Source organism: Tursiops truncatus, chromosome 8 (assembly GCF_011762595.2).
Source record: "Tursiops truncatus isolate mTurTru1 chromosome 8, mTurTru1.mat.Y, whole genome shotgun sequence".
Lineage (NCBI taxonomy): Eukaryota > Metazoa > Chordata > Mammalia > Artiodactyla > Delphinidae > Tursiops > Tursiops truncatus.
In genome coordinates, this window is record NC_047041.1 from 36,584,196 (window position 1) to 36,656,284 (window position 72,089).

The window sequence follows — 72,089 nt, forward strand, 5'->3', positions numbered from 1 at the left end:
AGGTCACATTTGCTTTATTTAAAGCAGCTGTGTTGAATCAGCCAAAACTCAAAGCATTCAATGAAAGCCTTAAGCATGTGACTACAGCTTCACATAAATATCTCTGACTTGAAGCTTTAATATAAAGTGCCGCACATACACACACATTCAATCAGGAAACAGTTCAGAAGCACTGCTCAAGTAGATAACAGTTGTCTGTGCTGTGAATTAACACTGTAAGTTCTTCTGAATAAGGTCCACTCTAGCGAAGCCATAGTGTTTTATCACAGATCTTCTTTTCTTAAGGTAAATTATTACAAGCTAAAAAATAATCCTGGCTACTATTTTTAAAATAAGGAACCTAACTTTGGGCCCTTCCATTATTCTTTCACTGTAACTCTGCCAAATCTAACTACTAATCTAAAAAATAACGAAGGGAATGAACAGAACAAAACTGCTGGCCTATAAGAATTTTCTAGTAGTTTAATACATTGCAGTTGCTTGAATTATTAACATCTTGCTCTGAGAACATATATTTAAATTGAAAAGCATTGTCATGAAGCAGGAAGTTGGGAAAATAACATAACATTGAAGATCTACATGACACTGACTTTTTTGACAAAGCAGTTAGGATTAACATCCTCTGATATCACACAGGACCATCAGCATTTGCAACACGATTGTGACACAGCCTAAAAGCAAAATCTAACAGAGAGGAAGGCAGACCTGGAGTATAGGGCTAACAGGGAAGTAATTTAGAAGCCAAGAAGAACAGCATCCAGGAAGAGTGATAAATTTGATATATGTCTAAAAGACAGAGATAAGAGGGGACTTTGTGGTCTTTGCACTTTGTTATTGATCTGCTCGCTGGGCTATTTAATGTGTCTGGTAATAATACATTATTTCCCCAGCTTCAGACTTAAAATGTGATAGTAAAAATTAATAAAGACTATTTTTCTCCTTTCTTGTGCATTTTACTACACTGCATTTGTCATGGGAATAGTAAGAAGTTACACACATTAAATTACCCTCTTATGAGCTATGATGATTAGTAATTTGAGCATCAGCAAAAGGGTGTCCATAATCCTAACAATTTAGCAGAGAGTCTTAATACACTCTCTTGAATTCTAAGCATCCTTGACTGCATGGATTTGTGGAGTGAACATAGGCTTTGAAGTCAGACAGACCAAGCTTAGGCAAGTTATTTAACCTCCCTGAGCTCATAATAAAATGGAAATAATAAGGTGTAACTCATAGGGTCATTGAAAACATTGCAGAGAAAGTTCTTAACAAGCACCTGACACTCACAAAATGAAAGCCATCATTGTTGTTTAAAGAAGCAGACCATAAAGAACTAACATGTATAACTCAGTGTTCTAAATCCTGGTTGTTCATCAGAATCACTTTTGAAATTATTCTAGAGACACCAAACCCCATCCCAAGAGATATTTACTCAGTAGGTAAGGTGTAGCCATCTCTATTTTTTAAAGAACTCCATGGGTGATCCCTATGTTCAGCCAGGACTGATAAATATCAGTCCTTTTATAAAAATATTTTCCAAAGTCAAAGAAGAACTCAAAACTTTAAAAGTGAAGAAGTCTTTAATAAAGAACAACACTTCTGTCTTCCTACTGTCATCCACTATTGTATATACCACATAGAAAAGGGTGTGTATATACAGATAAATGCTGACTATGGTTCTACAACTGATATATACTTTCATCAGGCAAAGGAGATTTTTTTCTAAATGGAAGATAAATATTTGAACCAACCAAATATTTGAGCCAAATAAAGAAGTTTATATCTATTTGATACTAAGCACAACTAGCTCTGTTTGGACTGCAGTCCAAGATACAAAAACAGGAGCCTGAACTCAGAACATCTGGCCTGTGCTTCTGCCTTGGATTCAAGAATCCTACAATATGATACCTGTAAATTTCTCTTGCATCCCTAGGCAATGTTGCCTCTTTCCACCAGCCCCGCCCTCTCATTATGTTTCAGAACAGCATCTGGAGCCTGACCAAGTTCATAACAGTGATCACAGTAAATACAAGCCAAAATTGAAAAGAATCCAACTGTGAATCAATATTAAGCTAAATACCACCACGCCTCTCAGACTGCAATGATGGAACACATTAGAACTGAGTGCAGGATGGTGGATCATGCACAGAACTCAGAGCAGCTGAGATCAACCCTAGGATTTAAATCTGAATCAAGAGGTATGCAAACAGACTAGGATAACATTTAGGTTTTTCTTCTCTGTATTCTTTTTCCACAAGAAATGAAGGAAACATTTCAATTCATTAAACATTATTCTCTTTGGAAGCTGTTAGGAGCAAAGTTTGATTAAACCACTACCATAAACATGTCAAAACAAACCTGTCAGAACCTTATGAATGCTTTCCATTCAGTCATTAATAATAAGAAAAATGGGGCTTCCCTGGTGGCGCAGTGGTTGAGAGTCCGCCTGCCGATGCAGGGGACACGGATTCGTGCCCCGGTCTGGGAAGATCCCACACTGCCGCGGAGCGACTAGGCCCGTGAGCCATGGCCGCTGAGCCTGCGCGTCCGGAGCCTGTGCTCCGCAATGGGAGAGGCCACAACAGGGAGAGGCCCGCGTACCAAATAAATAAATAAATAAAAATAATAAGAAAAATGGCAGCAATCACTTTTATATAATGCTTACTATGTACCAGACACTGTTCTGTTATTCACATATTGATTCATTTAATCTTAACAACTACCCTATGAAATAGGTAATTTTTTATAACCCTGTGTGGCATGCCACCCAGATTTTCCTTCAGGGAGGAAGGACATATTCCCTCCCCGCTGCTGGGATTGCTGCTGGAAGATGACCCTTTGCTGTCAGCCATCTTTGGAGATTGCCTTGACTGAAGAATACTTTCTTATCCAAGGTCATGCCACCTTCTACAGGCAGCTCTGATCCAATGATTAATTACAATGTGGGTGTAAAGTCCTGATCCTCTTGCCCCAGGTTGGGAAAAATTCAAAGATATCCCAGTTCCACAACTCTCCACGGGCTTGGCTGAAAACTTGCTTGGAATTATATCACAGCTCAAATTTTCCTTCTGCCCAAACCTCCTTCCCATCCTTCCTATTCATATTCCCAAAGCACTCCATAAATATTGATAAATGTCCTGCACACTAATCTCTGTCTCAGAGTCTGCTTCCCAGGAGATGTAACCTACAAGCAACTTACACAATTTGATCATCTTGACAACCTTTCAGAAACAGGTGTCCACTTGACATATGCTAGTGATGCTGCTGTACTTGTCACTCAGTATTTCTCATTGTCTCCTTCCCTCTCTACTTCTCACTCTGAGCATCTCACTTCATCTTCTACTGCCTCTGTTTCTATCAGTCTCACATTCAGAAACCTTAAGATGTGGCTGGTTACTTAGTTACTATCTAAAAAGGTTTTTTTCTATAAGAGAGAATGTCTCTTAAAGAGCCTGGTAGTCCTATGTCTAGCCTGTAAATAGTTGCTCATGTTTAGAGGTCAGATTTCTGAGTCCATTAAAACTAGCCAGATTAACAGGAACGCAAACAAGAGGACTGCGAATTTATGCCTAGGTAAATATTTCTACTTGTTTAGCTTGCTGAAGGACTTTAGATGTAAGTTGAATTTAGATTTTCTTTGATTCACTAATTTGCTAATTTTGAGATTGTAATAAGTCATTTTCATTGCTTTCCACTAACCTTCCAAATTCCAAAGAGTTGTAAAAATGTAACTAATTCTGCATAATCTCTTCCATTGACTCCCATTGTTTACTCTGCTCAATACCCCACCTTCTGGTGAATCTTTTTTGGTAAACTTCTTCTGACTCATACACCAATCATGTGGTACTGGTTGGGTCATCATGTTATTGTATTACTCTATCACTGCAGATGATGACTCAGAGGTGAGAATTTGATCTGTGGCAGGTCAATAAAACTTCTCTAGCATTTTCCTGGCTGGAACTGAAAACAAATATTATTCCAGCTCTAAAATACAGCCATCAGCCCCCAAATTCTCCTATTCATGGAGGATGCTGGTGTATAATATGAGGAGAGAGCCTATAAAAATGAGCACAGGTAACAAATATAATGACTACCTAATTCCAGTCCTAACCCAACTATGGCTCTTTCTCAAAAAAATTTTTTTTAACTTGCTTTCGATAACCCTCCATTATCTCCCATTAAGGATTAATCATAAGCTCCTTAGCATGAAATACAAAGACCTTCACAATATTACTTAACCTGTCTATCTAACTGCATCCTTACCTCCTGCTTATGATGCATCCTGTCCTCCATGATACTCAGTTCTAGTAATATCATCAAGTGCCTGAATGGTGAGTCAGGATTCAGCACAAACTGTGCCTTCTCTGAAAAACACTCCTGTCAGAATTAGTCACTGATCCCTCATGTTCTGATAAATCTAACATCATTCATTTGTGAGTCTGTGTCCACTGTTATCTATGGATCATAGAAATTAAGATGTGAAGACAAAGTTGAATCTGAATGGAAAAAAAATCACAAGGAAAAGACATCTTATACATATTCTTTCACAGGCTCTACATATTCACTTAAAAAGATACACAGATAGAGGTTATTATATTTGCAAAGGTATCAAAAATAGAAAAATACTTGGATAAATTAACACTAAAAATTACATTTTGGGCAATGCCAAAGTGGTATTTCACATCTACCATGAAATCTCCTGTCTTTATCAGGGCAATCCCCTGGGACAACTGCTTATTGATACCATGCTTCCTCCCAATTCGTGTTCTTCATTCTGTTCCTTTTCTTTTGTTTGCTTTAGGTTTAATTTGTACTTCTTTCCCTAGTTTCCTAAAATGAAGTACATGTTACTGATTTTTAAACTCTCTTTCTTTCTAATATTTGCATTTAAAGCTATAAATTCCCCTATAAACACTGATTTCTTCCCATTCCACAAATTTTAAAAAGTTGCATTTCCATATTTCATTCAAAATATTTTTAAAGTGTCTTTTCAGACTTCTGATTTGACTCAGATGTTCTTTAAAGGTGTGTTGTTTGACCTCCAAGTATTTGTGGATTTTCCAACTACATTTTTTATTGATTTCTAATATAACTTCATTATAGACTAAGAACATGCTTTGTATGATTTCCATTCTTTTAAATTTGTTAAGGTGTATTTCATGGCCCAGATTATAGTCTATATTAGTGAATGTTTCATACAACCTTCAGAAGTAGGTGTATTCTGCTCTTGTTGGGTGTAGTATTCTATAAATATCAATTAGAGCAAGTTGATTAATAGTGAAAATGCTGTTCAGGTCATCTATATATTTACTGATTTTCTGCCCCCTTGATCTATCAATCATTGACAAAGGAGTATTAAAGTCTCCAAATATAATTGTGGATTTTTCTATTTCTCCTTTTGGTTCTATCATTATTTTTCTTTTTTTTTCCCCATGTATTTTGATGCTGTGCTGTTAGGTGCAAACACATTTATGATTATTATGTCTTCTTGGAAAATTGAGCCCTTTATTATTATTATAGCCCTTTTCCCCCCAATAATCTTCATGTTCTGAATTAATATAACTACTCCAGCTTTCTTTGGATTTGTCTTAATATGACATACCTTTCTCTATTTTTTTTAATTTTTACCTATCTGAGTCTTCATATTTAAAGTTTGTTTCTTCTAAACTACATACATTCAGGTCTTAATTTGTTTCTGTGCTCATAATTTCTGCCTTATAGACCATTCACAGTTAAAGCAAATATTTAAATATTTGGATCGATATCTGTCATTTTGACAACTGTTTTTATTTGTTACATTTGTTCTTTATTTTTTTTCTCCTTTCTTATTCTACATGATTTGGTTTAATTGAACATTTTGTTAGATTCCATTGTGTATGTGTGTATCAATTATACTTTTTTTTGACAGTACCTTAATAGTTGCCCTGGAGTTTTCAATATGCATTTTTGACTCATCACCTTCAACTAACACTAACTACATCACTTCACCTGTTGGTCAGATGTTCCCTCCCATTTCTTGTGACATCACATATATCATATATTCATTTCTTTATCCATATGCTAGAATCAACGAATACTACATTATTACTAGATTGCTTTAAGCAAACAGTTATCTTTTAGATCAATTAAGAATAAGAAAAATATTTTTTACCTTTGTTTATTTCTTCTCTGTCATTCTTTTTTATATAGATCTGAGTTTCTGACCTATAACATTTTTCTTCTCCTTGAGGAACTTATTTTAATGTCTATTTTAGGCCATATCTGTTGATGATGAATTACCTCAGTTTTTGTTTGTTTGCTTGCTTTTTTTTGTCTATGAAAGTCTTTATTTCACCTTCATTTTTGAAGGATAATTCCACTGGATACAGAATTCTAGTTTGGTGGGCTTATTCTTTCAAAGCCTTAAATATTTCACTCCAAACTTTCCTTCCTTGTATGGTTTATGACAAAAAGTCCACTGTAATTCCTATTCTTTCTCCATATGTAAGGATTTCCATCACCATCACCACTTCAGCTTCTATCAAGATCTTCTTCTTTGACCTTGGTTTTCTGCAATGTGAATATGATATGCCTAGATATGACTTTCTTTGATATTTATCCTGTTTGGTGTTCCTTGAGTTTCCAGGATATTTTGCTTAGTGTCTGTCATTCTTTTTGGAAGGTGCTCAGCCATTATTATTTCAAATATTTCTTGTGCTCCATCCTCTCTTCCTTCTCTGTCAGATATTCCAATTATGATTATATTACATTTTTTAATACTGTCCCACAGTTCTTGATATTCTGTTCTATTTTTCATTCTTTTTCTTTTTGAGTTATGGTTTGAGATATTTCTCTTGACCTATCTTCAAGGTCATTGATTCTTCCTTTAACCATTTTTCAGTCTACTGATGAGCCCATTAAAGGCATTTTTTATCTCTGTTATCATGATTTTTATTTGTAGCATTTCCTTTAGATTTTTCTTAGAGTTTCCATCACTCTGTTTACATTATATATTCTTGCTTGCTGTTCACTTTTTCTATTAGAACCTCTGATATATTAAGCATAGTTATTTTAAATTACCTATCTTCCAAAATCTGGGTCATATCTTTGTTCTGTTCTGATGATTGCCTTTGTCTCTTCAGACTGTATTTTATATTGATTTTTTTTTGCATGCCTTGTAATTTGTTGTTGTTATTGTTGAAAGCTATACATATTACACTGAGTAATAGAAACTGAGGTAAACAAGGCTTTTAAGTGAGGGTTTATGTTAATCTTCCCAGGAGCTGGGATGTGTTTAATTTTGGCTATAAGTATATGTGCCAGAGGCTTCAGATTCCTCTAGTGTCTTTGTTTTTGTCTCCTTTCTTGACTTTAGACTTCCTTAAGTCCCTCTCCTTAAGAAGAGTCTGTGTATTTCAGCTTTTTCAGCTGTTACCCATGGTTGTCATGCTGGAACATTGTTGGTGTGGTGATAACCTTAGAATTTTATGATTAAATATCAGTCATTTTGTGAGTCACACAGATTTGGGGCTGTGACCTTCACAATGTGTCTCCAGTGGTGTAGCTTTATCCTTCTGCCCACTGCTTTCCTCTTTAGCTTCTCAAGGCTATTTCTTTGAATCTGTAACTCTTATTGACTGTTTTTCTCTTTCCTTCGTTAGGTGAGAAAGGAAGATTAAATGTCTAGCAAAGTCATTTTACCTGGAGTATGGGTCTTATCATGGAAAAGGTCCCAGGTGTATTTCAGAGTTTATTCTTCCTTACCCCCTGCCAAAACTAAAGGTTCTCATTCTTCATCTTCAACTGTGAACATGGTGTAGTTCCTGGAGGTAAAGCCCAGGAAAATGTGGGAGCTATTTGCTATGAACAAAGACAATTAATAAAAGTTTGCAAGGAAAAAATCACCATACCAGCCTCTAAAGAGATTCCTAGTTCCAAAGAAAGAACCCAAGAGGATTTTGAAATAAATTTTCCATTAAAAAGTCCCTGGAAATGTGACAGATTATAGGAAGTTAGATGTAGTAAGCTACTTCAGTTTCTATAATTTTGTTTTCCTTATATAGCAAATGGCATTCTAAATCAGACAACTTAATGCAACATTATTCTGCTACCAACATTTGTGCTTATATTTTAATATAAAATTAAATTACACTTTATATATTTTTAAAATGTTATTAATTTTACTTTCAAATTTTTATACAATATTTTTAATGTTAAAGAAATTTTGGCTTTCACATGTTTATTTATTTATTATTATTATTATTTTTGGATTAATGGTGCTTATATTGTTTTTATTATATTATCTTTTCCCCCACTCCCACCCTCCGCCACTTTCCCCCTTGGTGTCACACATTTGTTCTCTACATCTGTGTCTCAATATCTGCCCTGCAAACCGGTTCACCTGTACCATTTTTCTAGGTTCCACATATATGTGTTAATATACGATATTTGTTTTTCTCTTTCTGACTTACTTCACTTTGTATGACAGTTTCTAGAATACATCCACGTCTCTACAAATGACCCAATTTTGTTGCTTTTTATGGCTGAGTAATATTCCACTGTATATATGTACCACATCTTCTTTATCCATTCAGCTGTCCATGGGCATTTAGGTGGCTTCCATGACCTGGTTATTGTAAATAGTGCTGCAATGAACATTGGGGTGCACGTGTCTTTTTGAATTATGGTTATCTGTGTGTATATGCCCAGGAGTGAGATTGCTCGATCATATGATAATTCTATTTTTAGTTTTTTAAGGAACCTCCATAATGTTCTCCATAGTGGCTATATCAATATACATTACCACCAACAGTGCAAGCGGGTTGCCATTTCTCCACACCCTCTCCAGCATTTGTTGTTTGTAGATTTTCTGATGATGCCCATTCTAACAGGTGTGAGGTGATACCTCATTGGACATTTGATTTGCATTTCTCTAATGTTTAGTGATGTTGAGCAGCTTTTCATGTGCCTCTTGGCCATATGTATGTCTTCTTTGGAGAGATGTCTGTTTAGGTCTTCTGCCCATTTTTGGATTGGATTGTTTGTTTTTTTTAAAATTGAGCTGCATGGGCTGTTTATATATTTTGGAGATTAATCTTTTGTCCATTGATGCATTTGCAAATATTTTCTCCCATTCTGAGGGTTGTCTTTTGGTCTTGTTTATGGTTTCCTTTGCTGTGCAAAAGATTTTAAGTTTCATTAGGTCCCATTTGTTTATTTTTGGTTTCATTTCCATTTCTCTAGGAGGTGGATCAAAAAGATCTTGCTGTGATTTATGCCAAAGAGTGTTCTTCCTATGTTTTCCTCTAAGAGTTTATAGTGTCTGTTCTTACATTTGGGTCTCTAATTTATTTTTGTGTACGGTGTTAGGGAGTATTCTAATTTCATTCTTTTACATGTAGCTGTCCAGTATTCCCAGCACCACTTATTGAAGAGACTGTCTTTTCTCCATTGTATATGCTAGCCTCCTTTGTCATAGATTAGTTGACCATAGTGCATGGGTTTATCTCTAGGCTTTCTATCTTGTTCCATTGATCTATATTTCTGTTTTTGTGCCAGTACCATATTGTCTTGATTACTGTAGCTTTGTAGTATAGTCTGAAGTCAGGAAGTCTGATTCCTCCAGCTCCGATTGTTTCCCTCAAGACTGCTTTCTCAATTCGGGGTCTTTTGTGTCTCCATACAAATTTTAAGATTTTTTGTTCTAGTTCCGTACAAAATGCCATTGGTAATTTGGTAGGGATTGCATTGAATCTGTAGATTGCTTTGGGTAGTAGAGTCATTTTCACAATATTGATTTTTCCAATCCAAGAACATGGTATATCTCTCCATCTGTTGGTATCATCTTTAATTTCTTTCATCAGTGTGTTAAAGTTTTCTGCATACAGGTCTTTGGTCTCCTTAGGTAGGTTTTTTCCTAGGCATTTTATTTTTTTTGTTGCAATGGTAAATAGGAGTGTTTCCTTAATTTCTCTTTCAGATTTTTCATCATTAGTGTATAGGAATGCAAGACATTTCTGTGCATTAATTTTGTATCCTGCAGCTTTACCAAATTCATTGATTAACCCTAGTAGTTTTCTGGTGGCATCTTCAGGATTCTCTGTGTATGGTATCATGTCATCTTCAAACAGTGACAGTTTTACTTCTTCTTTTCCAGTTTGTATTCCTTTTATTTCTTTTTCTTCTCTGATTGCCATGGCTAGGACTTCCAAAACTATGTTGAATAATAGTGGTGAAACTGGACATCCTTGTCTTGCTCCTGATGTTAGAGGAAATGCTTTCAGTTTTTCACCATTGAGAATGATGTTTGCTGTGGGTTTTTCGTATATGGCCTTTATTATGTTGAGGTAGGTTCCCTCTATGCCCACTTTCTGGAGAGTTTTTATCATAAATTGGTGTTGAATTTTGTCAAAAGCTTTTTCTGCATCTATTGAGATGATCATATGGTTTTTCTTCTTCAATTTGTTAATATGGTGTATCATATTGATTGATTTGCATATATTGAAGAATGCTTGCATCACTGGGATAAATCCCACTTGATCATGGTGTATGATCCCTTTAATGTGTTGTTGGATTCTTTTTGCTAGTATTTTGTTGAGGATTTTTGCATCTATATTCATCAGTGATATCGGTCTGTAATTTTCTTTTTTTGTAGTATTTTGTCTGCTTTTGGTATCAGGATGATGGTGGCCTCATAGAATGAGTTTGGGAGTGTTCCTTCCTCTGCAGTTTTTTGGAAGAGTTTGAGAAGGACGGGTGTTATCTCTTCTCTAAATGTTTGATAGAATTCACCTGTGAAGCCATCTGGTCCTAGACTGTTGTTTGTTGGAAGATTTCTAATCACTGTTTCAATTTCATAACTTGTTATTGGTCTGTTCAGACTTTCTACTTCTTTCTGGTCCAGTTTTGGAAAGTTGTGCTTTTCTAAGAATTTGTCCATTTCTTCCAGGTTATCCATTTTATTTACATATAGTTGCTTGTAATAATCTCTCGTGATCCTTTGTATATCTGCAGTGTTAGCTGTTACCTTCCCTTTTTCATTTCTAATTTGGTTGATGAGCCTTCTCCCTTTTGTTCTTGATGAGACTGGCTAATGGTTTATCAATCTTGTTTATCTTCTCAAAGAACCAGTTTTTAGTTTTATTGATGTTTGCTATTGTTTTCTTTGTTTCTATTTCATTTATTTCTGTTTGATCTTTTAGATTTCTTCCCTTCTGCTAACTTTGGGGTATTTTTGTTCTTCTTTCTCTAGTTCCTTTAGGTGTAAGGCTGGATTGTTTATTTGAGATTTTTCTTGTTTCTTGAGGTAGGCTTGTATACCTATAAACTTCCTTCTTAGAACTGCTTTTGCTGCATCCCATAGGTTTTGAATCATCGTGTTTTCATTGTCATTTGTTTCTAGGTATTTTTTTATTTCCTCTTTGATTTCTTCAGTGATCTCTTGGTTATTTAGTAATGTAGTGTTTAGCTTCCATGTGTTTTTTTTTTTTTTCCCTTGTAATTCATTTCTAATCTCATAGTGTTGTGGTCAGAAAAGACGCTTGATATGATTCTAATTTTCTTAAATTTACTGAGGCTTGATTTGTGACCCAGAATGTGATCTATCCTGGGGAACGTTCCATACACACTTGAGAAGAAAGCGTAATCTTCTGTTTTTGGATGGAATGTCCTATAAATATCAATTAAATCTCTCTGGTCTATTGTGTCATTTAATGCTTTTGTTTCCTTATTAATTTTCTGTTTCGATGATCTGTCCATTGGTGTAAGGTGTTAACGTCCCCCACTATTATTGTGTTGCTGTCGATTTCCTCTTTTATAGCTCTTAGCAGTTGCCTTATGTATTGAGGTGCTACTATGTTGGGTGCATATATACTTATAATTTTTATATCTTCTTCTTGGATTGATCCCTAGATCATTTTGTAGTGTTCTTCCTTGTGTCTTGTAACATTCTTTATTTTAAAGTCTATTTTACCTGATATGAGTGTTGATACTCCAGCTTTCTTTTGACTTCCATTTGCATGGAATATCTTTTTCCATCCCCTCACTTTCCGTCTGTATGTGTCCCTACGTCTGAAGTGGGTCTCTTGTAGACAGCATATATATGGGTCTTGTTTTTGTATCCATTCAGCAAGCCTGTGTCTTTTGGTGGGAGCATTTAATCCATTCACATTTAAGGTAATTATCGATATGTGTCTTTCTATTACCATTTTCTTAATTGTTTTGTTTGCTTTTGTAGGTCCTTTTCTTCTCTTGTGTTTGCCACTTAGAGAAGTTCCTTTATCATTTGTTGTAGAGCTGGTTTGGTGGTGCTGAATTCTCTTAGCTTTTGCTTCTCTGTAAAGCTTTTGTTTTCTCCGTGGAATCTGAATGAGATCCTCCTTGGTAGAGTAATCTTGGTTGTAGGTTCTTCCCTTTCATCACTTTATGTATATCATGCCCCTCCCTTCTGGCTTGTAGAGTTTCTGCTGAGAAATCAGCTGTTAACCTTATGGGAGTTCCCTTGTATGTTATTTGTCCTGTTTCCTATGCCACTTTCAATAATTTATCTTTGTCTTTAATTTTTGCCAATTTGACTACTATGTGTCTCAGCATGTTTCTCCTTGGGTTTATCCTGTATGGGACTCTCTGCATTTTCTGGACTTGGGTGGCTATTTCCTTTCCCATGTTAGGGAATTTTTCTACTATAATCACTTCAAATATTTTCTCGGGTCCTTTCTCTCGGACCCCTATAATGTGAATGTTGTTGCTTTTAATGTCCCAGAGGTCTCTTAGGCTGTTTTCATTTCTTTTCATTTGTTTTTCTTTTTTCTCTTCCATGGCAGTGAATTCCACCATTCTGTCTTCCAGTCACTTACCCGTTCTTCTGCTTCAGTTATTCTGCTATTGTTTCATTCTAGTATAGTTTTCATTTCAGTTGTTGTATTGTTCATCTCTGTTTGTTTGTTCTTAATTCTTCTAGGTGTTTGTTCTTTAATTCTTGTAGGTCTTTGTTAAACTTTTCTTGCATCTTCTCGATCTTTGCCTCCATTCTTTTTCCAAGGTCCTGGATCATCTTCACTATCATTATTCTGAATTCTTTTTCTGGAAGGTTGCCGATCTCCACTTCATTTAGTTGTTTTTCTGGGGTTTTAACTTGTTCCTTCATCTGGTATATAGCCCTGTGCCTTTTCATCTTGTCTATCTTTTTGTTAATGTGGTTTTTGTTCCACAGGCTGCAGGACTGTAATTCTTCTAGCTTTTGCTGTCTGTCCTCTGGTGGATGAGGCTATCTAAGAGGCTTATGCAAGTTTCCTAATGGTAGAGTCTGGTGGTGGGTAGAGCTGGCTGTTGCTCTGGTGGGCATAGTTCAGTAAAACTTTAATCAGCTTGTCTGCTAATGGGTGGGGCTGGGTTCCCTCCCTGTTGGTTTCTTGGCCTGAGGCGACCCAACACTGGAGCCTACCCAGGCTCTTGGGTAGGACTAATGGCGGACTCTGGGAGTGCTCACACCAAGGAATACTTCCCAGAACTTCTGCTGCCAGTTTCCTTGTCCTCACGGTGAGACAGATCCACACCCCACCTCTGCAGGAGACCCTCCAACACTAGCAGGTAGGTCTGGTTCAGTCTCCTATAGGGTCACTGCTCCTTCCCCTGTGTCCCAATGCACACACTACTTTGTGTGTCTCCTCCAAGAGTGGAGTCTCTGTTTCCCCCAGTCCTGTCAAAGCCCTTGTAATCAAATCCCGATAGCCTTCAAAGTCTGTTTCTCTAGGAATTGCTCCTCCCAATACTAGCACCACAGGTTGGGAAGCCTGACATGGGGCTCAGAACCTTCACTCCAGTGGGTGGACTTCTGTGGTATAAGTGTTCTCCAGTTTGTGAGTCACCCACCCAACAGTTATGGGATTTGATTTTATTGTGATTGTGACCCTCCTACCATCTCATTGTGGCTTCTCCTTTGTCTTTGGATGTGGGGTATCTTTTTTGGTGAGTTCCAGTGTCTTCCTGTCAATGATTGTTCAGCAGTTAGTTGTGATGGCTTTCACATTTTTAGATACCATGGAGTACATCTCAGTAATTTATATATGTGTCATCGCCATCTGGTGGTACTGGCTTTACACTGCAGGCAAAAGGTTCTATAGGGCAGCAGTCCCCAAACTTTTTGGCACCAGGGACTGGTTTCATGGAAGACAATTTTTCCACGGACCTGGGTGGGGACATTGGGGATGGTTCAGGTGGTGATGCCAGTGATGGGGAGTGGCAGATCAAGCTTTGCTCACTTGCCCTCCATTCACCTACTGTGTGGCCCAGTTCCTAACAGGCCACGGACTGGTACCTGTCCATGGCCTGGGGGTTGAGGACCCCTGCTATAGGGTCTTATATTTAACATCAATTTCCTGTGTGCCTTCTGCATTTTCTCCTATGGACACTGTGCTAAGAACTATTGCTGCAAAAACAAATGTTTCTTTTGCTAATTTATACTCTAAAAATGATATATATGTAATTATTACACTATGATAAAAGTTACAATAAAAGTTTGCAATATAACCTGTTTATTCTGTTAATTAGTAGACTCAATTGATCTTTTTTAGCACCTACTATGTATCAGACACTGTTCTAGACACTGGAAATGCATCATTAAATAAGAGAAACTAATGCCCTGCCTTCATGAAATTTATGTTCTAGTATAGAAGTTAGAAAATGAACAAAACATATAGTGTGTCCTATGGCAATAAGTGCAATAAAGACAAAAGAAGCAGAAAAAGGGGATAGAGTGCTAGAAATAAAAGTGGAAAAATTAAATAAACTAATCAAGAAGGATATGCTGATATTTTGCTGACATCTGAGCAAGGACCTGACAAACATGAGAAAGTGAACCCTACAGCTATCTGGAAGAAGACACAGGGAAGAGCAAGTGCAAAGGCCCTAGAGAAGGAACTTTGCCCATTTGGCTGTAATGGAGTGAGCAAGGGAGAAAGAGAAAGACATTCATAGAGGTGACAAGGAAGACAATGTATAAAGGAATGAAGGCTATTTAAGGACTGGGCTTTAAGTGAGATGTAAAGCCATTGGGAGGTTTTGATATGATCTAGCTTATGTTTTTAAAATGATGACTTAAACTACTGTAATGAGAATAAAATATAAGATGTAAAAAGCCATCAGCAGAAAGACCTGTAGGATTGTGATACTCAAAATGTCAGTTCACAACTAGATGAGAAGTTTGTGACAAATATCAATAAACACACTGCTTCCTGTATTGAGAAAGTCTTACCAAGGAAAAAAGCTTGCTGAACTAAATTGTATGAATAGTGATACAGTTCATTTATATAGTGACATAAGCTCTTTTTTCTCCTTGTAGAGCAATAGGCCATTCATGGCTCATACTTTGAGAAGCACTATTTTAGGATATTATTGCAATAAGCCAAGTAAGAGATAATGATGTTTTAGACCACGATAGTGATATGGATAAAAATAAAAGACCGATTTGATATTGTTGTATCTATATAGATAGATATAGATATAAATAACTATATTCTTACATGCCCACAGGGTTTGCTGGTGCATTAACTTTGGGGTATACAACAACAACAGAAAAAGTCCATGAGAACAGCAACTTCTGATCCTGAGAAACTAGAGCTGCATTTATTGAAATGGGGAATACAAGGACAACTTTGGGGAAGAAATCAGTATTTTTCAGTTTGGGGCATATTAAGTGTGAATGTCCAAACAGAGATATCAAGTAGGTAGTTAGAAATATGGTTTTGGAATTCAGGAGCAAGGTCTGAGCTAAATACATGCCTATTTACATACATCAGCATATATATGGTACTTAAAGCCATAAGATTGAATGGAATCCCCAAATGAATGAGTGATCTCTACTCTAGCATATAGAATACAGAAATGATCCAAGGACTGAGCTCAGGGACACTTTGAAATTTAGAAGTCTAAACAGGGGTTGGCAAACTATAGATTTGACCCAGAGGGCCAAATCTAGACTGCAGTTTACTTTTTTACAGTCCACAAGGTAAGAATGTTTTTTACATATTATAAGGGTTAAAAAAAGAGGAGAAGTAGAAAATGCAGCATAGATCACACTTGGCTCACAAATCCTAATTTACTTACCATGTGACCTTTTATAGAAGTTATGTTTGCTGACCCACTGGTCCAGAAGATGCAAGGAGGTGTCGTCAGTGAGGTAGAATGAAAACCAGGGGAGAGTGGAAGTTGAGTAAAGACAAAGTTTTATAGTAGAAGGAATAATACCTCTGTCAAATGCTGATGATAGATCAAGAAGGATGGAAACCTAGAATTGACTATTGGATGTAACATTGTAGAAGGCATTAGAGACCTTGAAAAGAGTAGTGTTCAAGAAATTGTGTAAATCAAAGCCTGACTGGGATAAGAGGGGTTGGAAACAGCAGATAGAGACTACTCTTCCAAAGAGTTTTTCTGTAAAAAAGAGCTGAGAAATGAGGCAGTGATTGGAGGGGTAAGTGGGCTTAATATATATATATATATATATATATATATATATATATATATATATATATATATACATTTAAATATTTATTTTTAAGGTTGGAGAAATGGCGACTTGTTTTTATGCTTGTGAGGAAGACAAAATCAATGGAAGTTTGACACTGCAGTGTTGAGAGGGGATAATTAACATAGAGATTCTCTCTTTTCTTTTTTAAGTTTTATTGGAGTATAGGTGATTTCCAATGTTGTGTTAGTTTCTGCTGTACAGCAAAGTGAATCAGTTATACATATGTCCACTCTATTTTAGATTCTTTTCCCATATAGGTCATTAGAGAGTACTGAGTAGAGTTGCCTGTGCTATACAGTAGGTCCTTATTAGTTATCTATTTTATATGTAGTAGTGTGTATATATTAATCCCAATCTCCCAGTTTATCCCTCCTTCTCATTCCCGCCCTGCCCCCCCGTAACCATGTTTGTTTTCTCTTGAGTATGTGAGAGAAAATGTGATCTAGTGATAAGTAGAGGATTTAGATAAGCGCTTGAGCAGTCCCACCACAGTAACAGGGAGAAAGGGAGAGTACAAACTATCTGCAAGAGTACTGCCAAGTGGGAAAATATTGTGGCAGAAACTTGCAAAAATGACATTCTTATGGATTCTCTTTTCTTAGCAAGTGGAAAAACAGGCATCAACTGAGAATGAGGATGAGAGAAGGATGTGGGAAATTTCAAGAAAGAGCAGATGAAGATGATTTCCAAAAGTGGGAGAGTGAATGACTAAGAAATATAGTATTTTTGCCATCCAGCACTAAGGGTCAACTTAAAGTAACTTGTTATGAGTTGAAAGACAGTCACCATGGTTTACTGCAAGGAGGAACTGAGTAGGCCGAGAGCTTGATTTAAATAGGGTTGGAGTTTTGTCAAGTGCATACAATAAATTGAGAGGAGGAAAATTAGTTGAATGTGATGAAAAAGAATGATTGCAACAATGGCCATGGAATGTAAGCTGAGTAAGAAAGAAACATGATGGAATATATAAAAATTCATTGAGTTGTACACATATTATTTATGCATTTTTCTCCATGTGTGTTATACTTTGATACATAAGTTTATGGAAATCTTTAAAAAAAATGAGAGGACTCCCACAGGGTAAAATATAGCTACAAAAAGAAAACATGGAATATAGGCATGCTGTTTTGGACATTATTAAAAACAGACCAAGTGAGGGATATAGGGGCAATGAGAAGGAGGTATATGTTCTAAGGGAAAAATCGGAAAACAGAAGACTAGTTTCAGAGAGAGATTTAATAGAGAATGTCTCAGTTCATTCTATGAACTGTATATATAATACAGTCAGCAAAGGTATTCATATTACCATTCATGAGGAGGAACGGGTCAGTTCGATTTGCAGTGCACACAGCAGTGCACTGACAGGCTACAGGCCTTCCTCTCGGTGCCACGTCAAACAATGTGGAGGAACCACCTATGAGTTTAAAGCTGGCTATGTGACTATAGGTTAGGGGTCAAGAGCAAAAACTAAAGAAGCTGATTTATTTTCCCAAATTAAAAAAAAAAAAGTATTACTGAATGTTGTTATTAAATGAAAGAGAGACTCTTCTCAGCCTGTGTTTAATTTTTTTTCTAATTTTGCCCCTTCAAAGAGAGGAAAAGAAGTGAACTTGAGCTTCAGTTTGCAGAATTAAATATAAATATCCAAATAGAGAGAGAAGGTGGAGAATGGCAATGCCATGATAGAAGAAGAGCTGCCTCCCCTGGTTTCTCTCTACTTCAGCTTTTAAAAGATACAGTTTCCTATGCCTAGAGGTGAAAATGGAGAGACTATTGTGTCACTAGCAAGCCAGATAGCAGTTCCTTCAGCACTAGTCACCTTCACAGTCTGTTCCAGAAACAAGGGCTGCTGCTGCTAGCCACAGGGAGTTTTATAATGTGGACCCTCATTTCCTTGCCTGCAAGGCAATGATGAGCTTCTCCTGCCAGGATAGACTTCTTCCTCCTGCTGTTCTCAGCTTTGGGCACCATAACATTGCTTCATACTCTGCTTCCACATGGATTTGGAGCTTTTCTTCTTCATGTTTCCTATGGCTTGCTGGGTCTTCACATACACCCTTGGACTCTTAGGACATACACAGCACCACAGAGAGGCGTGTGATGAAGTCACCTAAAGTCCAGCACCTGCTGTGTGCAAAACCTCATGCTACCTAGAAATGTGAAGAATATCATGAGGTCATAAATCTTTCCCAGGATTAAGCAAATAAAACTTGAAGAAGACACAAATACTCATCTTGAAAACCAGGAAAACTACAATCCAGATTTTGTAAAGTCAAAGATGTTTCCTGGACTCTTGCAGGAAGGAAGTTGGGAATCATATTAAAGAGGCAATGGTCCCACTTCCACTCGCTTAAGTCATTCTGCACAGTAGGTTCATTGAATTGTACCTTTCTTATCTAAGAATTTCTCTGTGACAGAGGCTAAAAAGGGATCCATGGGACATAATGCCCTTTTAATTTCTTGACATTATTCCCAAGGGTCAGAATGCTCCTTTGCAATACACCCCTGATTAAGTACCAACCTATATAATATCTAACTCCCAAATAGTTCTAGAAGGGAATATCTATTCTAACTCCCAAATAGTTTCCTAAGTTTTACCTCTCTCCATTTCTGCAACCATTTCCCTAGTCCATTCCCCCGGCTTTTCACATTAAATAGGTTCAGAGTTTTAAAATATCTGTTGAATGTGTGTGGTTTGTCAGAGTCCATGCTAGCACTTCCTCAAGCATTATTTGATTTTATCTTTAAAACAAACATATTAAAAAAAACAACACATAGTATTATGCTGTTTTTTGTTTGTTTGTTTGTTTGTTTGTTTTACAGATGAAAACTCTGAGCCCTTCAGAATGGTCAAATGATTTTCCCAAGGACCCACAAGTACCAGGACCTGTGTCTTTCCAGAAAGACACTCTTCTCACCTATGAGTTTATCCAAATACTTTTTGAACAACTTTAAATATTCTTCATGTATCATCCCTGTGATAGTAAGTTTCTAATGTTTTTTCCCCTTTTTATAAAGGTTTTATTATTACCTTTGATTATAGCTTACCACATTTAAGATTCTATTGTTTTAGCAAAATTCTCATTTAAACCCATGCCTGTTCTTTCTAATGTTATTAAAGTAACAAATACCAGTATCACAGGTCTTTAATTGCTAGGAGACACTAATCTTCTTGCCTGCTATGGTCATACCTGGATGAATGAGAATCTGCAAAGAATAATTCTCTGTTAAAATAACAGCAAAGAGAACTGAGACTAATATTCAGTAAGAGGAAGACCATTTTACTAATGATATTAAAAACCAGAGGCTAGTCAATTCAGGGAGGATTGTAATTTAAATTTGAGGTTTAATCATTATTCACACTGTGGCCTGATCATTTCTGAGGTTTTTTTTGAGAATTTTCTTTTTTAGGACCAAATGGTTTATTAGAATTATTTATTACTTCCACATTATAAGTAAGAAAACTAATTTAAAGGCATCAAAGTAAAAAGCAAAATAACGTGTTTTTTAAAAGAATATGTCATTTATTTGACTGCAACAATAAGACATAGGTACACTATTCCTTAGTGATAACCATAAGGTTCCAATCATCATTAAATATTTTCCCAAAATATTCTAAATGTAGCCAAAACTAAAAAATGAACTATTCAATTCAGTCTAAGCTAGAGTCATATGTAGCAAATGAAAGATAATCTATAATCAAATCTTTATTATAATTTAGTAATATCACTTTCTAAGAGAAAAACTAATTATGAACTGTAGTAAAATTTTTTGTGAAAGACATTCACTTAGCTATCTAGACACAAATTGAACTCAAAGTTATAGAAATAAATACTTTAATGATTTAGATTAATCCCTCCTTTTAAAGGGATGAAAAAATGAGAACCTGAATCATTCAAGTGACTTGCTCAAGGACAACAGCTGGCCAGTAGATAAGTGCAGATTAGAACAAGTTACCTAATGCAAAGTCTAATGGTGGCTCACTTCCAGACTATTTTTTATTCATTTACTGAACAAATATTCATTGAACAAACAATATCTGCCAGACTCTGGCCTGCCAGAAATGCTGTAATAATAAATAATCAGGCACAGAACTGCCTTCAAGTAATTTTTAATTTAGTGAGAAGATAGACATTAAACAATTAATAATATAAATAATTTTTAACTAAAATTGTGATGAGTTATTCAAAGGACACATACAATGTGCAATGAGAGGAAATACTGCAGCAATCTGCGAAGGCTTCCATGAGGAAGTGACATTAGGAGAATAATTAGGAATACCCGGGAGAAAAAGAGGGAGGGAAGGTGAGGGAGAGAGGTCAGGAAGTGAGGAAAACCAGATTCACAGTAATGAGACAGAACAGTTTTCTGAAGAACCTGGGCTAGCAGGGGCTTGGTAAAAGCAGAAAGAAGCTAGTGTGGCTGAAACCCTGCGAGCAAGAGCAAATGTTGTAAGAAATAAGGCTAATTCTAAATTCTAATTCTTTTTTATCGCAGTAAGAACATTTAACAGGAGATCCACCCTTAACAAATTTCTAAGTGTACCATACAGTATTGCTAACTATAGACACCATGTTCTCCAGCAGATCTCTAGAATTTATTCATCTTACATAATTGAAGCTATACCTTTTGATTAGCAACTCCCTATCTCCCCCTCACCCTAGCCCCCGGCACCCACCATTCTACTTTCTGCTTCTCTGAGTTTGACTATTTTAGATACACCATATAAATGGAATCATAAAATATTTGTCCTTTTGTGATTTGCTTATTTCCCTTAGCATGATGTCCTCAAGATGCATCCATGCATCCCACAATATTGCAGGATTTCCTTCTTTTTTAAAGGATAAATAATAGTCTATTGTATGTATAGACCATATTTTCTTTATCCATTCATCTGTTGATAGACATTTAGGTTGTCTTGGCTATTATGAATGATGCTGCAATAAACATAGGAGTATAAATATCTATTTGAAATCCTGATTTCAATTTTTTTGGATATATGCTCAGAGTGGGATTCCTGGATCATATGGTAGCTTTATTTTTAACTGCTTGAGGAATCTCCACACAGTTTTTCATAATAGCTTCACCATTCTACATTTCCACTGATAGTTTACAAGTGTTCATATTTCTTCACATCCTTACCAATACTTGTTATCTTTTATAAAATGATGGCTATCATAACAGGTGTGGACTAGTATCTTATTTTGGTATTGATTTGCATTTCCCTGATTATTAGTCATGCTGAGTATCTTTTCATATACTGTTGGCCATTTGTATGTCTTCTTTGGATAAATATCTATTTAAGTCCTTTTTCCCATTTTTCAATTACAAAATTTTCTTTTCTATTGAGTTATAGGAGCTTCTTATATATTTTGGATATTAACCCATTATAATATATAGTTTGCAAATATTTCCTCCCATTTTGTAGACTGTCATTTCACTCTGTTGTTTCTTTTGCTGTACAAAATCATTTTTAGTTTGATGTAGTCCCATTTGTCTATTTTTGCTTTTGTTGCCTCTGCTTTTAGTGTCATAGCCAAAAACTCATTGACAAGACCAATGTCATGAAGCTTTTCCCTATGTTTTCTTCTAAGAGTTTTAGTCTTTAATCCATTTTTGAGTTGATTTTGGTGTATGCTGTAAGAAAAGGGTCCAATTTCATTCTTTTGCATGTGGATATCCAGTTTACCCAACAGTATCTGTTGAAGAGACTATTATTCCCCTATTGTGTATTCTTGGTACCCTTGTCAAAGATAAGTTGACTATATATGTGTGAGTATTTTTCTGGAGTTTCTATTCTGTTCTGTTGGTCTATATGTCTGCCCTCATGCCATGATCTTTTAATTACTATAGCTTTAAATATATTTTGAAATCAGGAAGTGTGATGCTCTAGCTTGTTTTTCTTTCTTATGATTATTTTGACTATTGGTGGCTCTTTGTGATTCCATATGAATTTTACAATTACTTTTAGGAGAAAGATTTACCTGTTCTCTCTTTTTTTTTTTTTTCAATAAGAAATGATTTAATGTAAAATATACAAATTTCTCAGTATGAGAACTTCCACAAAACAGGGAGAATGACAACAAAAAAATGTTTCTTAAAAAAGAACACTCCCCTTACCTTGTCCTTGCTACCCAACACTCAAGAACAAATCTGTACAAAACCACAAACACAGAAAAGGACCTTAGAGGATGTTACAACGGAAAGTCTTCAGAGCTAATCTAAACTGCTCTCCTCACCAAGACCCTCCCCCGACAGAGCTGAGGGTTCCCAGGTCCAGCTAGGGAAAATGAGTTTTACCTGTTCTCTTAAACAGGCAAGAGACCATGGCGGTTCCAAAATTTATAAGGAAAGACCAGTTATCAGAATCCAAAATACCATGAAGAGTGCAAGAGTTAAAGGAAGAAGTAACACCTTTGACTAGAGGAATTGTTGTAGGAATGGAGAGAGGTGAAAATCCAGGGAACTATTTGGGATTAGGAATTGCTATTGCTTAATTTTTAATTAGTATGTAGGAAATATATATCACACCTGGAAGAATAGTGATACCATTTATTGGAAGTATAGAAAATTTGGGAAGTAATATTTTGTTTTGTATATACTGAATTTGAGCTACTTATGAGACATTTATAGATATGCAATTCAAAAGAGGGGTCTGAACTGGAAATGCACATTTAGCATATAGATGGCATTCCAAACATAGATGTAGAAGACATTTCCCAAGGAAGTAAATGTAGTTAATAAGATTGAGCCCTGAGAAAGTCCAGAATTTGACGTTAAATTAGAAGAAACAGAGTCTAGGAATGATCAGTTAAAGAGATAGGTGGGAAACTAGAAGAGTGTGGTATCATGAAAGTCAGGGGAAAAGCATGTTTACAGTATTTCAACAGGGAAAGCATGGACGAATACATTAACAGTGCTCAGCTATTCGAGCGAGATGAGCTCATTAGGGTCTTTATGAAACAGTATTTCAGTGGTGTGGTGGGAGCCATGAGATTGCAATGGTTTCAAAAGTTAATGAGAGAAAATTATAGTAACTCTAGGGAAGTTTGGTTGGGGCACAAGGGGAAAAATAGGGCAGTAACTATAGGAGGATGTAGAGGGCACAAAAAGCTGTTTAAGATAAGAAGTTCTAGAACATCTTTACTCTTCCTCATTTCCTTAGATTATTCAAACTCAAGTCAACATCATTTTTAGTTCTGTCCTGCCAGCATTTCAGTTCTAATCTCTGTTTCTCCTTGCTCTTGTGACTAAATGTCACAACTTATTCCCCAGTTCTAAAAATTGTTTACCATTTTGTTTCCAGGTGTGATACCAGTTTCTTATATCTTTAGGTGCTATTTTTAGTACTGGAACCTCCATTTCAATGAAGACCAATCTATATAAAAGTTATTTAACAAGATGATTTTGGAATTTATGCTTATGCATCCCTGTACTCTCAAACCGCTTCCTTATCTGTTATCTCTGTTCAAATCCCTTCAGCAAAGGTGGACCCAATAATCTTCTTCATTGAACCTCTATAATTATACACTCTTTGGAAATCACTGCCTAACTCCACAAGCTTGAGGCTTTCATTCAAATGTTCTTAAGGGGGAATTATAGTAGTAATCTACAAAGTGGGGAGACACAGTGGGTGATGCAGTGAATTCTGGTATACAATTTTTAGACTTTCTATTTTATTTCTATTCATCTTAAAATACAAGAAAATTGAAACAACTAATATTTAATATTAGACAGTGTCACTTTTGTTGGATCCACATGTAAGATGTCACTTCACACACACACACAAACGTGCAGTGATAATTTAGGGAAAAAGAGGACAGTTTTAAGTCTGAAGTGTTAACAATCATGTCACCAGAACGTTGTTCACTTTCAGATTATGTAAAAATTTCCATTTTCTTCTTTTAATTTCAGAGAGACAGAATGGACAAAAGAGAAATAAAACCAATCTGTCTGATTTAAAACAACTTCTTTAATTAATACATTTATTTTAAAAGTTTTTAAAAATATAGAAATTTACACAAGTCATAAGTGTACAGCTCTGTGAATTTTTACTAAGGAAACTTTGATTGGGAAGTAGAACATTAGTAGTCCCAGAGAAAGCTTCCTCTTCACCTCTCCTAATCACTATCTACCCTTTCCAAAAAGGTAATACCTAACCTGACTTATTACCATACATATTAGTTTGCTGGTTTTTGAAATGTTTATTAATGGAATAAGATATATGTACATTTTCAGTACCTGACTTCCTTTGCTAAGGCCTCTATTTGTGAGATTCATGCACATTTTAGGTAGTTCATTGCTTAGTAGTATTAATTTGTAAAATGTAGCACTATTCATTTGTTCAGTCTACTGTTGATAGAAATTGGATTGTTCCCAGCTTTAATAACAATTCTATGAGCATTTTTGCACACGTCTTTTGGTACACATGTGCATGGATTACCACTGAGTATAAAGTCTAATGAGTCCAATTGGTATACTGAGTCATTTATTATTCATATGTTCAGCAGAAATTGCAAAAAAAAATTACCCAATAATTGAAGCAATTGACTCACCATCAGCAGTGAGTGTTCTAGTACCTCTACATTCTTGTCAATAATTGGTATTAACAGTATTTTTAATTTCAGCCATGTTGGAAACTGTATAAATGTATTTCATTGTGGTTTTAATTTTTATCTCCCAGGTGACTAAAAAGATGGAGCAACTTTTTAGATATTTATTGAAATGTAAACTAACCCTCACAAAAAGGACAAATGAATTCAAAGTAGCCCATACAAGTAAACCAAAGATTAAAAATAATATTCATAAAGAGTTGTAAAAAACTAAGAAAATGGCAATGACAAATATAAGCTCTTCATCAGCTACACTTCAAAGGAGAAACAATGATGATTTCATCATATATGACTAGAAGTTTGCAAAAGTAATCAAATAATCAAGAAGACCATCTAAAAAGTTGACTTACTCTTTCTATGTTAATTATGAACCCCCTTTAGTGTATAGTAAGCCATTAGATATTAAATTCTTGTAAATCATGTACAGTACATACATAAATATATGTATATGGAATGTAGATACCCACTTCTGTCTTTCCTGTTAGAGGTAACATTCAAAAACTGTTTAGAGATCTTTGTACTATGGTTCTGTTGGACACCATAGGAAATAGATGGGGTTATCTCTGCTGTCAAATTTTTTGATGTTGATCAGAATGCTGTCTTATTCCACCTTTGAATATTTCTTGTTTTCAGGATCCTCAGTGTGATGCTCACCCCTTGACAGCTGTCCCTCTTGTTAGATGGTCCTACCAACAATCCTCTGTCAAGGCTACCAATCACCTGTAGCCATCTCTTTCCAGAGACCACACTGTATGACTGGACTTCATCCCCAAACCTGCCAATGAGTTTGCCCTCAACATTTATCTGTCTCAAATGGACATTGCAAATCTTCTAGGTTGTTGTTCTTCTAGTCTAGCATATGGAAATTCCTCAAGCCCCTGTTCCAACACCCTATAACTTAGCCTACACTTAAAATATAGTGAAAATAGTTTATTGACTGGGAGATGATAAAAAACATCTCCATTATATATATTTAATTCCAGAAAAAGAAGTGCTAAAATGGGGGGACTGAATTAGCCTTTTATTGATTCTCCTTTTCACTTGATTGATTACATTTTACCTGATCAAATGTTATAGCTCAGAACATTAACTTTTAAATAGATCAGACTAAAATGCATATTTTAAAACTCAAAATATACTTGTCAAATTCCTATGTGGTTGATAAATTTTCTATTTTTTCAGTTGTTGCTATTGTTTAATTTTAAATACATTATGTGGTGAAGCTTCTATAATTACAATATTTTTTTCTTATTTTGTAAAACCCTAGCATATTTTTATCACTTAGTTATCCCCCTTTTTCTTTTAGTGACAATGTTTGAGTCCATCTTAACATCCATTAAATAAACCCCATTTAGTCTAGCTTTTTAATTTAACTTCAGTTGAAGTACTTGTAAAATATACCTCAAGATTTTTACTTTTCATAAATAATTGAATTTTAAATTATCATTGAATCAGCAGTGGGGATATCTTCTGTATTTTCACTGAAAAGCACAGTAATAAAATATAGTCAAAATGCACTTATTTAGATCTGTGCATAATATAGTAATTTCCCAGTTTAATGTGATCCTCCATGTAGATACATTTCATTTGTGACTTTGATTCATAATCATGGCAAAATCAGACTTTCCTCCAAAGCCATTGTTTCCCTGAAGTACTTCTGCCTGTGTTAGGAAAGAACTATGATGAATTCTAAATAACTCACTCTTGAACATTCAGAAGATAAATACTCAAATCTTTCTGAAAGATGTCTTTTAAAAGTTTTGCTGAATTTTCTTTGTAAATAAAAGATGAATAAGAGATTTTTTCCCTTATAAATATCAGAAATAGATTGCAATTTAGTAAATACATTTATAACATCCTTTATCACACACCAAAAAGCTGATACGTGCAGAGTTTTACTCCCTCCCCAGTCCATTATCCACAAAAGAGAGAATTGCTGAATTATGCTCCCTTTTTTTAGCCATAAACTCTTAGTTTTCAATTTGGGCACAATTAGGAATGTTATAAAAGATTTTTATAATCTTCCCCACCCCCCTGGCTCAGAGCCAATTATCATGTTCTTTGTTCTTTGTATATGTATTATTCAAGTATTAGTCGTTTCCCTTGTTATTTGTTTCTTGCTCATATTGTGTTATAATAAATTGTGGCTGCACTCACAGTTATTTACATTCATTTTCCATAATGCAGCGGCACATAGTCAAACTGAGCTATTTAATTGGGTGGCAGTATGAGGGAGTATTATTCTTGAAAGAGGGTGGGTCCTGGGTCTGATATCAAAGTGTTCATGGTCAGGTCTGAATGAAGCAAAAAGTTCCTTTGGGGCAACAATTGGAGACACAGACAGAAAGTTGCTAAATCAGATTTTAGATAACCTCAAATGCCAAAGACATATAAATACCAAAGGATTTGGAGTTACTGAAGGTGTCCCATAGCTACAGCCTGGGTGAACTTGTGCCACATTGGGAGACAGAGTTCAATTATGGATCTCTTTTAATTGTCCAGCCTTGAAATATAAGTACCTAAACGTGGGTACCAGCAGTCAGAATAGAAAGGAAGGGATAGATGTGAGAAATATGTTAAAGGATGTGGCCATTGATTTTGCTAGAAACAGTGGTTAAACTTGGCTCCCAGCTGTGGGAGTGTACGGTCTGAAAAATGATGACATTATTAACTAAAAGGCAAGTCTGAAGGGAGAGAGATTTAGGGTGAGGGGATTATAAACTTGCTTTAAAAGTGTTGTGTTTGCAGTCACAATAAGACGTACAAATAGGGATACCAAACAGGCACTATGGGAGCTGTAGAGGACAGAAATAAAAATAACAGCTGAGAAAATATCTTATTCCATCCTGATTTTAAGTACACAAAGAAAAACCCTGTAAAGTAGGAAGGTGTATTTGTGCACAGTTAACTCTCTTCTTCAAGACTTTCAGAGTGAATACCTGGAATAAGATCACTCTGTTGTCTAATCCACTTACTCCTTGATTCAACAAGCATTTATCAATCACATGATATACACCAGGAAGGGGAATGGTGAAGAAGAAACATATTTAAGATATAGTTCAGAGGTAGAACCAACAGAAATTTGTTATAGATTAGATTGCAGGAAAGGCTTTCGAAAAAATTTTAGACTTCTCAATCTACGGATTAAAAATAATTTTAGTAAGTGACAGGAAAAATACATAGAGAAATAGGCATTTGAAATTTGAATCCTCAGGGACGAACTATCCAGAGCTGTTCCTTCAACACTGTGATATCCTGAGTGGAGCTGTTATCCCTGGCAGTCTTATGCTTATTCTGGAGACAAGAGAATTTCATCAAATCCAAATAAAATGACTCCACTCCAGGTCACTCACTCATTTATCTATTCAACAAAGATTTATTTCATGACTGTTTGTGCCAGGCACTGTGCTTGGTACTAGATGTAGAGTGGTAGGTGACATCTCTCCAGTGTTGTTTACAATATGGTGTCTTCACCTGTAACAGATCAAACTCTCTCTCAAGAGTACTTCCAGATCCAGATAGTCTCTGGATATGCCATTTATTCCTTTTATCTGTTTTCATCCCCATTACCCTTTCCATTATTTAGATATTTACAGATATGCCAACATCCTGTCAGTTATTAATCATTTAAGTCCTTCTGAGACTGAGAATTCAAAATACCCACTTAAAACACTTGAGGTGGATGAGTTTTCTCCGCCTAATGTGTTTCTGAGAAATAGAAAAACACTGTAAATTTTATACTGTTAGTTTTTATTAAGATTTTCTTTTCAATAACACTTCATACATAGGTAAATGATTTTTTTTTTCATTAAACAGATATAATCTCTAATCTTTAAAGTATCAAGAAGGTAAAGACTTTGCAAAACATGCAGTTTCATTGGAGAGAAATTTGTTGCCAACCAAAATTGCTAAGAATGTACATTCAGACTTTAAAATAAAACCATCTTGTAAGGGGGCTTTTTTTCTTCCTGAAAACTCACTTATGTGTCAGTACTAATTGAAAGTAGTGTCCACTGACATTTTGGGCAATGACTTTTCTATCTGTTTTTAGATTTGACCTAAAAATAACCTAAGAAACAGTAAAGTAGCCTTTGCATGCCTGCAGGCAAAAGATCATCCTGTTCAGGGAAGAAGACCAGTGAATAAATGGCTTTATCTTTTAATTGATTAAATTCCCAACAGTTTTTATGTGATATACCCTTTATAAAGGTTAGAACTTCCATCTGCCTATTCTTTCATCTGAGACTCAGGAAAGTCTCAGCTGCAGATGTGGCACTCCCAGGGCAAAATGAGGGTAAGCTAAAGCTGCTTCCTTTCTAGTCAAAGACGAAGACAGCATTTTCTCTAAAAAAGCATATTTTTCCCAGCCAGTCTTTTACAAGCAGCTCACTGATTCCATAAATAAAGATCATCATCCTCTATAGGCTGGGCTTTCCCGGAGGTGACTTTGTAAGACCATCCCATTCTCTGATTTGTGTACCTCCTGAGACCGATCAAGGTCCCTTCTCTCTTCCTTCAATTTAAGTTTTCACAAAATTTAAAGATGAAAAAATAATGCTTAGACATGACATCTGAATCATGTTGCTGAACTCTTTCTTTACTACTTCATTCTTAAACTTTAGAAATTAAGTTGATCCCCAACTCTGAAGTTACAGAAAGTCTAACTTGTAAATTCCAATAGGAGAGAAATGCTACTTGGTTGTGAATTGTGAAATGAGTAAGCCAGACGATGTGGCTTACAGATCTAGCTTAGACTTTCCCTTGCTGAAGAGAAGGATGAGATAGGGTGGATACTGAGTAGAGAGAATCATTATTTCAAATACAGGGAGGAAACATAAGAATGGCTTATATTGAAAAATCAGAATGGCATATATCAGTTATAAGATATTTGAAATTAGAGATTGGATATTTATATCCTGCAGTGGCCAACACAATATAATAGGGACTACAGTAGTAGTGGTATAATAAATGTTAGTTAAAGAGCAAAAGAGAAGGAGAGAGGAAGGAATTATCAATTCCTTTGCTGTCTACTGGAAGTAAAAGACACCACCAGATAAAGAACCATAGATAACTGTGCAACAACCACTATAAAGAACAGCTATCCTTGACAAGACCCAAGATTACCAGAAGCTAGTATTCTAACAATATAGACACACTGATATTCCTGCTGTATTGTGTGCAATTTCAGTCTAAAATAAGAAATGTGCAGTTGTTTAGAACAGTAGTTGCAATTGTTTTCTCTGTTTTCAGAAATGTCTAATAGGAAAAATGACCCCACAGAGTCTGGGAGGGTCACACTTAATATCTTAGCAGTCAGGTAAAACTTAGAATAGGAGCAATGTGTTTCTGAATAAGACCCACAAAGAGGTAAATGATATTTTCATCCAAAAGTCTTGACAGTCTCACTAAAGCAATGTTGCTGCTCTGAGAAAAAAAGAAAATTTTAAGAAATTATATCAGATTCAATTTATTTGGAGTCAATTAAATAAATAAAACATTTCTGAACATAAATGGACCAGATGAAGTTAAATAACATGAATATGTAGAGATTCATTAAGAAAAAAATATGACTTTTCCAAAGATATGTAAGCTGAAAATACAGGCTCAAAGAAAGTAGTTTTTGAGGAATTTCTACATTTGGAAGAGTACAAAGGATTCAATGGTACTTGTTAGCAAGCAATTTATGAAAATGGCTTACAGTGAAGAAACAGGCCATTGAATTTAGAAGGATTAACAAATTGTAACAATAACCAAAAATGTGCTGTGAATGTAGAATACAGCTTTTTTATTTATAGTAAGTGGAGAAGTGAGAGACATAGAAATGGTTATAAAAAGAATGAAAATAGACCTTAAAGGTTGAGTAATTCTAAGGAAAGAAGAATGTGTATACACACATTGTTAGTGCCAACATTTACTAAGGATTTACACAACATGCCAAGCTTTATGCTATACTTTTAGCAGATAATTTCTCGCTTAGTTTTAGCAACAACTGTATATAAAGATACTCTAAGTAAACCTTACACATGATAAATAAGGTTTACAGAGGACAGGTTTCCCAAAGCCATGTAGCTAGTAAGCCACGTTTTCTAATTTAGGTTTATCTAGTTTCAAGGTTGATATTCTTTATCACTAAGCTTTGTTTCACCCTCTCTGCAATGATAATGAGTTGTCAAATGTGAAGTAGTGGAGAACATCATCACCATCAGGAAATTTGTATAATTGTGAGACTACAAGTGTATAAGGGTCATCAACACAAATGCTAAAGGCTAATGTCAGGGGAAGGATAAGCAAGATACTGAGAAAAGGGGAAGACGGAAGAGGCAAGAGATGACCCCCCCCCAAAAAAAATAGATGTCCTAGGCAGAGGAATCATATTCCAAAAGATACTATTTAAGCAGTACAGCACAACAATGGCCCAGAAGTAGACATAAAGCAAAGATCAGTATGGGTTCCAGAAGGCATGGGACAAGTGAGCTTCACTGGAGAAATAACAAGAAAAAAAGGAAAGAGAATTTATCGATTGCATAGACTCTGTTCACCATGAAAGAGGGCATCCAGAGATCCAAGTAAGAATCAATGGCATGGATGCAGGTGTGCTGAGGAGAGCAGTAAGACTGAGTGGGATGGTGGTAAAATTGTGACCTCAGGACTGAGAGAGACCCGTGGAACCTCGCTCCACTGCTTACCACTTCTGTGATCTTGTGTCAATTACTCTGTCTCTCCTTGCCTCTGTTTCCTTATAGGTGAAATGATAATAAACAATAACACAGTCCTACAAAGTTATTGTTTAAACTTTGACTCTGACTTCAGAGCTCTTATTACTTTGTAACCATCACATTCTAAGAAAGATGGAACAATATAAGAACTTATACCTTCAGCCTTTTGATCTTCTGTGTCCTATTATCCAGATTATAGTCCTCTTGTATTTTGTTTCAGCATGATGGTGGTAATAAAGTTTATTATACTATTGTCTCTATTTTAGTATAAATATGAAATTTTCTAAAATAGCAAGCTTAAAAATACATAATTCTCTAGAGTTCCATAAATCAGCAACACCCTCTGGAGAAAGCTGCTTGGCATAGATTTCTCCCCTCTAAGAGAAATGAAACCTAGTTTTTTCTCTTATCGTCTTCTACAAAGGGTGGTTTTATAAATGCCCTTGTTAACGTGTTTGCTCTCAGTAGATCCCACGAAAAATGCTGGGGGTGCCAAAAACCTGAAACCAACTGTCCATTGCTGAGATGCTAAGTAGGCAGGATTGCTAATTCATTGTGCTGCCTTTGTCTTTATAGAGGTCACCATCACAGGACAACCTGGAAAGAAGTGATACCTACCAGTGGGTAGTGATTATTCAGCGTCATAATGTGAAGGATCGCATACACCATGTGAACACGAGCCAAAGGTGCTGACTATAGTGCGGTGTAAAAATAAAACAGGTCAGAGCCAAAAATATCTCCGCAACCTAAAGAACAAGACTGTGCTTCACTTTGTTCTCTTAGTTCTTTCAAGAGGAAAAAGTTCTTTTATTCATTCATTCACTGAGTCAGTCCAGTAATACTTATGGAGTACCTTGACACTGTTCTGAGTGCTAGAAATACTGTACTGAATTACACCAACATGATGACTTATATTGCAGGGAAAAGAGGTTTATTTTTCAGACATGAAGACAGATATTAGGCAATGTGTTGCTGTGATCTGAGGGAGCCCAATTCATAATAATGCTTTTCCCAGCCCTTGTTCTGAAATAGTAGAGAAATAGATAAGGAGTGAGGCAGATAGAGGTCAAAATGTCAGCCCTATTCCTGATCCCTCCGATACATGGGAACAGAAGACTTCCTAACACTGCACCCCAGAATTAGGCATGTAATGTACCTACCCAGGCACAGGTACACCAGGACAATCATAGGCTTGCCTGCTGTCCTTCCTAGGTGACCTGCCCCTGAAAATCTTGTGACATAGAGCAACAGAACAGAATCTTGGAGTTTACTATGTAATGCAAAATTGATTGCCAGAGTGATTGTATCAATTACATTGTTGCCAGCAGAGTAGGAGAGCTCCCACTACAATTCATCCTGAGTCAGTGTAGTATACTGATTACAAACATGGTGCAATTCAACCCTGCTCCCTGTACTCTTGGTTTTTGCAATGTGACGTCACAGCACAACTTATCAAGAGTCTATGTCTCTATTCCTTGAATCCTGGCTGGACTTGAGATTTATTTTAGCCAAAGGAATGTGGCAGAGGGGATGGTGTGCCTTTTCTGAAAGGCTGTGCATGTTTCTGCTTTGTCTTTTAGATACCTTGACACTACATGAGAATGAGTATGAGAATGAGCCCAAGCGAGCTTGCTCAGGATGTGAGATGATGCAGAGAAGAGCTGAATTTTCCCCAACGCCGCCATCCTGGTCTATCCAGTCCCAGCCTACTCACAGACTGATGGCTAACACATGACAAACCCAGGAGCGATCAGCTTAGTTTGGGCCAGATAAGCAAAACAGCTAAGCCAATCTCACAAGACCAGCATTAATTTGCTAACACTTTAAGCTGTTTCATTATACAACAATATTTAATTGATCCCTTGCTATTGTCATACTTATTTTCTTTGATTAATTATAATGTGGTAACTCTGGGATGACACATGTACATGCTTGCCTAGAGACATAAAAGGGAATGTCCATGCCATAATTGTTTTAAAATAGAAAAAAAGAAAAAGAAAATAAAGTCAAAAACAAAATAAGGGATTTTAAATATTGTAATATTTTAAAAGTTGTAGACATATTTGGAACATTATTCATCATTAGAAATGAATACATGAGATACAGCTATCACTGTATCCAGCTATCACTGAAAAATTCAAGTAAATATTGCTGAGTAAGGGAACAAGTCACAAAAAATTAAAAAGTAGAACTCCTTTTATAGAAGAATGATAGCAGATAAAACTTAAAAGACACTATTTAAAGATCTTACATGTGTGGTAAAACTATTTTTAAAAAGGCAAAGGGATGATTAACAAATTTGAGAACACTCGTTACTTCTGATGTGTGAGAATGGAGAAGATACTGGGGGGAATGAACCAAGGTCTTCAAAGATCCTGAAAATGTTCTGTAGTGTAATGAGGTTTATTTTATGGTTTTCATTAATTCTATATCTAGGAGATAGATTCTTTGTGTGTATATTTTGTAATAGTGTTTTAAATAAGGTGCATGGAAGACAAAATGGAAATGAGGGAAGAAGTTAGGACGCTACTCTAATAGTCCACATGAGATATGGGAACTTGACATTGTATATTACTGGTAGAAATGGAAAATGTCTATAATTTAAAGATGTGCAGCTCTACCACTGATTATGTGTCTTCGGAGAAGCTACATAACCTCTCTACTTCTCATTTTGTCTGTTAAGAAATGTAGGTAATTTTACGGCTTCCTTGGTGGCGCAGTGGTTGAGAGTCCACCTGCCGATGCAGGGCACACGAGTTCGTGCCCCGGTCCGGGAAGATCCCACATGCCGCAGAGCGGCTAGGCCCGTGAGCCATGGCCGCTGTGCCTGAGCGTCCGGAGCCTGTGCTCCACAACAGTGAGAGGCCCGCGTACTGCAAAAAAAAAAAAAAAAAAAATTGTAGGGAATTTTAGTAATGAGTTAATAGATGTAGAGCTCTTAGAATAATGCTTCATACACTCTAGGCATGCAATAAATGTTAGATATTCCTATTAAATAATGAATCATTTGGCATAAGTTCAAACATCCACATTTTAAGAATTTTGAGAAGGTGGAACATGGACAAATCCTGATGACCATTGTCTCTACAGACCAGGACATTTGAGACAGAGTTGAGGGACTGAGCTTATTCATTCTAAATCTCCCCAAGTTTGGGAATAAATGACAATTTCATGTGATCCTAAGGAGTAGAACAATGAACCAGAATCTGATTCCCAAGGCAGAATTTTCAAACAGGAGGAGAAACAAATAGTTAATGTCGGAGTGATCTACTTTATGAAATAATGAGCTTCCTGTTACTGGATGGATCCAAGTTACAACTGAATAAACATTCAATCATGGTGCCATAGAATAAAGGAGGGATGTATGTCCAAACCCAGTAGGGTCCAGTGCAATGTTCCAGAGGCACAAGATGAGACTCAACTTTAGAGAGATTCATAAACAGAGCTTAGGCAGGGGCCAGGACCTCCATTGGTGGTATACAGTGTAGGACTAGTCAGTTAGGGACTGGAATATTAAAAAATGCAATGGATCAAAACTAAGAACTGGGAACCAAAACAGAAGCCTTAAACAAATAATAAGCATATCATTTGAAATAGGGAAAGAAAATACCAAGGAATGTTTTTCTAAGGGTGTAGTGGTACTCACAGCTATGAAGACACAGACTTTATTTTTTTTTAATGTACTATTTTTATGGACATATAATTCACCACTTTTATGTGTACAGTTCAGTGGTGTTTAGTATATTCCCAAGGTTGGGCAACCATGCACTGTCTAATTCCAGAGCACCTTCATCACCCCAAAAGGAAGCCCTGTACTTACTGGCAGTCACTCCCATCCCCTCTGTTCCCTGCCCCCATCCCCGGGCACCCACTAATCTACCTTCTGTCTCTGTAGATTTGCCTATTCTGGATATTTCATTTAAATTGAACAATATAACACATGTGGCCTCTGTGTCTGTCTCCTTTCACTTAGCATCATGTTTTCACATTTCATCCATGTTGTAGTGGGTGTCAGCATTTCATTCCTTTTTATGACTGAATACTATTCCTCTGAGTGGATGTGTTTAAAGAATTGGGTTTTTTTTAACATCTTTATTACAGTATAATTTCTTTACAAAGGTGTGTTAGCTTCTGCTTTATAACAAAGTGAATCATCTATACATATACATATATCCCCAAATTTCCTCCCTCTTGCATCTCCCTCCCATCCTCCCTATCCCACCCCTCTAGGTGGTCACAAAGCACCGAGCTGATCTCCCTGTGCTATGCAGCTGCTTCCCACTAGCTATCTATTTTACATTTGGTAGTGTATATATGTCCATGCCACTCTCTTTGCCCCAGCTTACCCTTCCAACTCCCTGTGTCCTCAAGTCCATTCTCTACATCTGCATCTTTATTCCTGTCTTGCCCCCTGGTTCTTCAGAACCATTTTTTTTTCAGATTCCATATATATGTGTTAGCTTACGGTATTTATTTTTTCTCTTTCTGACATACTTCACTCTGTATGACAGACTCTAGGTCTATCCGCCTCACTACAAATCAATTTTGTTTCTTTTTATAGCTGAGTAATACTCCATTGTATATATGTGCCACATCTTCTTTATCCATTCAGCTGTCAATGGACACTTATGTTGCTTCCATGTCCTGCTACTGTAAATAGAGCTGCAATAAACATTGTGGTACATGATTCTTCTTGAATTATGGTTTTCTCAGGGTATATGCCCAGTAGTGGGATTGCTGTGTCATATGGTAGTTCTATTTTTAGTTTTTTAAGGAAGCTCCATACTGCTCTCCATAGTGGCTGTATCAATTTACATTCCCACCAACAGTGCAAGAGGTTTCTCTTTTCTCCACACCCTCTCCAGCATTTATTGTTCCTAGATTTTTTGATGATGGCCATTCTGACTGTTGTGAGATGATATCTCATTGTAGTTTTGATTTGCATTCATCTAATGATTAGTAATGTTGAGCAGACTTTCATGTGTTTGTTGGCAATCTGTATATCTTCTTTGGAGAAATGTCTATTTAGGTCTTCTGCCCATTTTTGGATTGGGTTGTTTTGGTTTATTTTTTTTTTGATATTGAGCTGCATGAGCTTCTTGTAAATTTTGGAGATTAATCCTTTGTCAGTTGCTTTATTTGCATATATTTTCTCCCATTCTGAGGGTTGTCTTTTCATCTTGTTTACATTTTCCTTTGCTGTGCAAAAGCAGTGAAGTTTCATTAGGTCCCATTTGTTTATTTTTGTTTTTATTTCCATTTCTCCAGGAGGTGGATCTAAAAGGATCTTGCTGTGATATATGTCACAGAGTATTCTGCCTATATTTTCCTCTAAGAGTTTTATAGTGTCTGGCCTTACCTTTAGGTCTTTAATCTGTTTTGAGTTTATTTTTGTGTATGGTGTTAGGAAGTGTTCTAATATCATTCTTTTACATGTAGCTGTCCAGTTTTCCCAGCACCACTTATTGAAGAGGATGTCTTTTCTCCATTGTATATTCTTGCCTCCTTTATCAAAAATAAGGTGACTACATGTGTGTGGGTTTATCTCTGGGCTTTCTATCCAGTTTCATTGATCTGTATTTCTGTTTTTGTGCCAGTACGATATTGTCTTGACTACTATAGCTTTGTAGTATAGTCTGAAGTCAGGAGCCTGATTCCTCCAGCTCTGTTTTTCTTTCTCAAGATTGCTTTGGCTGTTCAGGGTCTTTTGTGTTTCCATACAAATTGTGAAATTTTTTGTTCTAGTTCTGGGAAAAGTGCCATTGGTAGTTTGATAGGGATTGCATTGAATCTGTAGATTGCTTTGGGTAATAGTCATTTTCACAGTGTTGATTCTTCTAATTCAAGAACATGGTATATCTCTCCATCTGTTGGTATCGTCTTTAATTTCTTTCATCAGTGTCTTATAGTTTTCTGCATACAGGTCTTTTGTCTCCTTAGGTAGGTTTATTCCTAGGTGTTTTATTCTTTTTGTTGCAATGGTAAATGGGAGTGTTTCCTTAATTTCTCTTTCAGAATTTTCATCATTAGTGTATAAAAATGCAAGAGATTTCTGTTCATTAATTTTGTATCCTGCTACTTTACCAAATTCATTGATTAGCTCTAGTAGTTTTCTGGTAGCATCTTTGGGATTCTCTATGTATAGTATCATGTCATCTGCAAACAGTGACAGCTTTACTTCTCTTCTGATTTGGATTCCTTTTATTTCTTTTTCTTCTCTGATTGCTATGGCTAAAGCTTCCAAAACTATGTTGAATAATAGTGGTGGGAATGGACAAACTTGTCTTCTTCCTGATCTAAGAGGGAATGGTTTCAGTATTTCACCATTGAGAGAGATGCTGGCTGTGGGTTTGTCATATATGGCCTTTATTATGTTGAGGTAGGTTGCCTCTATACCTCCTTTCTGGAGGGTTTTTATCATAAATGGGTGTTGAATTTTGACAAAAGCTTTTTCTGCATCTATTGAGATGATCATATGGTTTTTCTCCTTCAGTTTGTTAATATGGTGTATCACATTGATTAATTTGCATATACTGAAGAATCCTTGCATCCGTGGGATAAATCTCACTTGATCGTGGTGTATGATCCTTTTAATGTACTGTTGGATTCTGTTTACTAGTATTTTGTTGAGGATTTTTGCATCTATGTTCATCAGTGATATTGGCCTGTAGTTTTCTTTCTTTGTGACATCTTTGTCTGGTTTTTGTGTCAGGGTGATGGTGGCCTCGTAGAATGAGTTTGGGAGTGCCCTTCTGTCTGCTATATTTTAGAAGAATTTGAGGATAGGTTTTAGTTCTTCTCTAAATGTTTGATAGAATTTGCCTATGAAGACATCTGGTCCTGTGCTTTTGTTTTTTGGAAGATTTTTAATCACAGTTTTAATTTCAGTGCTTGTGATTGGTCTGCTTATACTTGAAGACACAGACTTCAATCTCATTTTTAATGAAGGAAATCTCTGTGGTCATCACAGGGTCCAGGGGATCTATTTAATCACAAACTCCACACCTGGAATAAGCCAACATAGGAGGCAAGCAACACAGATCCCAGCTTTTAAGTATAGTCCTGGATCTACTCCTAAGTTTATAATTATTAAGGAATTAAGATGACAGAATAAGGGGGGAAATGTCCTATTCCATGGCAAAGAAATACATGCTCCTATTATCAGTAGTCACTGACTGGAAGGTTTTTTTGGGGTTAAACCTCTCTTCAACATTTTTCCAAAGAAGATATACAGATGGCCAACAGCCACATGAAAAGATGCTCAACATTGCTAATAATTAGAGAAATGCCAATCAAAACCACAATGAGATATCACTTCACGCATGTCAGAATGGCTATCATCAAAAAGTCTACAAATAACAAATGTTGGCCAGGATGTGGAGAAAAGGGAACCCTTGTACACTGGTGGTGGGAATGTAAATTGGTGTACCTACCGTGGAAAACAGTATGGAGGTTCCTCAAAAAAATAAAAATAAAACTACCATATGATCCAGCAATTACACTCCTGGGTATATATCCAAAGAAAATAAAAACAGTAATTCTAAAAGATATATGCACCCCAATGTTCATAGCAGCATTATTTACAATAGCTAAGATATGGAAGAAACTTAAGTGTCCATTAACACAGCGGTCCCAAACGTTTTTGGCACCAGGGACCAGTTTCGTGGAAGACAGTTTTTCCACGGATGGGGGTTGGAGGGGAGGGGGCAGGGGGATAGTTCAGGTGGTAATGCGAGCGATGTTTCAGGTGGTAATGTGAGCGATGGGGAGCGGCAGATGAAGTTCCACTTGCTTGCCCGCCGCTTACCTCCTGTTGTGTGGCCTGGTTCCTAACAGGCCCAGTCTGCCAACCGGGGGTTGGGGATCCCTACATTAACAGAAGAATGTATAAACATGTGATTATATATATGAATATTACTCAGCCATAAAAGAATGAAACTCTGCCATTGCAAAAAATGAATAGACCAAAAAGTTATTATTCTCAGTAAAATAAGAGAAAGACAAATACTGGATACTATTTAGAATCTAAAAAATAAAACAAACAAATAAACATAACAAAATAGAACAGACTCAGAGCTAACTAGTGGTTACCAGTGGGGAGAGGGCAAGAGCAAGATGTAAGGCAGGGGCAGGCGATTAAAAGGTACAAAATACTATGTATAAAATAAGTAAATTACAAGGATATATTGTACAGTGCAGGGAAATATAGCCATTATTTTGTAATAACTTTAAATGGAGCATAATCTATAAAAATAATGAATCACTCTGCTGTACACCTGAAACTAATATAAAATTGTAAATCAACCATACCTAAATTTTTAAAAATTCCCAAAACATTTACATAACCAGTCTGCTGTATTCCTAAAAGATAAGCAGCTTCTATGAATCCCTTTATTCAGAACCCCAAATCTGAGTTTACCCTATGAGTAATAACTGTATTTCTCTAAGATTGCATAATGCTTTCTAATATTTTCAATTTGTTTTTATAAATCTATTGTTTATATCAAGTGTAAATTATTTTTCTAAGATTTAAAAAGTATAAACATTTTCAATTGTCTTAGTTATTTTTATCCTGCTGTATTAAATAAATATATATTGACTGCCAAGTTCATCTCCAACTCTATATTAGGCTTTAGGGATTCAGCAATAAACAAGACAGACACAATTCCTGCCTTCTTAAATCTTATAGTCTGATAGATAATACAAATAAGACTAATAACCTAAAAGTGTGATGAGTGTAATTAAATTATGCTACTGAAATATATTACAAAGAGCTCTAATTGGGACTTAGGTAAGCAACACAACGTCTCATAACTAAGTGGTGAAGCAGGCATTGTGAATTCAGCCCCATCGTATAAACATAAGCTAAGCTATTTAACTAATATTCATGTTCATTGTATAATTTTGGAAAATGCAGAAAGGTGTAAAATTGCGTGCTAATATTTTGAGTTTGTAATTTTTTTTTTACTTTATATTGTTTACTTTTTAGTGTTAATGAAGGCTCATGACACAACAACCATTTTCTTTCATTGTTCTAGATGGTATACAGCAAAATATGCCCCTTTCCTTGTCTTCCAGCCACCCCGTTCCCTGTTCAGAGGCACTTCTTATACTCATTTTCTTAAATACTCTTCCAGAAATTGATGAACGAGAAATTCTTGTCTGTTTTAAGTTTCAAGAGAATTGTCGCTAATGACTTAATATAAAGTATAGAATATATAAGTATAAACAACATTATGCTGTAGAAACACCCTTCTACACTAGAATGCTAACTTTGATTCAGAAAAAGGCATTCACAAGTTTTGTTTTGTTTTGGGACATCGAATAAGGAGAGTTGTTTTTATCTTTCCTTTTACATGTTGATGTTATAAAATAAAACATAACTGTGGGGCTTCCCTGGTGGCGCAGTGGTTGAGAGTCCTCCTGCCGATGCAGGGGACAAGGGTTCGTGCCCCAGTCCGGGAAGATCCCACATGCTGCGAAGCGGCTGGGCCCGTGAGCCATGGCCGCTGAGCCTGCGCGTCCGGAGCCTGTGCTCTGCAACGGGAGAGGCCACAGCAGTGAGAGACCCGCATACCGCAAAAAAAATAAATTAAAAAAAATAACTGTGACAGGAAAAGAGGATTCATAAACATTTTATGTTCATTTCACTTGTCACAATTAGCTGATCATTTCCTCTACAAATTATTTATTGCATACATACCAGGTGTGTCTTTGTTCAGTAAACACCCAGTGACGTTTGTCAAGAAGAGAGTTAGAAATATTTTCAACTAATTCCACATTACCCTCACTCTTTCACCTCCTTTATCTCCTAAATAGCTAGGTGAGATCTGTCCAAAAAGTGTAGAGATTTGCATATTGTTGGCCTTGCCCATTGTATTCATCAGTAAAATTTTATGTTGAAACTTTTCTCTGTGTAGGGAAAGAATAGTGGCAGGAATAAGCAGGAAAGCTTTGGGAAAAGACTGCCTGGATGGTAAGTCCTGGTTTTCCCACTTTCTAGATGTCATATTGTTTCATCAATTAAAGAATGCACATTTTTTCACATTCTGACATCTCTGAAATTGGTTTCTTCAAAGTAGATGGCATAAGTCATAATTTACCTCCAGTGTTTTTTTTCTTGTAGTTTTAACATAAAATAATGATGCATCATATAAGGAATGGCACAATAAAGTCAAATAAAAATATGTTGACCTTGGATATGTTATTTAAGTTCCATTGCCTGTAAAATATAATTAATTCAACAGTCGCTTATAGACTTATGGTAAAAAATTAAATGTGTTATTACATATAAAAACATTTACAACTGTGGGAGGCATTTAGTAAGTTCTCAATAAATATTATCTATTTGTTATTGTGGGAAGATTAAAGATCATATGTACTAAGTGCCTAACACATCCTCGAGACACTGCATTAAATGCCAAGCAAGAACGAGCTAGATACTTTTCCCTCTTTCTTTACATTCAATCCGCACAGCAGCATCAAAAGTTATATTATTACCTCATATAATAATAGGTAATAAAAGGTAAGTATACAGCAAGTTACTTCTTAAAAATTAAATAACGAATGTAGCAAAACAATGATTTAATTGCAGATTTTTTCTGACTCACATCTTTTAAAAAATTGCTTAAATTCCTTATAAAATTCATTAATATGTCTCATAATGGCATTCAAGCTAATTAGAACAGGAAAAATGTTCATGCCTAGAAGTTGTAAACATCACTAACACTTTCATCCCATCTTGCTCTGATATCATATTCACAGCCGAAAATTTATTCCAACTGAGATAACATATGACAAATTCCCAACTAAATCCAAATAATTTCATTTTCTAAAACTTTAAAACTTCAAAAGGTGTTTAAATCTTATGGGTATTTCAAAATATATATGTGTATCATATTCTAGTAAATAACTGAATAACAAGCTGCAAACAACACAAATAGAAATGTTAAGGGCAATTTCCTTTGATTTTGACAGAATCAATTTGGCCGATCAGAAAGTAGATCATAGAACATGTCAACTGATTGTTATAAATCTTGTTAAAAAATGGTATCCTATTGAATATATCAAGTTTACCTAAAATGCATTTGTCTGCTGACACATTGTGAAATAGACTGCTGGGATCGATATAAGAACTGCTGAGAGACTGAAATCTTTGAAATATTCACCATCAATTTTTTAATCTGCTATTTAGCAACCAAGCTTTTATATCATGATGGCCAGACTGAATATGTAATTCATGAGTTAATGAAATGTCAAGGAGAAATGCAGGCAATAATTTGCTTATTTAAATATACTGTTTCATTAAAGAGTGACTGTAACACTTGTATATAAAATTCTGATAGTGACTGTCTTAATCTTCGGTCAACATCTTAATAGCCTTATATTTGTTACCCCAAATTTGTCTTCTAATAAATCAATCTTTAAGGGCTCTAGCTTCTAATTACATGTTTACACTTATTTGTTATCTCAACTTACAATGAAGATGAAGCCTATTAGAGCAAGCAGTTCATTGCAAGTTCAAACACTGAGGAACCATAATTCAGTAATTCAGCAAGCAGAACTGATGCTCAAAAAGTGACCAAAGGCAATGCTAGTTCATGCCAATACATGGAATCCTAATGATGCCTTTGAACTTTCCCATTCATGTTCCAAATCCTGAGTCAAGGTTTTAGATCTCTTCTAATTTCTGCTTTTATCCCCTTCTGCCAACAGGAATTCATTATCTACCCACTAAGTAAAAGCAAATAATTGCACAAAATAAACAGGGAGATAATTAATTAGTATAAGAAACACTAAGCAATTACTTTAACAAGCTAAAATAGCAAGGAAAGCCATTCTGTCCCTTTACTCATAATTGAAGATTTCTTCCTAAAGACAAGAGAGAAACATCTTGTGCTAACATGAGCACAGATGGGCATATACATATATAGTATGAAATTGAACTGTAGTACTGGGATTGATGACCAACACCAATGAGTTTTCCTTCACTGAGAAGAACTCTCAGTGATATTTTGCTTTTGTATTTACTTTTTATTCCTAAGTAACTGCATGAAAAGAGCCATAGCCTGGGATAGAGAAAGATTTCATGCACTGAAATGAATTTGGGAAAGCTGGATTCAAACGATACAACCTCTGACACCTTCACCATGTCCCTAACCCAAGATTTCACTGTTTTTCCCTGTTAACCAAGTGATTGGAAATTAAAATTATCAGGGCTCTTTCAATGTTAACAAAAGTTTAAAATTCTAGTCTGTCTTCTGAAGAAATAAGTGGTTGAAATAAAAGGAAGATCAAGAGGGAGAGGGCATTAGAAATTAAATTTGGATAAGTCCTTGTTGCAAAAAGGGAAGGAGTTCCAATTTGAGTTTCTGACAATTTTAGAAGGACTAAAGGGTAAAAGAGATCTTAGAGGTCTCAAGAAGAATTATGGCCTTCAAAACCAAAGGATGTTGAGTCATTTTGGGAAAAACAAAAGTCATTAACACTGAGCTGTTGCTCATTTTATATTCTGTAAAAACAGTAACATAACTCATAGCTGTATTATCGAAATCACTTCTAGCTCTTAGGAGCAGATTATTCTCTTATTCCTTAAGAGTTTACTTAGATAACCCTGTAGAATAAGAAGAAACTTTTTAATTTTCCTTTTCCTCCAAATATAATTAATGTTTATAGCATCTTACACATACTTTTACAATCATATCAACTCCAAGAGGCATATTTTCTCCCCTACAAATTAGAATTCTGTTACAGGCAGTGCTCACAGTATAAAGCTCAAACTTCCATTTCAAGAGAGCCACCAAATTCAAACAAGCATATGAAAAAAATATTCAACTATCTATTTAGCATGACATGAAAATAAGAATTGATGAAAAGGATGCAATGAAATTGGCAGCTTTAATAAATAATTGGGGAACTCTGTGGGTTTGAGAAAGCTCTTCCTCTGTTTGTTAGAATTGTCTGCAGAACATTTCAGGAATAAAAGGAATAACTTCTTCACTACTCTTTGAGACCATCTGAAGGCTCTAAAAGTATTTGATAGAAAGTTATCTTGTATCTGTGGCAGTAATAGACAAATACTGAACATCAAAATTGAGAATGTGACAAATATTGTGACGCAATTGTACAACCACAGTGACATACACAATAAAGTACTAGACATAAAGAAAAACACTCTGACAAGGATGTCAAGTGCAGACACTTTCATATCAAAAGAGACAACAAAATACAATTACAGTACAGGAAGAACATTTTCAAAAGGCAGAGAGAAAAGAGAAAGGCCTTAGAATAAAATGCCAAGACTTCAGAGTGAATTTAACAGAAAGCAAGACTGATGTCCCTTTGGCTGCAACATTGACAGTGACATAATTGACACACTCTTGGGGAAAAAAAGATAATTGGTTTCATCAAGCAGAGGAGAAAAACTGTCATCAGGAAAGCAGTGACAGAAGTCATGGTAGATGCCCAGCCATTGCAGAAGAGAGAACACCTGCTCTAGCTGTGAGAGGCCAAGCAATATGATCATGTGTTCCTTGGAGCAGAGCACAGACCCAAAGATAAACATCACCTAATATGTTTCTAGTTTCTCAACTTACAGTTGAGAAACTGGGTTTTCAGTTGAGAAAATGGGTTTTAATATAACATTAATTTATGTCCAATGGATATTGCTGGGAATTAAGTATCACAGTAGCTCTCAATCAAACTCCATTTCCAGACAGCAACAATAATGCCTACCTTTTGACTAAGCAGCTTTGTGTGGCCAATTTATATAAGTGTAACAAAATCATTTTTATTAAAAAAAAAAGGCAGTTCTTGGTAGTTGACCTATTGGAAGCAATAAATTCAGGCATTAGATTCATGAGTCTAAATGCATTCTATAATGTGAGACTACTTAAATTTTAATCTGGTGCTGCCCTTAGATATATTACATGCATTTCTCCCCCCTGTAAAAAACTGTCCATCTATTTGTGTAACGTCTATATATTAGTAGAGGAAGGTGGGGGTAAGGGAGCTAAGGTTATGGGATATCATTAAATAAGTTAACTATCTTAACTGAACTGATAGTTGTATAGATGATGGATAATGTCAATGTTAAAACAAACATAATAGTTTTCATGGTTACTAGACAATCACTGAGAATGTTTTTCCTGCTGGAAAATATTGTGTCTTACACTCCATTACCTTCCCCAGTAAAATATCAAGTTTAATTTCCAAATCTATTTTAGCCAAACTATTTTGAACTGGAGGTTTCTAAGATGGAGAAGATTACAAATACAATGATTTAGCAACGTGTTAATGGGATAATAAAGGAATAAAATTGAAAATATTTTAAACTGCTGGAGAAGCAAGAACAAAATAATTTTATTCATGAAATAGTCATGATAATTATTAGAAAGGCAGCCAAAATCAATGGGACCTGACTTGCTCTTCACCTCTGTTCTATTTATATTCTTACTGATAAATACTCTGGCTCTCTCTCCTCTATACTATATGCAAACTGCCATTTTGCTCCTGAGTATTTGGAAAACTTCATTCCATCATCAGAAAGAATCCTACCTTCCTTGGAGCTAAGCAGAAAAACCTGAAGTTGAGAGAAAGATGAAAACATTTCTCTACTCTCCCCCTCAGGTCACCTCCCTTTTCTCTCTCTGTTTCCTGCATGGTACCAGCTGCATCTTGCAGTTGTCCCCTATACTTCACCTGGGAGAACCCAGTTTAACCTGGATCCTCACACACCTTAAAGTGGATTACTTACATGGCAAACAGAACTTTCTCTTGCTATTATTAATCAGCTTTCATAAAATTCCTTTGCTGTCTCCTTATGCTATAAACCACTTAGGGTAAGATTGAGACGAGACAAGGAGTGAAGGAGGCAGACAACTTCATGCCTACTTCACCTACCCCTCACTTGCAGCACGGTATTGTGATCAAGCCTATAGTGTCTAAAGCAGTCTTCCTGGATTCAAATCCAGGGTCCACTTTTCATCATTTGTGTGACTGTGATTTGTCTGTTTTTCATTATTTAGCATTTCTTGGCCTCAGTTTCCTCATCTGTAGAATGGAGATGGCTACTACTTCATTGGAATTATCATGAGGATTAAAACAGAAATAACATGCAAAATGCCCAATGTTGTTTTCAGCACATAAACAGTCTTTGATTAAAATTAGTGTAACAGGGTATTACATGTGACGTTTTCTTACTGTCTTGGAGTTTGAACTGAGATTTAAAGGGTAAGAACTCTACCATATGTGCTCAGAACTCCATATTCTAGGTATGAAAGTATTAGGCCTTTGTAGAGATTAATTGTAGAACTGGTGCTGCCAGTATTAATAGCCCATTGCCAACCCCCAGGCTCCATAAGGGAGGAGAAAGGAAACTTCAGGAAGTTAAAGTCAATGGTCGGAAGGATTTTTTAGAGTTTGCGGAGAGTCGTGGGAGGAAGAGGGAGGATCATCTATACCAAACCTTGTAAGCGGGCCTTCAGAAAAATATTTAGGGAACTTGACACATCCCTGGGAGTATGGGGCCATCCCTTTGTACACCAGTTGTACCTGACTTATGGCTACAGAAGACAAGTGATCTAGAGTTGACAGAAAAGGGAGAGGGGGCCACTGAAGAACAAAGTGTCCATTAACTAATGGCAGAGACTAAGGTACCCAACATGGATCCCCCAGAGAGGAGGTGACACTAATTCATCTTGAAAAGTACACGTACCCAAGAGAGCTCTACACCTGCTCTGAAGTGAGCTCAGCAGAAGGAGGCAGAGGATGAGGCTGAGAATGCAGATTCTGAGTCAGAGGCCATGGCTAACAGCCAGAGGTGGTAACACCTGTGCCAGAAACCTCAGAAAGAGAGTTTCTGGGTCTAGGTATAGGGGAGGCAGGGGCAGTGCTGCTCTGAAAAGTCCTCAAAGGTGTTCCATGCAAGAAAAACCCAGCAAGTGTGCATCTACCATGCTGAAAGCTTGGGTGCCAAGTTACAATTGCATCCACCAACTGAAATTTTTTCTGCCCTTTATCTCTCCCCGCCGTCACTATTCCTGGGCCTAGAATAAGAAAACCATGTACCCTGTCCTAGTGTGCCAGGGGCAGTCCCACTTGATGCTTGCTGTGCAGGAGTAATTCCTAACAATGCCCTTTTCCTCATAAGAGAGTCCCAGTATAAATGATATGCTATGCAGCCAGTTTTCTCTCAAAGGAGACAAAAAATTCTTAGTGAGTGAGCACTGAAGAGGAAAGAGTAATGTGGGAAAATTGTAGGCTGTCCCCTGGGCTTTCCTTCCTGGCCGTTTCCTACCATAGGACTCCAGGAAGGAATCAAGCCCACTAGGGCAGGAGAGTTTTTCATCAGGTGAGGGTCTAGAGTTTTAATATAAAATTAGCTGAGGTTTTTCGTTTGTGAAAGCAAACGGAAAAGCTATTGGACCTGGTGGACATTTAATCCACAGGGGGAAAGAAGTTCATGGAATACATTTGCAGAGTGAGTACTGGGGGAAAGTAATGGCTTTCTACCCATACCTCTATATCCAGGGCCTTCAATAAGCAATTTTATATTACATATATTATTTTGTATTTAACAAATATTTACTGAGTGACCACTGAGTGCTAGTAGGAATATAGTTGTACACCAGGTCCTACATTCACGAACTTTAAACTAATTGATTGGAGATAAAAAAATAAACAGAAATACAGTACATGTAGGAATAAATAGTGTAAACATAAAAAACAGAAAACAGTGATCTTTGCTTTATACAGAATTAAAATCAGTGGATATGATAGAGAATCAGTGGGTTGTTACTTTACTTGCAACACCAGAGAAGGCTTTTCTGAAGACATTGTAATTAGCCAAGGTCGAATGTAAAAAGGAGAAAGTTCTGTGAAAACCCAGAAGAAGATCATTCTAGCAAAAAGACAAATATTCTTAGGGCAAAACAAGCATAGAATTTTTAAGGATCTAAAAGAAGTCTAAAAGAAGTCAGCAATTCCCCTCCTGGCCATATATCCAAAAAAAGACAAAAACTCCAATTTGAAAAGATACCAACACCCCAATGTTCATAGCAGCACTATTTACAATAGCCAAGACATGGAAGCTACCTAAATGTCCATCGACAAGTGAATGGATAAAGAAGGTGTGGAACACATATACAATGGAATATTACTAAGCCATAAAGGAGAATGAAATAATGCCATTTGCAGCAACATGGTTGGACCTAGAGATTATCATACTAAGTGAAGTCAGTCAGACAGAGAAAGACAAATATTGTATGATATCACTTATATGTGGAATGTAATAAAAAAATGATACAAGTGAACTTATTTACAAAACAGAAACAGACTTACAGACATAGAAAACAAACTTATGGTAACCAAAGGGGAAAGGGAGGGAGGAAGGGAAGGAATAAATTAGGAGCATGTGATTAACAGATACAAACTATTATACATAAAACAGATAAGCAACAAGGATTTACCATCCTTATTGAATTGTCCTTGTTGAAACAAGAATATAGTTCCTGTATATTCAATATCTTGTAATAGCCTATAATGAAAAATAATCTGAAATATATATATATATATATATATAAAAAACTGAATCACTTTGCTGTATACATGAAACTAACACAATATTGTAAATCAACTATACTTCAATAAAAACAGATTTGTGTCCAATGGTTAGACAACAGAGGTCTTTAGTAAAGCAGACAATTAAGCATGACTGAGTACCTGGGGAAAGTCTCTAACTTAAAGAATCCAAACCAAACAAAGATAAGTTTAAATTTAGAAGAAAAGTAGACTGTTCACAGGAAACAAAGCATTAAAAGTTAAATCACAATTAATATCTTCAGAAATTTAAGATATGGCATCTATGAACCAAGAACAAGATTCTATAAAACACACAACAAAAAAAATGTGTTGGAATTAAGATATGGCATTAAAAATGAGGAAAAGAGAAGACAGAGGTAAGGAAATTTCCTAGAAAGTTGAACAAAAGACAAAGGCAAAAAAAAAAAAAATGGAAGAGAAAAGATAAGAAATTTAGAGGTCCTGCTCAGGAATAATATAGTTACAGGCAGAGAGAATGGAGAAATGGAAGAGGAGAAATTCACCCAAACACACTATTCAAAAGAATTTTGCCTAAGTGAATGTAAAAAGCGAAGGCTTATTAAAAGCTTAATATATGCCAGGTACTCTTCTAAGTGCTTGACTCAGAGTAATTTATTAAATCCTCACAACAATCTTATGTGAGTCTGCTACTAATATCATCATCCTCACTTCTACACCTAGGATCAGAATATCCAGACATAATATTTATGGAAAGTAAAGACAGTGAAGCCTACAAAAGACAAAAGGAAAATTATGTCTAACAGTGGATTTTATATACTTAATGTGAGAATAGAATAAAAATATTTCAAATAGGCCAGATCTTGAAAATTTTAAATCCCATCACTCCCTTTCTTCACAGCTACTAGAGGTTGTGCACAAAGTGAAAAAGTTAGAAGGAAGACATGGAATACAAGAGATAGGGGTTTTATCAGAATACAGGTAAAAAGAGGCCCTGCAATGCTGGTAAAGGAGTTCTCACAAGAACTACCATGTCCCCAGTATCAGGGCAACCAGAAGATTAAAAGATCACAAAAGTATCTTCAAAAATTTGAAACTATAAACTTTTAAATCATCTAAATATATTGAGATTTAGACAATTGACTGAGGATTTGGGATACAATTAATGATAAGTAAATAGAAATTATTTTATATGAAAATGAGACAACTATACAATTATAAGGGGGAAAAAAGATAGGCAGGACAGAGAACATAATCCAAAGAAGCATCATGGCTCAGCTGTGACTAGTGCTTACATAGTCAAATACTATACACATGGAATTGATCTGACTGAAACTGCCGTATAACAACACTGGGACAATGGGAATGGAAAGGAATGTTTTGTGTGTAACAGGGGCTGTCAAACGAGTGTGAAAAAGGAAAAGACTATTTCCTCTTCTTCTATAGTGGAGAATAAAAAATAATCTAATTGAAAAATAAAGATGTCAATAAAGCAAGTTACCTAGGGATATAAAAATAGCCCTAAATAGCTTAAGTAAATGAAAAAGCCAAAACATAGTCAAAAGAAAGTGTTCTTGCTGTCGTGAGGGGTAAGGGTTATAGGCAGTGGTGAGAGTTAAGAGATTGAAGATTAGTCAATGCCTTAAAGACTATGTGTGTGTAACTTTGGTAAAAAACCAAAACCAGAAAGGATAGGAAGGAAGCAGGAAAGGAAGGGAGGGAACGAGGGAGGAGGGAAGGAAGGTGGGAATGAGGGAGGGAACAGGGGAATGAAGCAGGTTCAAGAAGCTGGCTATTTGTGCAGTTAATGTTTACAGCACACAACATAGTGCATTATCAAATCAATATTTTACTAAATGATTTAAATCTTAAAATGATAAAATACCCTGACTTAACGTCAAAATCCAAAATGTATTATTTTAATGTTTTTCTATTTTCCTGATGCTATTGAACATTACTTATCCCCATGTAAAAACCTTTGCTCAGCAAACTCCATCCTTGAAAGTTAATTCTTATTTATTTATTCTCTACCCATCTGCTACATTTCAATTCAGGTAATAGGACTTGTGCAACTAAAATCTCCCTCAAAACATCATTCCCTCAGCAGGTGTTGCCCGTGAAGAGGATTGCTCCACCTCTGATAACACTGAACCTGCCTGTCCCTCATACTGTATACCTCGTAAGAGAGATTCCTTCTCCCAAGGGTTCCAATCCCAGAGGCCACAGAACTGAATAGATCTTGTATCCCAAGCTGAAGGGAAACACTAGCAAAAGTGAAAAATAAAATTGTTTGGGAGCTGCAAAACATCCAAATGGATATTTTTTAATCTGGTGAATGAATGACACATATTTATTCTGATTGTGTAGCTACGCATTCCGTGCAAGAGCAAAGAGCATGAAGAACAGGAATGCCAATGTATGCTCTTCTCAAGGCAAACAATACATATCCTGATTATCACTCTCAAAGCTTCTACTTTCTGAGGCACTCATCTTGAGAACTGAGCAGAAACCAGCTACAGTCCTCAAGTTCACATTGAAATGGGCCCAAATCCCAAAGCGCTTCTCCAAAAATTAAGAAGGCAGCAGAGACCAAAGTGGAAACACAGATAAATTTTCAAGAATTCTGCTTTGTCTTGAGGGTATTTGGATCAAAGAGGAGAAATCCACAGACTGTAACACCATTTGTTTGCAACACAAATACCATCCCTGTGGTTCAGTCACATCTATAGCACTCCATCTGCCAGCTGTGAGAAGGAAAAGGAAAGCAATTAAGCATACTATTAATCAAAGCTCTAAGTGGCAGGTTCAAGTACCACATGATTCATGATATGTGAAGAAAGACCTTCATAATGTGTGTTCTTCCTTTAAGTGAAAAACATGTAGAATATTCAGGATTATTTAAAAAAATGTTGATTTACTTATGGGCTAGAGTGGCCAGCCACCTGATTAAAGAATTATATACCAAATTTATTGGATTGGAATTGCCTTTCCTATTAACACACATGCACACACACACACACACACACACACACACACACACACACACACACACCATATAGAATGCTTCAACTGTCTTCTTTACATGCCATGACCCACATCCTTCTCATCCCCACTCCCTTCACCCTCACAAGGACAGGAAACATAGACAATGTGCCTAAAAGACAAAGATGACATGCCTAAAGGACAAAGAATAAGGAGAAAGAACTTTTTTCTTCATATAATTACCAAGTCTAGACTAGCAGGTAGGTGGCCTACTGGCATGATGTCAGTATTACCACTTCCAAAATAGCTGCTCTTCTGCTCACATATCTAAATGGTCAATGAGTAAAAGACAGTGAGTATATCTTTATTTGTTTGGCTGGAAAAAAACATAGGCTCTGCTTCCTATTATAATACCAAAGTCCATGAGCAATATTATACTTTAAGACTCTGCAATCAGTACTGAAAAGTTCATCATTGCACAAGAGCTGGTGTTGAGAGGGGAAAGAGATAGAGCACATAGAAACATTGAGGGCTAAGGGAGCTCTCTTAGGAAGAAAGACAAGGATGCAGAAAAAGGATTTTATGGTGCTAAACACAGGTAACACTACAATGCACAAAGTCCTGTGTTTTCGGCCCATGTCCTACTTCTCCAGCCTCATCCCGCTCTATCATCCTGTTAGTCACTGTGGTCCAGCCATTCTGGCTTTCTTTTTAGCTCCTCAAAGTTTCCAACTCCTAATCCTTTCAAGACCTGTCCATATGCTGTTCTTTTGTTGAGAATGCTCCTCCATACCCATCCCTTTTACTCACCAACTTCCAATGATCCTCTAAGCCTTAAATGTTGCCTTCTCAAGGAACCCTTTTCTGATTCCCTAAACGTTATTTATAGGGAGGTGGATGGACCTAGAGTCTGTCATACAGAGTGAAGTAAGTCAGAAAGAGAAAAACAAATACCATATGCTAACATATATATACAGAATCTAAAAAAAAAAAAAAAAAAATGGTCATGAAGAACCTAGGGGCAAGATGGGAATAAAGATGCAGACCTACTAGAGAATGGACTTGAGGACACGGGGAGGGGGAAGAGTAAGCTGTGACAAAGTGAGAGAGTGGCATGGACATATATACACTACCAAACATAAAATAGATAGCTAGTGGGAAGAAGCTGCATAGCACAGGAAGATCAGCTTGGTGCTTTGTGACCACCTAGAGGGGTGAGATAGGGAGGGTGGGAGGGAGGGAGATGCAAAAGGGAAGAGATATGGGGATATATGTATACGTATAACTGATTCACTTTGTTATAAAGCAGAAACTAACACACCGTTGTAAAGCAATTATACTCCAATAAAGATGTTAAAAAAAAAAAGTTATGCAATCCTATAATTCCCTGTATGTCTAGTTCAGAGAACTTGTGAAAACTATAATAAACTTGCAATTAAAATTATAATTAACTATATTTTCATATAATTTAATTACAATAAAATTAATTTTGCCTATTTTTGTTTTAGTATTCATTTCCTCCAATGGGATAGCTGTTTCCATCAAATAGAGGTGATTTTTTTTTTTTTTTTTTTTTTTTTTTTTTGCAGTACAGGCATCTCACTGTTGTGGCCTCTCTCGCTGCAGAGCACAGGCTCCAGACGTGCAGGCTCAGTGGCCATGGCTCACGGGCCCAGCCACTCCGCAGCATGTGGGATCTTCCCAGACCAGGGCACGAACCCGTGTCCCTTGCATCGGCAGGCAGACTCTCAACCACTGCGACACCAGGGAAGCCCAGAGGTGATTTTTTCCCCTGCTTATTCCCAGTGTTAGCCCAATGTCCAACACGTAGTGTTTAGTACATGAAGAAAACATCATCTTCAAAATTTTGTAGAGGTCCAACTTTTTCACTTCCTTAAATTTGAGTGAAAACCACATGAGAAATTAAAACCTTAGTCCAAAATTTCACAAGAAAAATAAACGTTCCTGAAATATTAGCTAGTGGGCAGCAATATGTTTTGAGATTCTATTCTATGGACAGCATATTTCTAGATATGTGACTCATCTGTGGAGTTTCTGACCTCTCGGTTCTGCCAATAAAATATAGGACTTTAATGAGAAAATGTAACTAAGACAGAAAACCTCCAACAGAGAAGACTCACCGGTGAATGTAAGCTAATGCAGCTGTCTTAGCGTTTGGTGATGAAGAGTACAAAAGAATCCACTCCCAACGCCTACCAGCCAATTACTTTGTGCACGGTATTTTACCTGTCTGTGCCTCATTTTCCTTGTTAGTAAAATGACTATAAGAAAAGTACCTTCTTTATAGGGTTGTGTTCATTTTTTTGACATATGTCTAAAGTGGTTAAAGAGAGCCTGGAATAAATATATTTTTATTATGTTTACATAAATATATTTATATAGTTAAATAAATATATATTGTGCTTAATATATTATTATATATAATTTATATTATTTATTATTACATAATTTATGTAATTTTATGTTATATTTATATGATTTATATAATTAATTTATATATTTATGTTTTATTATATATCTATATTATAGCTAAAGTTTACTGAGTACCATGTAGAATTCTTATCACCCAAACTAAGTAAATGCTAAAGTGGAGGGATTTGCCAGAATCTAGGAGAGTTAATCAGAGGAGATGAATAAGATGGTGAATTTAAAGAAAAAAATCTGAAGTTAGATGTGGACAAACTTACTACAATGTAAGAAGAGCATGTTTTTAACCAGAAGAAAAAGAAGCCTGAAAGCTCAGAGACAGAAGTGACTAGGTGAGCTTAAATGAAAAGAGGGAGGCTTATTCTATCTTAATATGTGTACCATAGATTAAAACCAGTAAAATAAGCAACAGGGCTTGAAGGCCTTGGGGCAGATGCTGAAGAGTTTGATTCAAGTGCTAATTAAGAGCCACAATAGTTTCTTGTGTAGGGAGCAATCTGATTAAAGTAATTTAGGGAAATAATAATTGTTGCTTTAATTAGAATGACTTAGAAAGGAAGAGAAATTGTCCATCTATGATTTGATCAGCAGCAGGACTCAAAAAAAAGACTGTAAAAATTGAGAAGGTATGTTTCTGGGAAGAGATACAACAGAATTGTATTAAAGTTTCCTAATGTATAATAACAGAAAATATAGAACAAGAAGGATCAGGGTATACTCTTATGCTTGTTTGTAATATAAATATGTAACTTATTAATATTTAATGCTGTTTATAATTCAGTGCTTTGATATTTTTGTTGAGAGAAGAAAAACTCAGTAATAGGACTCATAACCCATCCTTTTTTTTTTTTTTTCAGCCAAATTGCTAGAATAGCCAGCAATAACTGATGACAAATTAGACCTATCAGACATATCTGCTACTTTGAAGACATTAGCCATTAGGAGCTCAGCTGACTCACTGAATTCATTTTTACATGGCTTACCAAACAGCTGTCAGGCTTCAACTGATTTTATGTCACTTGGAAACCAAGAACTTAGAAGGTAAAAAAACCATATCACAAGGTTGACAATTTAATCTCACTCACCTCTGATTCTGTGATGGACATTGTTAAGAGATTAATGAGCACTTGTTCTATGACTTTTTATGCCTTATAAACACTATGTTCACTATCAATTCTAGTTTATCATCTGTTCATTTGCTCATTTTCAATTATCAAGTAACCCATATTCATAAAAACTCTACATGCTTTGAATATCTTATCTATAAGATGGACAAGAACCTATTCTTTTGGTGATAAATTATATTTGGACACCTCTCAGGAGAAAAAGAGGAAAAAAAGTAACTTGCACTAAGTACAATGTGTTGAGTGCCAAGATCTGCACACGTTGCTTCACATTTTATCTCGTTTGGTCCTTTATTGAATTCTATGAGGTAAAAATAACTATTCTCTTTTTTTCAGGTGAAGAAACAAAGGCTTGGAAAGCTGAGGAACACATACAAGGTCACATGGCTAATAAATGTCAGAGTTAAAACATGCAGTCTGCTCTGCAAACTTGGGATGCTTTCCCATCACACTGCCTCTCTCCTTCTCTCCTCATGCGGTCTACTTCCAACATTCCTAATCCTCAGAGCACAGTCATATGTTACAGAATACCACATCCACTGCCAATCTACAACCAGGTAGGGGAAACAACTAGCCAAGCAAGAAAACGTAATAAAAGGGGCAATCAATAGCCTGTGAGGCAGAGACGGACTGCCCTCTTCATCTGGAGTGAAATGGAACTTAACTCTTTTCACAGACTGTATGGCATCTTTAATAGTATTTGCAAAGCACTAGCCCAATGCTTGTGTATGTACAGATAAAGAGAGAATAGTCCATAATCTTAAAGGCTTACAATTTAATACAGAAGAAAATCTTCTTAACAGTGGGCCACACAAGAATGAATGAGAAAACTGCTATTTTGGAGATTAGAAATGCTTTCTATAATAGGTGTTTTGATGCAAGTAGGATTTTATTAAAATAGCAATAGAGATAAAGGTTTTCTTGATAAGTGGAGAAAAGAGTGCAAACATCTACCAGAGAGGTACAAAATGACTTGACATGTTTGGGAAGGATGAGCAAGCCAATCCAGATGTAGTATAATGTGTGTTCGTGTCTGTGTGTGTTATAATCTGGAAGTAACGAATTTCGTGACCCTGAATCCATACTATTGAACCTTAACTTTCTGGCATGAGCAAAGTCACTGGAAGGGTTTAAACCAAATAGTGACATAAGGACTGTATGATTATTTTCATTATTACTAGTATTATTATTACCCATAGTAATAATAGTAATAAATAATAACTTTTTTTAAATGCTTGTGAAGCACTTTGCTAAGCACTTACTGTGAATTTTTCATTGATTTCTTATAATTTCTTTTATTATTTTTATTCTAATAAATTAGAATCATTTTATTTCTATTTGATAATGATGGAAACCAAGTCTCAAAGAGATTATCACTTGCTCAAGTTTTCACTGACAGCGAGAAGCAGCTCCTGGTATCACACCCATATCTGTCTTTCTCTAGAAGTCTCTTCTTAACTACTGAGTTCGACTGTCTCTTCAGTCCATATGAAAAACAAGGTAGGTAAAGGGGCAAGCTAGATCTCAGCGAGCCTTGTCAGAAAGACCATTTGTTCAACAATTGGTAGCAGGTTTTTCATTTCCTTCCTGTCTCCATGAAAATTTTTACAAAAGTAGTTTGAGTGTTTCCCTCCCTTTTCTGTAGTTTGATATTCCTTGGTTTTCTATGTATGCAACACTGAGAAAAATACACTCCTTGGAGAAGGAAGAGGAAAACTGAGATTTCTGATATTTGGTTTCCACTGACATCTAAGAATCTCAAAGCAATTTATCAACATTACTTCCTTCATTCTCACCTCATCTCTGTTAGTGAGAGACAAGGAGCAATTTCGCAGACTAAAGAATGGTGTTTCTACTGACTACATAGTTTCCAGTAACGACTTCTTTCAGCCATTTCAGTATTGCTGAAAGAAGACATACACCAAGAGATTCTCTAAGGTATGGTGAAAATAAGTGATATTATTGACTTTAAAAACCAGGGCTAGCAAGTTGCAAGTCAGAGGTCTAACTTGTTTAATAATACATAGGAAAAATCTGGTTGAAAAGAAAAACAATTAAATCACATTCTGGCCAATTCCTAAAGAGACTTTTATAAGCCTTCTCTTTGGTCCACATTTTTTTTGAAACTAAATACTGAGGAGAGTGACAGGATGGGAATGAACGTGCCATGTAGACGATGGTGATGTTCTTAAGAGTGGAGTGGATAAGAGCCTCAGTTTTAACCACAATCTGCCATTTATTGGCTGTGTGATATTGAGAAAGTCATTTACCTTTGCTAATCTTAGGACAACAATTGTCTTAGGACACAAACAATAAATGAAGGCATGGAATACAATATTGTAAACCAAATATACTTCAATTAAAAAAAATGTTCCCAGTAGAAAGGAAAATAAAGGCATGGAGATCAACTATTTCAAAGTTCTTTTTGAATCCCAATGTTCATTATATTTATAATGCTATAAATTGCTTTTCTGGAACAGTTACTAACAATCTCTTTTTGTCCATTCATTCAATTCAAGAAACATGCATTGCAAATGTCAGTATTCTAAAATGTCTGCAGGAATAAGGCAGTTAGCATAAATAAATGTTTCAAGATGGATAAAGGATAATAAAATAAAAGATAATAAAAGATAATTCATGCCCTCCACCAAGACTGTCAAGGTCACATTTTTTTTCTTTTTTTTGCGGTACGCGGGCCTCTCACTGTTGTGGCCTCTCCCGTTGCGGAGCACAGGCTCCGGACGCGCAGGCTCAGGGGCCATGGCTCACGGGCCCAGCCGCTCTGCGGCATGTGGGATCTTCCGGGACCGGAGCACGAACCCGTGTCCCCTGCATCGGCAGGCGGACTCTCAACCACTGCGCCACCAGGGAAGCCCAAGGTCACCTTTTTAAAAAAGAACATAATGTGAGCCAAGCAAAGGACATCTACAGGCTAAAAATGTTCAGGTTTTTCCTTGCAAAGTTAGATATTTCATTCGATCATTCAGCTGCCACCTGCATCACACCTGCAGCTCTGCTTCTTGTCTGTCCTTTTAAACTAAACTTCTCAAAATAATCATATATCTCTCCAAATAAAAAACTTAGATTCATTTTATTCCAGACTGCTTTAAATCAGGAATATGTAATGCCTTTACTCATGTCTTTTCTTGCTAGGACCTTCTGCTAGATTTGACACTGGTGATCTCTCTCTCCTTATTGAAACTCTATTCCTTTTTTTTTTTTTTTTTTTGCAGTACGTGGGCCTCTCACCGTCGCGGCGCGGCATGGCTCACGGGCCCAGCCGCTCCACGGCATGTGGGATCCTCCTGGACCGGGGCACGAACCCGTGTCCCCTGCACCGGCAGGCGGACTCTCAACCACTGAGCCACCAGGGAAGCCCTGAAACTCTATTCTTTAGGCTTCCAAGAAACCTATCACCCTTGAATGTCCTACTCGGACTTCCAGAGTTATTTTGTAGGCTTCTCCTCCTCCTTCACCAACCTTTAAATAATAACATTTCCTCTGGCTCTTGTTTTAGCCCACTACCCATCGCTCTGCATGTTCTTCTTAGAGATTTCAAACACTCATATGTGGATAACAACTCTGACTACATTTAACCCCTGAAATCTTTTTGGAACATCACATCTAAAGATTTGCTAGTTATTTACATTAATGTGTTATAGGCACCTCAATCCTATGGACAAAGAATGTCTGTAAACCTGCCATTTCAGTAAACAAAATATGTGGCAGCCATAAAGCCATCAGTTACTGCTGCCACCTGATGGTGCACCCTGAAGGGAATATAAGATGGAGAAAAACAAGATCCTAGAAAGTTAAAATGTATATCAAAGGAATGATTTCATAAAGCCCAGACTCTGGCATCTTCCCATACATAAAAAAGCCCTAAAATCATTAACTTGAGATGTATATTGTGATCAGCTATAATCTTTTGATGTTCAACTACATGGTTTTTTTTCAGCAGAAACTCCTATACATCCTGGCTCCTCCTTTACGTCTTTGGAACAGTCCCTCAGAGCTATGTGAGAGGCTGCCATCCCAGGCTATAGTTCTCAGTAAAGCCTATGAATAAGACATAATTTAAAATTTTTAGGTTATGCATTTTTTTCAGTCAACAATCCCAATGTCCAAAACTGTACTTGTCTTCTTATCTATACTAGTTCCAATTTACTCATCTCAGCTCCAGATCCACCCTTCTTTTCCTTGCTTTATGATACTGGATCTGGACTCTGAAACCTCTGCCAGCCAGCTTATTGTTAGGCTTTGTTAATAGAGGGTAATGGAGGGACCCTGCAAAGCCACAGTAGAAGGAAGGGCTATCCTTTCCATATTCTAGTGTGCAGGCTTTGTTTTGTTGCCAGCAGATTGGTATGTGGGAGGGCCCAGATGTGTAGGTAGCCCCAGTAGCACTCACCCTCATGATCCTCACAGAACTATGGCCTGCACTCTCCAGCAAGTTTTTCTAACCACCCACCTGGTTATTCTTATGTACCAGTCCAACTAGCAACCTCTGGTGAGTATTTCCAGTCATGTGGAGGACCACTCTTACACACTGCACTACCTCTGGCCTGCAACCTCTGGCAAATTTCTTTGTTACTAGCAGACTGCATTTTCCTATTCCAGCCACCCCCTCCAAAAAGGTTTGAATTTCAGTCTTGTGGTAAAAGAAATCTGATCAATTCTTAGTCTTTCCTTGTTTGCTGTGCCTAAACCCTAGAGGAAGTAGCTGTTTTTTTCATTTGCTACTTCTATACCACTTGAGTTCTCTAATGTGAACATCAGGATATTGATCAGAAAACAATAGCCCCTAAAACTTTAAATGAGGACGTCTGGTTGGACTCAGATGAAACTGAGCAACTTGAATCTCTGAGACATGTTGAACCTCCCTTACCAGTAGCTTCCACTCTTCTGTCTGAGGAAACTACTCTTCTTTTGCTTCAAAACTCTGGGACAGATAACTTGTAAGCGTACACCTTAGGTATCAGTTACACGGTGAGACCCAGATGAAATAGATTATACTCCAAAGAACTGCAAGACTGTGAATCCTGGAGAGTATATGTGGGAAGGTGGAATATAATAACAGGTCAAGCAAAATGCATTTATATGAGTACACTTACTAGATAATCAGAATTTAATGAATTGGTCTCATGTACCTAGAAGTGTTTCTGATATCTTACTTGATTGATTGACTGAAACCACGATTTAATGGCTATGTACAATGAGAAGGAAATGTTAGGGCTTTCCTTGAAGGATGAGCAGGAGGGAATTCAAAGCTTAAGGAGACAGGAATGTTGGAGTGGATTAATGTGTGATCTGCACAGTCACTGACCAAGAAAACCAGAGGATACTCCCTTCATTCTGCATGATCAAATACATTAAAGATTCACACCCTCATCCCTGAAAATCTCTGCTTCTTCTCCTTGGTTAGCCAGAAATGACAACCGAGATGTAACAATTGAGATGGGCCCCTGATTTCAATAAAGATGATGGGATTCCTAGAATGGCAGGGACCAAGTGGTAGCACTTAACTGCCAAAGACAAGATGAACATGTTTGCCACAAAAGGCAGCAGGGATATCCCAGTAATCAAAACATTTTAGGGGATTAAGAGGTACAAACTATTGTGTATAAAGCAAACTACAAAGATATATTATACAACTTAAGGAATATAGCCATTATTTTATAATAACTATAAATGGAGTATAACCTTTAAAAATTGTGAATCACTATATTGTACATCTGTAACATATAATATTGTACATCAACTATTAAATAAAAATAAAGGTATAATAATAATATTTTTCAATAAAATAAATAAAGGTATAATAAGAGCACTTTTAGAAAAACAAAACTGAGAGAATTTTTAGTCATCAGATCTCACCAACGAAAATCTGATACTGGATCAGATTTTAAGGACGTCCTTAAAATTTTAAGGACGTCCTTAAATTTTAAATAAAATGATTGACAAGTGAAAATGTGGATCTACTTGAAGTGATGCAGAGTTCTGGGAACAATAAACATTTCAATAAATATAAAAAAAATTTAATATAATGTTTTTTTTTAAAACTAGCCAAATACTTAGAGAATAAAATAAAATACAAAATAACAATGTAATATGGGATTTGTAGTATTTAGATGTACAATGTATGACAAAATAGCAAAAAACTCAATAGCGGGAAATGAATGTATAGTGCTATAAAAGTCATTATAAATAGTGTTACAATACTTTTTGAAAAAAATATTTTGGCTTTTAAGGATCTCTGACAGTGACTAATTGATCACAGTGTCCCTAGTAATGAAACAGATGGGTGGCCTACCAGGATACTGTTTGAACCATATAACAGAAATAACTCTGGGTCTGATAGCCAAAACCTAACTTGAGTCATCACAATGCGAAATTATAACCTTTTAGTTAAAGCCTTTCAAAGACACAGAATCTCTTATTCTTTATTTTAAAAATTTATTTAAAATTTGTTTCATGCTTACAGAAATTTGTGAAAATGGTACAAAGAACTCCTGTATATCTTTCTCCCTGAGACCCCACTCAAGTTTTGGCAATGTTCCAGAAACATCCATCATAGCACTGGGTCCAATACAGGATTACACTTGGCACTTGGCTGTCATGTTCCTCGAGGATCTTTCAATCTGTAACAGCTCCTTTGTCTTTGATTGTCATGACTTTAAAAATTTTGAAGTGTGTTTTGTAGTTATTTTGTAGAATGTTCCTCAGTTTGTTGTTTGTCCATTGTTCCCTCTCCATTAGACCCAGGTTAAGTATCTTCAGTGAGTATATCATAAATGCTGTGTTTTTTTCATGGAAACCTATTGAGTGGTATGTGCATGGTGTCTATTTGTCCCCTTACCAGTGATTTTACCTTTGATTGCTTGGTTAAGATGGTGTCTGCAGATTTCTCCACTTAAAGTGATATTTTCCCCCACTTTATATTTAACACATGTTTTGTGAGAGGTACTTTGATACTGTGTAAAGTTCCATTCGTGACTCCACCTTCACCCACTAGTTGTAACATCTCTTGCTGTTTCTTGCCTCAATTAATTATTACTTCTGTGGTTGCCAAATGGTGAATTTCTAATACCATGGCCCTTTTTAAATTTAGTAGTTGCCTTTCTACCACAAGGAAAAGCCTTCCTTCTCCCCATTTAGTTATCCATTTAAAATGTTATAACTGTGTGTGGATTTATGGTTCTTATTTTATTTAATTGCTATAATCTGTTACTATTATCATTTACTTTGATGCTCTATTTTTTCCAGATTTGGCCAGTGGGAACCCATTCTAACTGGTTCCTATACCCTTTTGACATATTTCCAGCATTCTTTGAGCACCTCCTTACTTTTTGGTAACACAAGGTGTTCCAGGCTCATCTTCTACTTTCCCTACCCTAGCCTTAGAATCAGCCATTTCTTCAAAAAGCTCTGGTTTCTTTTAGTGGAGAATAGTATTTCAAAACTAAGATCTGGGTGATAGATGTGCTCACTGCTAGTGGGATGTCACTGCTCTCAGACATTATTAATGTACAGAGCTAGGAAATTACATACTATATAATATACACAAATTTACATCTATATTTATTGGAAACGATGCAACACAGAATCTTTTAATTGAAGAGGAATTTGGATCTCCTTGTAGAAGAACACTGCAGCAATGCCATTGGTATATTCCATAATTATTTCTTCAAGCCTTTCCCAAAGGGAACTACAGCCAATAACTAGAATGATAGTGCACAAGGAAAAGGGTAAACTTTCTGGGGATTACCAGGCATGGTGAATTGTCATTAATTCCTAGGGGCTCAAAATGCTATTGTAACCCACAAATCAAAGTGAGGATGAATAATGGTAAGGTGATGAATGGAGTCTTATCCCAAATTTGAATGATAGTGAACCCAGCAAATCCACAGATTCATCATGTGTTTGTTTGTTTGTTTGTTCTTACAGTCATTGAATAATTAAAATAGACTAATTGGAAATTAGCAGAATACCTAAACTGACCCTTTGGGCCATGGGGTAATGTCCATAATAGAAAGGCCCAATTGAACGCCCTTGGAATATTCATACAAGCAATATTACATTCCTGGGAGAATTTCAAAGATTACTGCCAACACTGAAAACTTGTTAAGATGCAAGGGTAGTAATACTTATCCCATGCTCACTTAAATAATACAGTTAGCTGGTTAGGAAGTTGGACGGATACTGAAGGATGACTGGATTCTCACAAAGTTGATCAGATAGTGAATTTAATTGCAGCTGTTTTCCCAGGTGTAATATGTTCACTTGAGCAAACTGATATGGCCCCTGGCACCTAGTATGCAGCTACTGACCAGGCTAATGTGTTTTCCTGCAACAACATATGACAGCAAACAAAAGTAGTTTTATTTTACCTGAGAAGGCCAAAATTACACCTTTACAATCTTTCCTCAGGGCTAATACTGGGTTGGCCAGAAAGTTCGCCCAGGTTTTTCCATAATATCTTACAATACAACTGTCCTGCTCTTTGTCACAACATAGTTCATGAGATGTTGGACATCGCAATATTCTGCAAAATATCACATTGGTTCACTATGATGACTGGATCTGATAAACAGTAAGTAGCAAGTACTTTAGATGTCTTAGTAAGAGGCAATTCAGAGAATAAGGAATAAATCTCATGAAAATTCATGGACCTATAAACTCAGTGAAAATTCTGGGGGTAAAATTGTCTGGAGTGTGTGATGATATCCTCTTGAGTTTGAAAAATGAGTTACTGCATCTCTCACAATCTACCATGCAAAAATAGGTACAACACACGGTAAGTCTTTATGGATTTGTGAGGCAACATATTCCACATTTGAATGTGCTACTCTGACCACCTACCAAGTCTCCGGTAAGTTTGCTGGGTTTGAGAAAAAGAAGGCAAATCCATACTGCAGTGAAAACTGATTTTCCACTAGGGTCTTTTGAGTGTAGACCTAATGACATTAAGTGTCTTTGGCAAATGAGAATGCTATATAGAGATTGAAAGCCTATCCATTTAACATAATTTGGCCATGCAATCTGAGCTTCCTATCATAAACTGGAACCTGATAGACCAAACCATGAGTTTGGGTATGTTTGACATAATCTGTAATCAAAGGGAAAAAAGTATAAAAGAATCTGGGTTCACACAGGTATGGAAGATACAAGATGTATGACCAGGTAGCTCACCCTCCTTTAACAATTACTCATGCTGTGTTTCTTCCTCTCCTTCAATACACACCTACAGCCTCATACGGAGTTCCACAAACAGGAAGAAATAAAGTGGATGGATGCAGCAATAGATAGTGTGACAGTGAATGACAGCAGTAAAGGAAAGTATTCCCCATGGGTAAAAGTTCAAATGGTGTATTTAGTTTTCCACTTTGGACTGAAAGATGGCTGACCCATAGGCAACTGCTGATGGTTTGATTGGATGATCATAGATTTGGAAGGAACAGGGTTGAAAGATAAGTATCCAAAAAAGTCTGGAAAGACTCATGTGGATGAGCCTCTCAGAATGGGCAAACACTGTGAAATATTTTTGTACCATGTGAATGTTCACTAAAGGAGGCTTTCAATAGTCCAGTGGACAAAATTACGCACATCAGTCAGTCCTTATCCATAGACACTTCATTACAAGGTAAATGAGCCCATGTACAAAGTGCCCTTGGTGGCAGGGATAGAGACAATGCTTGGGTTCAAAACTTGGACTTTCTGTTACCACATCTGACCTAGAAGCTATTACTGCTGAGTGACTAACCTGCCAACGGAAGAGATCCCCCCTGAAACCCCTTTCCAGTGTAGAGGAGAATCAGCCAGCCAATTGGTGGCAGTTGATTATGTTGAACCTTTTCCATTATGAGGGGTCAGAGATTCATCTTCAATGAAATAGACACATATATTCTGGATATGGATTAACCTTCCCTGCGCATATGCTCTTGCCAGCACCACCATTCACAGACCTATCTACTTTGCTATTTTGCAGAACGTTAATCCTGATTATCCACTGTGATAATATTTCAAATAGCATTGCTTCTGATCAAGTAAATCTTTCAAAGCAAAGAAAGTGCATACAGGGGCCTGTGTCCATGGAATTACTGGTATTTCCTCTTTGCTTGTTATGCACATGTGTTTATTTATATGTTGACTTTTTTTATTCTCTCTTTCTCTTTCTCTTATTATTCTACATACAAGTTGATGGTGACCAGCTTTAAAATGTAGTCTAGCACAGACCAAGATGTCCTAAATGTTTCCTTCATCTTAAATAAATTTTAGACAGGCTTTTTCCTGACTATAGACACCCCCACTCCAACTTCAGATTTTTTGAAGCATTTACATTAGAAAATTTATAAGTGAAAATCCTTTTTCTGTCCCTTTGACATAAAAATCTTTTAAAAAAACTCCTTGCTAGTTTTGCAACCCAGGAATGAGCTTCTAAAGGACTTAGGAGCCATCCTTTTGAAATGTAATCATCAAGGAAGATAGGGCCTATCTCCCAGTTTCTGTAGGAGGGAAAATGCCTAACTCCTTTAACACTCACTTGAACTATTGCAGCAGCCCCCTACTTATTTCCACTCTTTTTTTTTTCTTATTTCCACTCTTATCTCCTTCAACTTCATCCTCCTCTCTGCTACCTGAATATTCTATTTAAAGAAGAAATATGACATGTTACTACCTTTCTACGATCCTTGAATTTTCATCATACCTAAGATTTTACTCCTCAAACTCAGGCATGCCTATTATCACATATATAGAGATGTACCAAGAGAAACTCAAAGCATAAAAACATGGCACATATTTCTAGACCATCAATTTTACTCAAATATTTTGGAAGCAATTTAGCAAGTAATTTTCAAATTATTACTATATTACTAAGTAGACATATAATGGAGTAGAATCTAAAATTTACATGAAATTTTAAGCTAAGTGATAAAGTATCAGTGCAGTATTATTATAGCAGTCTCTGTTGTTAGGTGTACTTTGGTGAGAAAGATTAAGAAGCACTGAGGGACAGAATAAAAGCCAAGCTATGTAATATCACAAAGATTGCTGTGACTTGTCTTCCACCGATAGCCCAAGCTCATCTCCCAGCACACTGTCCCTTTAAACCTACCTCTTAGACATTTAGAATTGCTTTTCCTTCTACAAATGACACATAATTATATTGTTTCACGTTGTCATTGCACATGTTGTTTCCCTCACCAGATTGTTCACCTTGTGCCTTCATACACCAAGAGTCTTCTACCAAATTCATTTTCTATTCACATTTAAGATGAAAATGATCTGCCATCTTCATGTTTCCTTGACCCACAAGAAAATCTAAGATAAGATTCCTCCTCTTTGCCCACTACTACAACTGCACTTGCCATACTGTATTAAAGCCATCTGCCTACATATTTATCAATCTATTTATATTGTAAACTTTTGAGGAGTAGGAACAACATGTCATTAGTGTGTTATTCAACTATGTATCCACAGTACCTATCATCGTGTCTGTCACATAATTAACACTCAAAAAATGCTGTTTGAACAATAATAAAGTACATAACAAAGCACTGTATTAGTGCTTCCACCATTTAAACCTGAGTTTGATAACATCCCTATATTTTTAATTAAAAATCCAAGGCTCTCAGAGACCTTGGATCCACCAATCATGCATGTAAACACAGTTGAATCCCCCTTTGTAAGACCTTGTGAGTTCATGAGACATGCACAAAATATATATTACACATAGCTATAAAATTATGATGAGTAGATGACTGTGTTTGAAGGGCTTTCTCTACGTTGATTTTGCTCAATCTTAAAGCCATATCATGAGTGTCTGTGCATGTCTGTTGGCTGCCGTCGCCAGGCTTTTGGATGTTATTCGATTCTCAGTGCTTTTGTGTGTGACTTGGGCTTTGAAAATTAAGTAAATAATAGTACATATTTTAGTATTTTTTTTTAATTTTTAAAAATATATTCAACCTAAAATTATTTTTCCAGTACTGAAAAGAAAAATGTTGACAATATTTGCATAAGTATCTAACAGCTAGTTAAAAAGTATTTTCTCATATCAAGCAAAGTTAAAAGTACTAAAATACTTCTAAGAAATTGTTTTACTTTTGCTGGAAAAGTAACTGTTTTGTATGATTTTTCCAAAATTTGATTACACTGCTACTACTGATATTATATATTTATATAAATGGCTAGTTTACATATATAATTTGATATATTATAATTTATATAAATAAATAAATTACATTAAAAGTTACTCAACAAATAGAATTAAAAGGTTAAATTAAATGTTTATAGTTTTTCAGTTTTTTAATTTTCTTTTAACTTAAAAGTATTATTTAGTCATTCTTAACCCTGTATTGAATAAAGAGTAAGACTTCTGCTTACCTTTTATAAGTATGAAGCACAGATATACATATAGTATATAAATGGATATACAGTATTCCTAGTATTATTAAAATCTCATAAAGGAACAATTAGGAAAACGTGTCAAAAAAGGCTTCTTAGTGGGGCATTAATGAAAAACAAGATTGAGAAATATTATCTTAAACCACACAGTCAGGAAGTGTAGAAGCCAGAAATCAACCCTGTTTTGTAGCTGCAAATTCTATGTTTAAAAAAATCATCCCAGCTGGCTCCTGGTAATCAGAAATCTGATGGAAAAGTCATTCTACCACAAGAACATGTTGATTTTTTCACCTCTGCCTGGGGCCTCCGGTGCCCTCTTAATGGCCTGTGATTCTCTGCTCAGCAGAAAAACATTTTCTCCCCAGACATCCTGGGAAATACTCTTCTCAAGACCAAATACCTTGCAAATCACAACAGACCTAGAGCTTGACCTAAAATTCTGTAAAGTGCTTTCCTACCATCTGTGCCAAACAGGAGCTGATTAAAAGACAGTTTAAATAAAGTGAGTCCATACTAAAAGGGGGATCACCTACAGGTGGGACAATTCACTCTTCTATTTAGTATCCAGTCTTGGCAGGATGCCCACTGGACAGGCATCACAAGATATTCACCAATAATGCAGGTAAATATGGTTGAATCTCCCCTTGTAAAACATGCACACACACAAAATAAAACAAAAACAATATCCCTTATATAGAGGCTAACAATGCCTTCCTATTCATCTTCCCTACTTCCAAAAAGTTTTAGTGTATAATTAAAGATCTTTAATACTTTTTCAAAGAGAAACCAACAAGTCTTAGACCCGATTTAGTCATTCTACTATGACTTACACAAAATCATAGAAATGTAACAGAGAAGGATTTACCCCTTTGTAAGTCGAAGCTAAAATTACTAAATAATGAGATCATCTAATTAACACAATGGGAATAACTCATAAAATATAAAATTGCAGTCTGTGGGCATTCCAGAAAGCCAAAGCCAACAACCAAGAGGGAAAACTCGGTAACTCCAGGCCAAAGGCTGGTATAGAGGATTTGACCAATCTGGTCAAATGTTATAAAGTTACCATTATGTTCTATTTGCAGTTATCCTGGTCAAGTAGGGATGTGCAATGAGTCCTCTGAAACAGAGCCCCCAAGATACTAGATGGTAAAGACATCCTTTATTTTAAATAAAGGATGCCTGTATTTCCTGGAAGAAGTAAGGAAATAGATTTTGAAGAAGACAAGAGTTGAATATAAAAATAATACAAATGAACTTATTTAGAAAACAGACTCACAGATCTCAAAATCAAATTTATGGTTCCCGAAGGGGAAACCTGGGGGGAAATAATAAATTAGGAGATTGGGATTAACATAACACACTACTATATATAAAATAGATCACTAATAAGGACCTACTGTAGAGCACAGGGAACTCTACCCAGTATTCTGAAATAACCTATATGGGAAAAGAATCTGAAAAAGAACGGAGATAAATATATATATATATGTGTGTGTGTGTGTGTGTGTATATATATATATATATATATATATATATATATATACATATATATATGATTCACTTTGTTGTACACCTGAAACTAACACAACATTGTAAATCAACTATACTCCAATAAAATGTTTTTTAAAAAGAGTTGAATGTATATCCTTCATTGTAGTAAGATTAATTAGGAAAACAATATACCACAAAGTGGTTTCCACCCAAGGACTTCCATCACAGGAATACAGAATAGGGAGAAATATGTGTTTCAAGACAGTTCACAGCATCCTTCAGTTTTGTCTTTACTCTTCATACAAATTTAATAGAAACTTTGGCTTTCAGACACTCTTCTAGGCACAGGGGCTAATATAAATGTTCACATTAATAAATTATCATAATTATAAACATAAAGCCACCACCCAGGTCAAGAAATTTAGAGCATCAACAGCATCACCAAAGCCTTAAGCAGGCCTCTCCCCATTAACAAAAGTCTCACTCTTCTCAAAAAATAATTCTATCTTGAATTTATGTTGATCAACTCCTTCCTTTTTTTTATAGTTACATCAGCTAGGTATGTGTCTCTAATGTTATGGATTAGTATTTTTACAGTATGTAGTATGCCTGTCATTTTATTGAAATCTTCTAAAATAATTATGTCTGTAGGACTCATCCACATTGCTGTGAGCATCTATAGTGTATTACTTTCATTTCTGTATAGCATTTCACTGTATGAAAATACCACAGTTCATTTAATAATTCTACTGTGCAAGAACATATGCACTGTTTCCAACTTGAGTTGTTATGAATAATTCATCTATTCTAGTGCATATTTTTAATGCATATGATCATTTATTTCTGTTGATTTTATATCTGGAAGTGGATATGTTTATATTCAATTTTAACAGATAATATCAAACTATTTTCCAAAGTGGTTGTCCTTATTGACAATAACATCAACACTGTATATGAAAATTACTATCAGTCCACATCGTTTCCAACATTTATTATTCTCAGTCTTCTTCATTTTAGCCATTCTGACAGGTGCGCACTGGTATGATATTGTAATTTTAATTTACATTTCCCTAATAATTTCTATGATTGAATACAGTTTCATTTGGCTTCTTGGATAGCCTGTTTGTGAATTGGGTGTTCATTTTTTAATACATTTTCTCTACTGATTTATCAGTTTTCTTCTCATTGATTTGTAGGAATTCTGGATAAGAGTCCTTTGATAGTTACATATGTTGCAAACATTTTCTCGCACTACATGGTTTCCATTTTCACTCAATGATTACCTTTGATAAACAAGTTCTCAATTTTCCTGTAGTCAAATTTATCAATCTTCTAATTCATCAGTCTTCTTCTGTTATAGTAATGCATAATGTGTCCTGTTTAAGAAAAGTTTTCCTACTGCAATGTCATGAGATATTCTTCATCTTCTAAAATCTTTGTTGTTTTGCCTTTAATAATTGAAATTGATTTTTGTATACAGTGGGAGATGGGAATGGAGTTTCATTTTCTTCCAGGTGTATATCCATTATCCCACCATTTTTATTGAAAAGATAGTTTCTTTCATATTGCTCTGTATTCCAACATTTACCATAAATCTGGTGACCATATGGAATGAGTCTAATTCTGAGTATCTCTTTTCTGTTCTATTGTTCTTTCTTTCCTCTTATCCTGAGGATACCATACTGTCATACATTTTGTAGCCTCTTATCAAGACAATATCTATTAGAATGAGCTCCCTACCTTGTTTTCTTTTTCAAGTGGCATCTTGGATATATCTGATATCTATATCTATTAGATATATGATACCTATAGATAGATAGATAGATGTTAGATAGATAGTTGATAGAGAGATAGAGAGATAGGTAGAATTCTTATTAGAATATTTCCATCATGTTCCACTAAAAATTAGTACTAGATATTTGATCAATGAGATAATTCCAGAGAAAACTGATATCACTTCAGGTCTTCTAATCCATGAAAATTATATATCTCTCTTATTTATTTGATTTTTCTCAATAAGGTTTAGAACTGCAAAGATAGTGGAGAAAAAACCTTATGATTGTTTAGGTAGTAAAAACAATTTAGCTATTAAAAAAAGCTGCATATTTCTCATGAATAATACAACATGTACAAAGAAGAGAGAATTGCAAGTTTTAATAAAACATAGTTTGACACAAAATTTTACCTATGAAGTTGTTATTTGGGTGGGAAAATGAGGCATTCGTGAATATTCAAGGCTCTG